The following is a 72,089-nucleotide window of genomic DNA, read 5'->3' on the forward strand; positions in this document are numbered from 1 at the left end:
TTGTGTATTTTAGCTGTGTGTTTTCCCCTTGTTTCTCACTTGGTTATTGCGTCCTGACTATGTGTCTCCTGCTTTGTCCCACCGTGTCTGTCCTAGTAAGTTGTTCAAAGTTATCTTTAGTTTGTTTTTCTCCCCTCGTGGAGTTGTTTTGTTTTGCCTCCTGTTTTGGAACATTAAATCTACTTGCCTGGAGTATTGCCTTGGGTGTTTCATTTGGGTCCTACAACACCTCCTCTGTGGCTAAGGGGTAGTACCCCCAGCTCTCCACATCTGAGACCGGAGTTTCTAGCCCGGTTTGTGACACTTAGTTTATGTAGTGGTCCTCTGTAGCTCAGCTGGTAGAGCACGGCGCTTGTAACGCCAAGGTGGTGGGTTCGATCCCCGGGACCACCCATACACAAAAATGTATGCACGCATGACTGTAAGTCGCTTTGGATAAAAGCGTCTGCTAAATGGCATATTATTATGTAGGTCCATCTACAGGTCCTGCATGTGGCTGGTGTTGACTGTGCTGGACAGGTCCTCTCTAAGTCTGCACACCTCCATCCTGAGAGCCTGGTTGTCCTCCTCAATGTTTTTCATTGCACACTGCAGCTCCCGGATCTCATCCCTACGCTGACACACCAGGCTGATCTCTTCCTCTATAAGATGCTATGGTACTGCAGGTATCAGGTGTTAAAGAGGCATGCTCAGCAGTGTGTCTACTACATGTGAGGGAGGTAGAGGGACACTGAGGTCTACATAATGGGGCACAGAGGGAGTGGAGGCTGTTGTAGGTAGTGAAAGTGGAGAGGTTTTATTTGGTCGAAGTAGTGGACAAATTGATCCAGACTGGCCTCTGAACCTTGAACCATCACAGTGCCATTATTATAAATATTTATGTTACATTTGGGAAATTTTTCTGACTCACTAGTAACATTTTCAGGATAAGTGATGACAAGGTCTCTGAAACAACTCTTAAAGAATGCATCCGTCTTCATCTCCATGGTGACCTTTAACCTCTTAAACGTAACTAAATGCAATTGGAAATGTAATCTACATAATCCCCTAAAGTAACTATTTATCATGAGAGGGCCATAAACAATGACTAGTAATGCTGCATACTGCAAGAAAGGTTAAAATCGCCTTTCATCTCATATTAATCTTGTCCGTCTATGACAAACAAAGTGTTTTTTGTTTAAAATCTATGGATTATTTTGGATTATTGGCTATAAATCGATCTCTGAATGTGCTACAGTGACCAAACCATTCTCTCCTGCTGCCATACGATCAGTGGCGACCCGTCATTCAGGGCACCTGTTCTGAGCCCCACATTTCTAGCAAATTTTTGTATTGTTTTTTTATTCAAAATTTGTTTTGGGGGGGGGGAAGCCTCTCCAACATAATCCAGGTAGAATCAGGAATTCCCCAGGGCAGCTGTCTAGGCCCATTACTTTTTTCAATCTTTACTAATGACATGCCACTGGCTTTGAGTAAAGCCAGAGTGTCTATGTATGCGGATGACTCAACACTATACATGTCAGCTACCACAGCGACTGAAATGACTGAAACACTTAGCAAAGAGTTGTACTTAGTTTCAGAGTGGGTGGCAAGGAATAAGATAGTCCTAAATATTTCTAAAACTAAAAGCATTGTATTTGGGACAAATCATTCACTAAACCCTAAACCTCAACTAAATCTTGTAATAAATAATGTGGAAATTGAGCAAGTTGAGGTGACTAAACTGCTTGGAGTAACCCTGGATTGTAAACTGTCATGGTCAAAACATATTGATACAACAGTAGCTAAAATGGGGAGAAGTATGTCCATAAGTAAGCGCTGCTCTACCTTCTTAACAGCACTATCAACAAGGCAGATCCTACAGGCCCTAGTTTTTTCACACCTCGACTACTGTTCAGTCGTGTGGTCAGCTGCCACAAAAAAGGACTTAGGAAATTTGCAATTGGCTCAGAACAGGGCAGCACGGCTGGCCCTTGGATGTACACAGAGAGCTAATATTAATAATATGCATGTCAATCTCTCCTGGCTCAAAGTGGAGGAGAGATTGACTTCATCGCTACTTTTTATGAGCGGTATTGACATGTTGAATGAACCGAGCTGTCTGTTTGAACTACTGGCGCACAGCTCGGACACCCATACATACCCCACAAGACATGCCATTCTTCACAGTCCCCAAGTCCAGAACAGACTATAGGAGGCACACAGTACTACATAGAGCCATGACTACATGGAACTCTATTCCACATCAAGTAACTGATGCAAGTAGTAAAATTAGATTTTTTAAAACCTTATGGAACAGCGGGGACTGTGAAGCAACACAAACATAGGCACAGACACATGCATACATACACACGATGACATACGCACTATACATTTTTTACATTTACATTTTAGTCATTTAGCAGACGCTCTTATCCAGAGCGACTTACAGTTAATACATACACGTACACCTGGATTTTGTACTGTAGATATGTGGTAGTGGTAGAGTAGGGGCCTGAGGGCACACAGTGTGTTGTGAAATCTGTGAATGTATTGTAATGTTTAAAAAATTGTATGATCTGCCTTAATTTTGCTGGACCCCAGTAAGAATGGTGATCCATAATAAATACAAATACAAATTCTGTAGCTAAGAAAGTAATGCTAAGTGTATGTTGTGTAATAAGCTGTTTGTAGCCCATGTTCCTCACCCTAATAATTTGGTCCCTTTTCCCCTCTTAATTTCGCCTACTGTTCTGACTTGGTAGTGCACATGTAGCCTATAACCTGTTTTAGAGAAATGTAATCATTGAATATTGTAAGAGCTTTCATTGTCTGCTTATATGCCCTTTTTATTTATCCTACGGTTCTGACTTGGTGTACAGGCAGAGCACTGAAAGAACGGCCCATGCTCTGAATTTTGTTGCTGTACATTTCAAAAGTGCTGAACAAATAGTTATATACAATCTGGACCCTTTCTTTCTAAAAATAGCCGCCGAAATTGTCGCAACCCCTATTACTAGCCTGTTCAACCTGTCTTTCGTAACGTCTGAGATCCCCAGAGATTGGAATGCTGCCGCGGTCATCCCCCTCTTTAAAGGGGGTGACACTCTAGATCCAAACTGTTACAGACCTATATCCATCCTGCCCTGCCTTTTGAAAGTTTTTGAAAGCCAAGTTAACAAACAGATCACCGACCATTTCGAATCCCACCGTACCTTCTCCGCTATGCAATCCGGTTTCCGAGCTGGTCATGGGTGCACCTCAGCCACGCTCAAGGTCCTAAACGATATTATAACCGCGATCGATAATAGACAGTATTGTGCAGCCATCGTCATCGACCTGGCCAAGGCTTTCGACTCTGTCAACCACCGCATTCTTATTGGCAGACTAAATAGCCTTGGTTTCTCAAATGACTCTCAATAACAAACCTCCAAACGAGCTTCAATGCCATACAACACTCCTTCCGTAGCCTCCAACTGCTCTTAAACACTAGTAAAATTAAATGCATGCTCTTCAATTGAACACTGCTGGCACCCGCCCACCAGACTAGAATCACTACTCTCGACGGGTCTGACCTAGAGTATGTGAACAACTACAAATACCTAGGTGTCTGGTTAGACTGTAAACTCTCCTTCCAGACTCACATTAAGCATGCTGCCAAACATGCCCTCGTAAAACTGACTATCCTACCGATCCTTGACTTCGGCAATGTAATTTACAAAATAGCCTCCAACACTCTGCTCAGCAAATTGGATGTAGTCTATCACAGTGTCATCCGTTTTGTCACCAAAGCCCCATATACTACCCACCACTGTGACCTGTACACTCTTGTTGGCTGGTGCTCACTACATATTCGTCGCCAAACCCACTGGCTCCAGGCCATCTATAAATCACTGCTAGGCAAATCTCCGCCTTATCTTAGCTCATTGGTCACCATAGCAACACCCACCCGTAGTATGCGCTCCAGCAGGTATATCTCACTGGTCATCCCCAAAGCCAACACCTCCTTTGGCCGCCATTCCTTCCAGTTCTCTGCTGCCAATGACTGGAACGAACTGCAAAAATCTCTGAAGCTGGAGACGCTTATCTCCCTCACAAACTTTAAGCATCAGTTGTCAGAGCACCTTACCGATCACTGCACCTGTACACAGCCGTTCTGAAATTAGCCCAGTCAACTACCTCATCCCCATATTGTTATTTATTTTGCTCATTTGCACCCCAGTATCTCTATTTGCATATCATCTCTTGCACATCTATCATTCCAGTGTTAATACTAATTGTAATTATTTTGCACTATGGCCTATTTATTGCCTTACCTCCATAACTTGCTACATTTGCACACACTGTATATATTTATGTTTTGTTTTACCCCATATGTAACTCTGTGTTGTTGTTTTTATCGCACTGCTTTGCTTTATCTTGGCCAGGTCGCAGTTGTAAATGAGAACTTGTTCTCAACTGGCTTACCTGGTTAAATAAAGGTTAAATGAATAAATAAATAAAAATTGACTACGTCCGTCCTAGCTCGCTCATTAATGTCTTAATCGAATGGATTGCCTCTTATCTGCTGTTCATCCCCTAATGCCATAGTTTGTATATCTCAATTGTCTGTAGAAAGCACATTTGTTTAAGCATGTCAGCCATATCAGCTAGAGCTATGGTATTTTTTTAAGGCAGTAAATGAGGCTGAATGAACTGTTTCGCTGCCAGACAGGGCTCTGCTGATAGACAGGTGTAGCAGTGATAAGGTGTTGGGACTCTGCTGTTGGGACAGCTTTATGTACAGTGAGGGAAAAAAGTATTTGATCCCCTGCTGATTTTGTACGTTTGCCCACTGACAAAGAAACTATCAGTCTATATTTTTAATGGTAGGTTTATTTGAACAGTGAGAGACAGAATAACATCAAAGAAAATCCAGATAAACGCATATAAAAAAAAATATAAATTGATTTGCATTTTAATGAGGGAAATAAGTATTTGACCCCCTCTCAATCAGAAATATTTCTGGCTCCCAGGTGTCTTTTATACAGGTAATGACATGAGATTAGGAGCACACTCTTAAAGGGAGTGCTCCTAATCTCAGTTTGTTACCTGTATAAAAGACACCTGTCCACAGAAGCAATCAATCAATCAGATTCCAAACTCTCCACCATGGCCAAGACCAAATAGATCTCCAAGGATGTCAGGGACAAGATTGTAGACCTACACAAGGCTGGAATGGGCTACAAGACCATGAGAAGGTGACAACAGTTGGTGCGATTATTCGCAAATGGAAGAAACACAAAATAACTGTCAATCTCCCTTGGCCTGGGGCTCCATGCAAGATCTCACCTCGTGGAGTTGCAATGATCATGAGAACGGTGAGGAATCAGCACAGAACTACATGGGAGGATCTTGTCAATGATCTCAAGGCAGCTGGGACCATAGTCACAAAGAAAACAATTGGTAACACACTACGCCGTGAAGGACTGAAATCCTGCAGCGCCCGCAAGGTCCCCCTGCTCAAGAAAGCACATATACAGGCCCGTCTGAAGTTTGCCATTGAACATCTGAATGATTCAGAGGAGAACTGGGTGAAAGTGTTGTGGTCAGATGAGACCAAAATCGTGCTCTTTGGCATCAACTCAACTCGCCGTGTTTGGAGGAGGATGAATGCTGCCTATGACCCCAAGAACACCATCCCCACCGTCAAACATGGAGGTGGAAACATTATGCTTTCGGGGTGTTTTTCTGCTAAGGGGACAGGACAACTTCACCGCATCAAAGGGACGATGGACGGGTCCATGTACCGTCAAATCTTGGGTGAGAACCTCCTTCCCTCAGCCAGGGCATTGAAAATGGGTCGTGGATGGGCATTCCAGCATGACAATGACAAAAAGCACACGGCCGAGGCAACAAAGGAATGGCTCAAGAAGAAGCACATTAAGGTCCTGGAGTGGCCTAGCCAGTCTCCAGACATTAATCCCATAGAAAATCTGTGGAGGGAGCTGAAGGTTCGAGTTGCCAAACATCAGCCTCGATACCTTAATGACTTGGAGAATATCTGCAAAGAGGAGTGAGACAAAATCCCTCCTGAGACGTGTGCAAACCTGGTGGCCAACTACAAGAAACGTCTGACCTCTGTGATTGCCAACAAGGGTTTTGCCACCAAGTACTAAGTCATGTTTTGCAGAGGGGTCAAATACTTATTTCCCTTACTAAAATGCAAATCAATTTATAATATTTTTAACATGAGTTTTTCTGGATTTTGTTGTTGTTATTCTGTCTCTCACTGTTCAAATAAACCTACCATTAAAATTATAGACTGATCATTTCTTTGTCAGTGGGCAAACTTACAAAATCAGCAGGGGATCAAATACTTTTTTCCCTCACTGTAGGCCCTAACAGTTTGTGGCACCATTTGTCACCGTTATAGTGCAATTAATGTATTGTTTAGTGTTGTGTTGTGTAGTGTAGTGTAGTGGCTTTGCTGGCATGCATCCCCCAATGTATAAATTTTTTGCCCCTCCAAGATTTACATGCTAAAATCGCATCTGCATACCATGTAAGGATTCCAGGCATTGGTTGTTAGTGGCTGCGACATAGGGTTCAGCCAGGAATTGATGGACAGTCAGAAGAGCGAATTAAATGGTAGGAGGGACATCCCAGCTTCAAGCGCTATCAGATTTCACATCCTTCTTCTTATGGAGGACCAAACCTGCCGTAATTATAATTAAATGAATAAATACATTAATTCATACATAAATAGATAAATAAATAAATAAATCCACACATAATTAAATAAATTAGCAAGGAAACACAAAAATACTGACAAAAATTAATATATTTTCTCTACATATCTGTATCTTTTAAATTATTTATCTATGTATTATATAATTATTCTAACTTTAATTCATTTTATTCATTTATATATTTATTCAATAATTAATTTCTGTATTTCTTCCTCCAATATGATAATGATGGGGTTGTCAATCAAACGTCTGTGGGTGGTCTCTAACAATGTCACGGCGCTTTGCTCGATTGCTTTTGCCTGCTTTTGCACCTCCTATGTGAAGCTAGCCACAATAACAATTAACAACACTCTATGCCACAATAGTAGAATTTGCAGTTCGCCTTCAAAATAAAAGTCCTACATTTAAACTGATGCAAACCGATTCAAATGGTGGAATCATGCCATATTTGGACTAGATAATGCTTAACAAGTTTGGAATGTTGTTATATAAATTCAACAAAAGACAATAAAACATTCAAATAAGTTGAAATCACACTGTGAATGTATTAGACTTCAGAATTGCATTGGGGGCATACTGCATGAATTGTACAGCCTTGCCTATGGATCTTGGGTCCATGAAATGTTCACAACTGTGAAGAATATTAGCAGGACATTAACTGTGGGAAATCACCTCCCCAGTCAGTCTATTGTGCGTGTTGGACATTTATATTGCAATGTACAGCCAATGTGTTCTCTGGGTGTCACTAAGTAGGCTGATACCCCATTTCATTCATGTACATTGCAATATGAATGTTCAATATGCACAATATCAAATCAAATCAAATCAAATTTTATTGGTCACATGCGCCGAATACAACGGGTGCAGACATTACAGTGAAATGCTTACTTACAGCCCTTAACCAACAGTGCATTTATTTTTAACAAAAAAAGTAAACATAAAACAGCAACAAAAAAAGTGTTGAGGAAAAAAAAGAGCAGAAGTAAAATAAGGTAACAGTAGGGAGGCTATATATACAGGGGGGTACCGTTGCAGAGTCAATGTGCGGGGGCACCGGCTAGTTGAGGTAGTTGAGGTAATATGTACATGTGGGTAGAGTTAAAGTGACTATGCATAAATAATTAACAGAGTAGCAGCAGCGTAAAAAGGATGGGGTGGGGTGGCAGTGCAAATAGTCCGGGTAGCCATGATTAGCTGTTCAGGAGTCTTATGGCTTGGGGGTAGAAGCTGTTGAGAAGTCATTTGGACCTAGACTTGGCACTCCGGTACCGCTTGCCGTGCGGTAGCAGAGAGAACAGTCTATGACTAGGGTGGCTGGAGTCTTTGACAATTTTGAGGGCCTTCCTCTGACACCGCCTGGTATAGAGGTCCTGGATGGCAGGAAGCCATCACCTCACTATTCAATAGGCTGAATAGTGAGGTGATTTCCCCTACCAGCTCTCACAGTCTCACGTCACAGTTAGACGTTTATCCATGTTTCTCAAACATCAAATTTAGAAGTTGTTCCAAACGTCAAATTTCATGTTTGAGGTTTGGTTTAGGCATTAACTCCAAATTCTTAAGGTTAGACACTAACTCCGAATGGTTAAGGTAAGAGTTAAGGATTGGGATATACTTAAAACAAAATAACTTTATATTTCTGGATTTGAACTTTCAACCTTTGGACTCAGATGTAGATGCATCCACCATCCCCATCCACGCCCTAGCAAAACCAAAACCTACTTGAAGGTAACAGCACTCACTGTTGCCCCTAGTGGCCGGTTTACACGTAATCTCCCTACATCCTCAGACATGGATGGATGTCGAATACTGACTTGTATCATGGGTGATCTGGCTGGATTTCCCACAAAGTCCTGCAATAAGAGCTTCGACGCTAATGTGTGTGTAAACTTTTCACAGTTGTGTTCTGTGGGTGTCATCCATAGGTAAGGCTGTACAGTAAAATATAAGTATGCCCCCAATGCAATTATGAAGTCTAATACATCCACAGTGCGATTTCATTGTTCTTTATTGTCAAATTAACTAATTGTCTTTTGTTTAATTTATATAACAACATTCCAAAGTTGTTAAGCATCATCTAGTCCAAATATGGCATGATCCCACCATTTGTATCAGTTTCAATGCAGGACCTTTATTTTGAAGGCAAACTGCAAAAACTGTTGTGGCTAATCTTTATTGTGGCTAGCTTCACATAGGTGGTTCTGGCAGTGCTGGCCGCTGCTAACAAACGACTCATCTCCAGATTACTTGCTTTTCCGTGTGGAGACATGACTCCAAAACATGGGTCAGCTAGCTGCTACAAGGGACACATAGGTGAATAAATATATTTGCTAGCTATTCATCTGATTGATAAAGTTGATAAAAATGCCATTCACTAGCCAGCTATTTTTGAAACTGCTGGGGGAAAGGAAGCTTCAGAACAAGAATATGAAAGTCGTTGAGTGGCTCAGCCAAAGCCCAGACCTGAAGCGCATTGAAATCTGTGGAAAGACTTAAAGGTTGCTGTTCAGCACCGCTCCCAATCTAACATAACAGAGAGAAAATCTGCAAGGAATAAAGAGAGAAAATCCCCTAATCCAGATATGCAAAGCTGATACAGACATACCCAAGACGACTCAAAGCTGCAACACCGCCAAAGATCCTTCTACAAAGTATTGACTCAGCGGTGTGAATACATGATGTAAATGAAAATATTTTTGTATTTCATTGTAAATACATTTGTAAAAATTTCTAAAAACATATTTTCACTTTGTCATTATGGGGTATTGTGTGTAGATGGGTGATTAAAAAAATCAATGTAATCCGTTTTGAATTCAGGCTGTAACTGTCACGATCGTCAGGGAGAGAAGTAGACCAATGCGCAGCGTGATGAACAAACATGACTTTAATTAGTTAAAGCACGAAACAATAAACGACTTGTGAAGTCCACGGTGACAATGACCGAACACGGAACAAAAACCCACAAACACAAAGTGAAAAACAGACAGTTAAATATGGCTCCCAATCAGAGACAACCAGCCAACAGCTGACACTCGTTGCCTCTGATTGGGAGTCACTAAGGCAAACATAGAAAACGACAAACTAGAACCCCCAACATAGAAATAAACCACATAGAATGAACACACCCTGGCTCAACATATAGAGTCCCAGAGCCAGGGTGTGACAGTACACCCCCCTAAAGGCGCGGACTGCGACCGCGCCTCAATAAGAGCAAAACAGGGGAGGGCTGGGTGGGCATACCTCCTCGGCGGCGGTTCTGGCTCCGGCCTTGCCCACCACCCTCCAATAAACCCCCCATAGCGCCCCTGGTCCGGTCTGGCCCCGCTGGCTGGAGCTGACCTGGACGTAGCAGGAGCGGCTAGCTTCAGCTCCGTTGTGGAGCAGTTGAGCGGTACCTGATTTGGCACCGATGACCCAGGCACGGGTTGTGCCGACTGACGACGCGCACCCCTGGCTTGGTGCGTGAGGCAGGAACTGACCGGACCGGCTGACGATGCGCACCCCTGGCTTGGCGCGTGGAGCAGCAACGGGCCGGACCGGGCTGACGATGCGCACCCTAGCCTGGTGCGTGGAGCCGAACGGGCTTCACCGACGGACGACTCGCACCCCTGGCTTGGTGCGTGGAGCCGGAACGGCCTCACCGGACTGACGACTCGCACCCCTGGCTTGGTGCGTGGAGCCGAACGGGCCTCACCGGACTGACGACTCGCACCCCTGGCTTGGTGCGTGGAGCCGAAACGGGCCTCACCGGACTGACGACTCGCACCCCTGGCTTGGGTGCGTGGAGCCGAGACGGGCCTCACCGACTGGACGACTCGCACCCCTGGCTTGGTGCGTGGAGCCGGAACGGGCCTCACCGGACTGACGACTCGCACCCCTGGGTTGGTGCGAGTAGCAGGAACGGGCCTCACCGGACTGACGACTCGCACCCCTGGGTTGGTGCGAGTAGAAGGAACGGGCTGGACCAGGCTGACGACTCGCACCCCTGGCTTGGTGCGAGTGGCAGGAACAGGCCGGGCCGGGCTGGCGACGCGCACCGTATACTTGGTGCGAGTGGCAGGGACAGGCCGGGCCGGGCTGGCGATGCGCACCGTATACTTGGTGCGAGTGGCAGGAACAGGCCGGGCCGGGCTGGCGACGCGCACCGTAGACTTGGTGCGAGTGGCAGGAACAGGCCGGGCCGGGCTGGCGACGCGCACCGTAGACTTGGTGCGAGTGGCAGGAACAGGCCGGGCCGGGCTGGCGACGCGCAACTTAGACTTGGTGCGTGGAGCAGGGACAGGCCGGGCCGGGCTGGCGACGCACCCCGTAGGCTTGGTGCGTGGAGCAGGGACAGGCCGGGCTGGGCTGTCGACGCACACCGTAGGCTTGGTGCGTGGAGCAGGGACTGGCCGGACTGGGCTGGCGACGCACACCATAGGCTTGGTGCGTGGAGCAGGGACAGGCCGGACCGGGCTGGCGACGCACACCGTAGGCTTGGTGCGTGGAGCAGGGACTGGCCGGACTGGGCTGGCGACGCACACCGTAGGCTTGGTGCGTGGAGCAGGGACAGGCCGAACCGGGCTGTGGAGACGGATAGGAGCCCTGGAGTGAAGAGCGGCCACAACCCGTCCTGGCTGAATGCCTACCCTCACACACTCTTTGTGAGGCATCCGCACAGGACGTACAGGGCGGTGTATCCGTAACCTGGTGGCCTCCAGAATCCGCCCCTCTTTTGCCTCCGTCAGCCCCGTTGTCCATGCCGTGTGCCCCCCCCTAAAAATTTTTTGGGGTTGCCTCTCGTCAGTCTCACTCCATGGCCGGCGATCCTCCCATGTCCAGTCTGCCTGCTCCTGGACACGCTGCTTGGTCCTAGTATGGTGGGTTTTTCTGTCACGATCGTCAGGGAGAGAAGTAGACCAATGCGCAGCGTGATGAACAAACATGACTTTAATTAGTTAAAGCACGAAACAATAAACGACTCGTGAAGTCCACGGTGACAATGACCGAACACGGAACAAAAACCCACAAACACAAAGTGAAAAACAGACAGTTAAATATGGCTCCCAATCAGAGACAACCAGCCAACAGCTGACACTCGTTGCCTCTGATTGGGAGTCACTAAGGCAAACATAGAAAACGACAAACTAGAACCCCCAACATAGAAATAAACCACATAGAATGAACACACCCTGGCTCAACATATAGAGTCCCAGAGCCAGGGTGTGACAGTAACAAAACAAAATGTTGAATAAGTCAAGGGGTATGAATACTTTCTGAAGGCACTGTATGTATAAAAGGCATATATAAGCATTGTTTACTATTTAGATTTCTTTAAAACTGTAATTCTTGGAGTTCAGGTGTTTGACGTGATTGATGGGTGACTAGGTGCATTCTTGTCAAATAAATATGCTTATTCAGTCATGATTATGGATACATTCTGCAATTAGTTAATCTGTCTTTAAATCTGCAACAGAACATGTCAACAAGTTACTTCTGAATTGCTTTAATATAGCATTGCATTCTGACACCATGAATTGAAATAGATTTCACCTCGTTCATGTAGTTGGCAGAAATGATAAGGGATTAAATATAGACCTCCACCGGCTGAAGGAAAAGAGGATCTGGTAAAATAAGGGTGTGATGAGGTGATGTTGAAGGAGTCAGGCGCAGGAGGGTAAATCACAGAATAACAGGCTTTATTCCACAACCACAAAGTTACGCAGTAACATGTCAAAACACTCCAGTGCGCAAAACAGGTGCACTGGAAAATACAAGGCACACTGGGAAATATCGGGGCGATACAAAATACAAGGAGCTCCACCGAGCTTCACTACTCTCCACAATAAACAATCACACACAAAGACAAGGGTGCAGAGGGAACACAGGTACTGATGAAGGGATATGAACCAGGTTTGTGTAATAAACAAGACAAATCAAATGGAATGATGAGATGAGGAGCGGCAGTGGCCTGAAGGCCGGTGACGACGAACGCCGAAGCCTGCCCGAACAAGGAGAGGAGGCAGCCTCGGAGGAATTCATGACAAAGGGTATGTTGCTAATATCATCTAGGTAGGTAGCTAGCTAGCTTCCTTGCAAAAAAAATAGCCTACTATTCATGGCACATTGCAAATATCTGACTGCTACTAGGACAGCATTATGTACAAGTCCAAATGCATAAATAATCCAACAAATATTAGTTAAATAAAATATGGAACAGTCAGTAAATGAAAATGTTCAATATCTCTTTCATTTTTGGATCAATGTAGCTAGTAGCTAGCTACCTGGCAGCAAAGGTGTAAGCTAGAGATGACGTGCAGGAGCTTGCAGGGTTTTGTAGTCTTGCATGGTGTCTACTTTTATGATAATTAGCATGTTCGAATCTGAGAGTAAATAGAGCCGAATATATTGATAAATGACACCTTGTCCGAGAGAGATTTACACAGTTATCAAAACGCCATGCCAGGGAAAGCCTACATGAAACACATACCTTGTTTGAAATGGTTCTTATTCCCTATGGGGAAAATGAATGATTGGAACCATTTCAATATTTGACCACTAGGTTTTATGGGTATTATGACGTTGTCCAAGCAGTCAACGGAATTGTTGCACTCAGTGAGCACGGCTGTCAACAAGTGTGCTACTCTTCTGCAAGTTCAAGAGTGTGAAGCTCTATAATGTCCACAAAATTACAAACAAACCTATTTGACAGTAGTAAACAACATATTGCCAACTACAAAACCAAACAAACAGGATTGCAAAAGCAAAAACTGGAGAAAAATAGGCCTGCATTCTATGTCATCCAGACAACAGTTTACAAGTCGGCTTCATCAAAGGAACTTACCACAAGGCTGATAGAATTTGGCCAAGCTTGATCTTTATTCCAACCCATTGAATCGGGAGAAAACCTTATGCATGCTATCTATTACAGCAGGTAAGACGCCGTCCTGTAATTATTGGGAACTGTCACTGACACCGAGATCGAAAATGTTTTTGTGGTGCAATCATGCCTTGGTGGTGCAATCTGCGGTGCTATCCTCCCATGTCCCTCTGCTCCCAAGACAATACTATTATATTCTATTGTATTCTATTGTATTCCGTGGCTTTCTACAACATCAAACTGTATGAAATGTAATTGTCTTACAAATAGGCTACATTTAGACCCTACTTACAATTATGTCATTGCAATGTTATGATTATGTAATGACTGTTACTATTTCTTTCACTGTCATGGAAATTACCACCAGGGACACCTGAAGTCAATCTTAAATTAATCATTGTTTATTAACAGCAAGCTGGAGAGGTCACAGTCAAAATTAGATGCCTAAAGTACCAGTCTAAAGTGAGCTCCACCCGGGCAGTCCCGTTAGTTCTCTTATATACTGCTTACACAGACAAGTTATATTTGCATGATTTAGCTTATTCATTATTCATAATTAATTCATCATTAACGTTTGGTTCATGCATGTGACTGACCAATACCTCATAAGGCTTCTTCTCTCCAAGCTGAGACCTTGAAACTGAGATATTCCTTTCGTTCTTAAAACAAGGTTCTGGGCATACTGCCAAATTGCAGATACTGATAGTGAGGATTCCTCCCAGGCACGTTCAATCAGTGACTTGCATGAACACAGAAATTGGTTATTATAAAAGCACAAACATTTTCCATCACATTCCCTCCTCTTATCACTCACTCTGTGATAATTATCATTACATTTTATTCATTTATTATTACTTAAACTATCAAAGGAGTAAGTAAACAAAATCAACACATAAAACCACAGACAGTTTCAAACCCTTCAATTTCTGTTCTATCTCGTCTTAAAATCTTTGGCCTATCCATACAAAAGGTCTGAGAGAGAAACTGTATGTTTTGTGACTTGCATCTCACATGAAATAAGGCAGTTTGTGTAATAACCTATTTATGTTTATATTTACTAAATATCTACATTGATGCACTGAACCCATTTCAGATACACAGAAGTAACCAGAAAATACTTGTGTATCACAAGATGAGAGCATTACAGTATGTAAACCACTATCTGCAGGTATAAATCGTATATATAGTATATAAACCAGTATATCTGTTGTAGGTATAAATCACTACTTTGGCAACATTTGTGGTATGGGGAAGTCTACAGGAATAACTAGAGTCCAATAAAATAATCATTAACAAAGTGGAATAGTCATCTGTAGCTGTCTGACCACTTTGCAATATTTACAATTCACAAGAAATGTGGAAGACTATCATGATAAAAATAGAAATTAGCAATTAAACTTTAATATCCATAGCAATAATCTAGAATAAGAGAGGTTTACTTATTTATATTTCATATTTAATGAGCAGCATTTTTATTCACTGATTGAACACATCAATATAATCGATTAAGCAAATCAATATAATCGATTGAACAAATAATCAATATAGGTTCTGTATGTACATTTACCAAAATAAACTCTCTATGAAAACATCCCACTATCCAGATTTTTATTTCTTTCTGTAGTGCTTTTTTTCTTTGTCATTATTTTCTTTGAATACAAAATGGTACTTATAGTTTTATACAACTATAGTTTTATATAACAGAAACTTAATCAGCAGCTGAGATCTGGTACAGTATCTCTGAGACTGCAGATAAACACATTTATAAAAGTCAGAATAACACATTTCAATTCGTTTAGAGGTTTCCCCAGTGTTTGTTCAACAAGAATCATTTTTAATAAACCCGCATAATGTCTGTATACAGAAAATTATACATCGCAAGTCAGTTGAGGAAATAATGTGCAGTAGTACCTTTGGAAATCAGTAGAGTTGCAATTTGCATTACATAGAGAGAACAGAGATGAAATAAGTAATAGTTAGAATACAATTTAATTTACACCATTATGATTAGAATTAAATGCATTATCATCATCACTGCTAATCATGTACATTTAAAAAATAAATGTATATTCATTCTGTGGATTCTGAAGCATAAAACTGCTGTCTATCAGTTCTTGCATGAAGTAGTCATCATAAAGAGTTGATTCTCTGACAGTTTGTGGATGAGCTATGCCCCCCAAGGAGCAAAAGGGTTTAGGTCCAGTCTCTCCTCACTGTCTCAAGGTGTTTGTAAATTTCAAGGGATTAGCTAGGAAATAAAAGTCTTTATCTTCCAGAGAACTATCAAATTCAGCCCTATCCATCCAGGGCATGTTCCAGCCCTCTCCAGTCCGTAATCCAGACCCTCAATGCTGGGTTGAGTAGTCTAGAAGGTGGGCATCATAGTGGCAGTGTCCACATAGCCGCTTGTGGTCAGGCACGTGCTTTCCTGAAAGTGGGTAGCAGCAGGCGTGTGTGTGTCCATCTTCCCTTGCTGCTGTGTGGGACAGCTCTGCTCTGAAGCTCCCACCTTCACCTGGTAGTCACAGCACAGGCCAGCCTCAGCCATCTCCCTCTGCAGCAGGAGCACATTGTAATTGTTCACCCCATTGACTTTACTGTAGTCCTCTCCGGCCCCGCTAAACTGTACCTGGAAGGGGCCTTGGCCGTGGCTGGAGAGGGGCTTCGGGACCAGCTGGTTCTCCTGGTTCACCTTTTGGACCTGCACGTACCCCATGGACTGGGAGGGGGGCAGCCCAAGCGCCGTGGCATCTCTCTGGCGCTCCAGACTGGAGATGTTGAAGTTTCTGTGTGCCTGGAGGTGGTGGGCCTCCCAGTGGTGGTGGGCTCTGGCGGACGGTGATCTGCTGAGACCGTACTCGCTGTACTCTCCCAGGCCGTCCCTGTACTCTGGGTGGTGGTGGGAAGAGGAGGAGGTGGGGAAGAAGTTATCTGGGACGCTGCGCTGCTTGGGCACCTCAAGAGTACCAAGGTGGTGGTTGTCGGAGGATCCATGGATCGACGAGGAGAAGACTGACAACCAGGTCTTGACCCTCCCATCTGATGAATCTGGGCAGTCCACCTCCTGGCTGTCTCCCATCTCCAGCCTCTCCCAAGACCCTGCCTGGCCCTGCAGAAGTTCAGTTTCCTCATAGCTCGACTCCTCCTTGGACTCCACACCTCCACACTTCTCCATCAGCAAGGAGTGGCTGTCACAGCTGCCTCGGCCCGAGTCGCTGTCCGATGGGCCCTTGGACTTGAGGCAGCCAACATCTTGGAGGTCCTTCCCCTCCAGCATCAGTTCCTGTTCCTCGTTGACGTAAACCTCCAGGTATTCCACCAGCAGGTCCTCGTAGTCTGTAGACCTCGTAGGAAAGCTTTGGATGACAAATGCGTTGAACACCTCTTCTGATTTCCCATTCTGTAGAGCAAAGAGGTTAATGGGAAAGGAACAATTTATATGAACATTTATATGAACAGAGCAACAACAATTAACAATGTAAAGCCTGTCCTTTTTAGCCAAATACTGAATGAATCAATGTGATTATTACTTTACCTTGAGGAGCTGTTTATCAAATCCTTTTATTTTAGGTCCAGGAACTGGAGGTAGTAGACAGTGCTTCACACTAGAGAGAGAGAGAGACTTCACTGGTCTTGGGGACAGCTGTTTGAGTGCTTGACTCACAATGTTGTCCATTAAAATCTCCAGACAAGAGAATACTTAATAAAATGGAGAGTTCTCCTGTCAGCTTCTTCATTGATTGCCTGTAGTCTTATCATGGCTGTGATCGTAACTTCAGAAGGTCCTTCTTACCTGTTTCTGTTCATGTTGATGATCCATGTGAGAATGAGAATGATGAAAGATAAGAAGATGGCTATCAGAATCCACATGGACTGTTCCCTGGGAATATCTGCCAAACACAACAAGAGAATAACATTAGAATACAACTTTATTGTCCATCAAAATGTTTTTTGATTTATTAGAAATGTTTATTTTGGCTGTCTGTCATTTAATTCCCAAACCCCTGGAAACACACACATACACCCCCGAGTGGTTGAAAGCAACACAGCACATTCGTGACTGATATGGAGTCTGTGTATAGGGACTTACAGTCTGGGACTTTGACATAGCTGGCGGCGCTCCACTCGCTCCAGAAGCCGTGGTCTGGCTTGCAGCGGACCTGGACAATGTAGACTCCTCCAGAGTGCAGGCTGAAGATGTTGAAAATGTTCTGCTGGCCTGCATGGTGCTCCTGTAAGGGAAAAGACAAGATAATATTAGAGATTGTGTATAACCACAAGGGCATTGATACTTTCATGAATATTATATTTTTTTTATACCGTTTTTTTTTTTTTACATACACTTTCATCCAAAGCAGTGCATGCATACATACATTTCTAGGGTGTGTATGTGATCACTGTGGGAATTCAACCCATGACCTTGGCCACACAGGACAGGGGATACATTTTACTTCCTGCATTAACTTTCTAAGAAACAGGCCTGACCTTTTTCTGAGTAATGATATAAGTGTAACATAGTTAATAACCTTGATCATCTGGCTTTGAAAAGTTTCCAGGAACTTTCTCCCAACGACCCTTGAAGGATTTGTTTTATCTAACTGGTTGATTATTCAAATAACACAGCAATAATGTCCAATCTTTAAACAGGGAGGTAGTATACAGTGGGGAGAACAAGTATTTGATACACTGCCGATTTTGCAGGTTTTCCTACTTACAAAGCATGTAGAGGTCTGTCATTTTTTAATCATAGGTACACTTCAACTGTGAGAGACGGAATCTAAAACAAAAATCCAGAAAATCACATTGTATGATTTTTAAGTAATTAATTTGCATTTTATTGCATGACATAAGTATTTGATCACCTACCAACCAGTAAGAATTCCGGCTCTCACAGACCTGTTAGTTTTTCTTTAAGAAGCCCTCCTGTTCTCCACTCATTACCTGTATTAACTGCACCTGTTTGAACTCGTTACCTGTATAAAAGACACCTGTCCACACACTCAATCAAACTCCAACCTCTCCACAATGGCCAAGACCAGAGCGCTGTGTAAGGACATCAGGGATCAAATTGTAGACATGCACAAGGCTGGGATGGGCTACAGGACAATAGGCAAGCAGCTTGGTGAGAAGGCAACAACTGTTGGCGCAATTATTAGAAAATGGATGAAGTTCAAGATGACGGTCAATCCCCCTCGGTCTGGGGCTCCATGCAAGATCTCACCTTGTGGGGCATCAATGATCATGAGGAAGGTGAGGGATCAGCCCAGAACTACACGGCAGGACCTGGTCAATGACCTGAAGAGAGCTGGGACCACAGTCTCAAAGAAAACAATTAGTAACACACTACGCCGTCATGGATTAAAATCCTGCCGCGCACGCAAGGTCCCCCTGCTCAAGCCAGCGCATGTCCAAGCTTTTTGGTCTAAACTCCACTCGCCGTGTTTGGAGGAAGAAGAAGGATGAGTACAACCCCAAGAACACCATCCCAACCGTGAAGCATGGAGGTGGAAACATCATTCTTTGGGGATGCTTTTCTGCAAAGGGGACAGGACGACTGCCCCGTATTGAGGGGAGGATGGATGGGGCCATGTATCCCGAGATCTTGGCCAACAACCTCCTTCTCTCAGTAAGAGCATTGAAGATGGGTCATGGCTGGGTCTTCCAGCATGACAACGACCCGAAACACACAGCCAGGGCAACTAAGGAGTGGCTCCGTAAGAAGCATCTCAAGGTCCTGGAGTGGCCTAGCCAGTCTCCAGACCTGAACCCAATAGAAAATCTTTGGAGGGAGCTGAAAGTCCGTATTGCCCAGCGACATCCCCAAAACTTGAAGGATCTGTAGGTCTGTATGGAGGAGTGGGCCAAAATCCCTGGTGCAGTGTTTGCAAACCTGGTCAAGACCTACAGGAAATGTATGATCTCTGTAATTGCAAACAAAGGTTTCTGTACCAAATATTAAGTTTTGCTTTTCTGATGTATCAAATACTTATGTCATGCAATAAAATGCAAATTAATTACTTAAAAATTATACAATGTGATTTTCTGGATTTTTGTTTTAGATGCCATCTCTCACAGTTGAAGTGTACATATGATAAAAATTACAGACCTCTACATGCTTTGTAAGTAGGAAAACCTGCAAAATCGGCAGTGTATCAAATACTTGTTCTCCCCACTGTAGCTAATCACTATTCCCGTGACACAGAGATTGCTGGTATAGCATTGTGGCTGTATGGTATTGGGCTGGGCTGTTGTACCTAGAAAGGCAAGCTGCTAATTAGTAACCATAAACTTTGACTTCAGTCCCTCGGTGTAGATAGCCTAGAACCGTGATCCTCAAACCTGCTCCTAGAGGGCCGCAGTACTACAGGTTTTTGTCCCAGCTTAGTAAATCCTCACACTCAGGGTTGCCAGGTCTAGCAAACGTTTCTCTAGCGCAATGACCACTCAGAACCCGCCCAAAAAGCCTGAGAACTAGCCTTTTTTTTACTCAGCAAGAGAGGAGTTGCCACATTTATCCAATAAACTCTTTGTCCATTACGTTATCCGTTATCCAACCAATTAAGAAGGAATATTGACGTAACTTGTAACGACGTCAGAAGCTAAAATCATAATTATTGCAAGCTATGATGTGACGTAATAAAGGAATTTAGCTTGCTGGCTCACTAGCTGCATTACGTATATGATCTGTATAGTAATTTTATTAGAATCAGAAATCCATGTTATGCTAGCTAGCTAACGTTGAACCCAGTTGCTTTGCTTTAGCTACCTGCAGATTCATACTACAGCTATGACAATCAGTTCGTATTGGTGGTAGTAGTATGAGTTGGGATTATGCCGGTTCATTGTTAATGTGTGTTACCAATTGTTTTCTTGGTGACTATGGTCCCAGCTGCCTTGAGATCATTGACTAGATCCTCCCGTGTAGTTCTGGGCTGATTCCTCACCGTTCCTCATTGCAACTCCACGAGGTGAGATCTTGCATGGAGCCCCAGGCCGAGGAAGATTGACAGTTCATTTGTGTTTCTTCCATTTGCGAATAATCGCACCAAATGTTGTCACCTTCTCACCAGGCTGCTTGGCGATGGTCTTGTAGCCCATTCCAGCCTTGTGTAGGTCTACAATCTTGTCCCTGACATCCTTGGAGAGCTCTTTGGTCTTGGCCATGGTGGAGAGTTTGGAATCTGATTGATTGATTGCTTCTGTGGACAGGTGTCTTTTATACAGGTAACAAACTGAGATTAGGAGCACTCCCTTTAAGATTGTGCTCCTAATCTCAGCTCGTTACCTGTATAAAAAACACCTGGGAGCCAGAAATCTTTCTGATTGAGAGGGGGTCAAATACTTATTTCTCTCATTAAAATGCAAATCAATTTATAACATTTTTAACATGCGTTTTTCTGGATTTTTTTGTTGTTATTCTGTCTCTCACTGTTCAAATAAACCTACCATTAAAATTATAGACTGATCATTTCTTTGTCAGTGGGCAAACGTACAAAATCAGCAGGGGATCAAATACTTTTTTCCCTCACTGTATGTCTAGACAATAGTAACCCATCCACTTAACTAGATGTGGCTGGGGGATGGATATAGCATTTATTTCACATCACCCATCAATTTAGACAAGTGTGTCTGGGTAAGCGTAATCTAATAAATATGAATTATACAATATTTATACAATATTTTTATCTGGACACTTTCTGTTTTTGATATTGCTACTATGCATATATACAAGTAACCATTTCACTGTACCGTTTGCACCTTCCGTATCCTGTGCATGTGACAAATACACTTTTATTTGATATATTGTGTGTTTACCAGAGACGGTAATGTGAAGAACAACATGTCCTGCACCAAAGTCAGATTAGGATATAGGCCAAGGATTAGATCAAGTGTATTTTTACCTGAAGTTTTTCCTTATTTCCACTTTTAGTCTGGAAATCTTTGGTTGTTTACTAAACTACTCACTCTGTTTAGTACATGGCCACACATGTGAATCCTTAAAGAGATGGGTGGGGCTAAGCCTTAAGAGGGTGTGAACGATGTTGAATGGGTGTAGACAAAGAAGAGCTCTCCAGTAGGTGTACCAAAACATTCAAGGGCCATTTTCTCAAAAGTGGTTTTAAAAGTTTGTATCCAATGAAGAAAACACAATTTCAAATTTTGCTACATAAGACCGAATCCAGGTGGTGGGTCACATTTGCATGATTAATATAGAATTACATTTTTTGTTCAAGCTGGGCAGAAGTGCATTCTTGTACGCTTTCATTCTATCACAACAATATATTTTAAATACAAATGTTACATTTTGGGGATTGTGAAAAGTGCTTTATGAATGAAATACAGTTATTAGGTAATGATCTAGCCCTTGGTTTAATCATGAGATTCTAGAATCTATTCAAGTAAGGAATAAGGCTTTTAAGAAATGTAAGAACTCTTGAGCAGCCTGATTTTCTCCTATTTAAACATCACAGAGATTAAGCACAGAGCAGGATGGATGAAGCTAAGAGGGGTTACTTTGCTGATAAAATTATTGAGAACAAAAATGACCCAAAAAAGCTTTGGAATTCATTTAAGGAACTAGGCTGTAGTAGTATTACTAAAATCAAACTAAACAGTATTGGACTGAACAGCATGGGGGAGATGGTATATGAAGAAGTAGAGGTTGCCAATGAATTCAACTCTTTTTTTTACTTTTGTTGCCAGCAAGCTGCCCACCAGTTCTGGTTTGTATGGAAACGACCAAGTCAAGAAGTATTATGCTGAGTTAAGGGTTCAGTCAAACTCTTTTGCTTTTGCAAAGGTAGCAACAGCCAAAGTAGCCAGTATGCTAGCAGAGCTTAAATGCTTCGAATGCCACAGGCCTGGATAATATTCCTGCAAGGTTTCTTAGAGATTCTGCTGAGCAAATTGCCCCTTGTATTACGTATATTGTTGATCTCTCTCTTGAACAAGTCATCTTTCCCAGGGACATAAAACAAGCTAAAGTTATACCTCTGTATAAGAAGGGGATAAAGTCTGACCCTGGGAATTATAAGCCTGTATCTATCCTCAGTATAACATCAAATATCCTAGAGAGAGTTGTACATGAGCAAATGTATGAATATGTCAACAAACAAAGTTTAATGTATGATTTTCAGCCGGGGTTTAGCAAAACATACTCTACTGATTCATGTCTACTTTACTTGACTGACTTCATCAGGAAAGAGATTGATGAGGGAAATCTTTATGGAATGGTACTGCTTGACCTATAGAAGGCCTTTGATACAGTTAACCACTGTCTCCTAATCTCCAAACTCGAGGCATTGGGGTTATGCAGTATCTCTCTAGGCTTGGTAAAGTCCTGCTTGTCAGGTAGGGAGCAAGTGGTAGAGGTTAATGGTTCACTGTCTCAGGCAAAACCAATGAGTTGTGACGTTCCGCAGGGGAGCGTGCTTGGGCCACTACTGTTTTTACTGTATATAAACGATATGAAAGATGCTTGTTCTTGCCGTTTTTTTCCTTTATGCGGATGACTCTACACTTCTGGTGTCTCATAAAAGTAAAATTATGTTGGCGAGCATACTTAGCACAGAGCTTACTAACATTAGCAAATGGCTTGGAGATAATAAGCTATCTCTGCACTTAGGTAAAACTGAGGCAATTATTTTTGGGTCCCGACCTAAATTGTGTAGGTCCTCTGAAATCAGAGTAGAGTTAGGGGGTGAGGTGCTGACTACTAAAACCTCTTTTAGCTACCTGGGAGGCATCCTTGATGGAATCTTGGGAGGTGTGAGCATGGCCACTAAAGTGCTAGGGAAGGTTAATGCCAGGACTACATTTTTGGCTAGAAAGTTCAAGCTGCTTGATAAGGACTCCATGAGAGTGCTAGCCACTGCCCTCATTCATTGCCATTTTGACTACGCTAGTACTTCCTGGTTTTGGGGCTTATCAAAGCTTCTGAAGGGGAAGCTCCAGATAGCCCAGAATAAGCTGATTAGGGTAGTATTAAAGGTGAGTCCACGTACTCACATAGGCAGGAGCTGCTTTCAGGAACTCAACTGGCTGCCTGTTGAGGCTAGGGTGTCCCAGATTAGACTGGGTTTGGTTTACAGGAGTATTTATGGTTCTGCGCCCAGATATCTGACTGATTACTTTCCCCATCTTAGGGATGCACACAATCACAGCACCAGATCAGGTGTTGCTAATGTGTGCTTATACAGGTTCAGGAGTAATGCTGGGAAAAGTACTTTCTTGTGTACTGGAGCCTCAGAGTGGAATGAGTTTCCTCTGCCCATTAAAACGACATCCTCTCTGGGCAGCTTTAAAAAATAAAGTTACAAATAGTTTGTCTTTAGTGTCCATTTGAATGTACCCTACGATGTAACTGCAATGATGAGATAGATTCTTCTTCTTCTTTGTTTTTACGTTTAGTTATCTTGCTGCCATACTGTGTGGAACCGTGTTCGATCTTGCCTAGCCATCTTGTCTCAAGAGGACCACAATGTAAATAAGTCCCAGACTTTGTGTATTATCCTCGATGATTTTACTCATGTGCATGTATGGCTTTTTCAAGTTTTATGTGTGGTAGTTTTTTTAAATGGTCAAATTAATAAACTAAGCTAAACTAGACAGTCATTAGTCCATGTCCTTAGTAGAGTGACCTTCAAATTAATATTTTACACTTGTTCTCTGTGTAAAAATGTTTTGACTCAACCCAAATGTAGACCATTACTGTACGGTAAAACATAAATATATGTGTGTGCTGTCACCAAAGATAGCCTAACATAGCTGAAGTGTGTCAGTGAATGTGCTAATCTATTGATTAGCTCTGGATCTGTGTAAATACCACTTAAGACTGTGTCTCACGCATGCATGCTTTGTTTTTCTCAGATTGTAATCTGAGTGTGCACATCAAGTTCAGCTAAGGCTTTAGTTTGATGTTTGGACTGTTGGGTTCATGAAATAATATAAATCAATTTTAATAATCAAACCTATCTTATGAAATCGTATCTTATGAAATAGCACATACTTAGACAATAGGGCTTTGTTTCAGTTTGCTATTTAAAAATGTTATACATTCTTGTACATTGTGGACAATTCTCTGATGTGATGTATGTTCTGAAATGCAGGCAATACAAATTAATTAATGACATTCAACATATCTTGATTGTGTGTGTAGGAAAAGGAGGGGGTGGGATGGTAGAGAAGGCCAAAATGTACAAGCAAAATTGAAATTAGGATTACACTGAAAAGAACCCAAGGATTACATAAAAAAATTACCCAGCTGCTGGGTCAATCCCCCAACCCAATGTGCTGGGTTTATGTCACAACCCAACACACTGGGTTGTTTTAACCCAGCAATATAGTCTAATTTACCCAGCAGCTGGGTCAAGCCCTCAACCCAAGGTGCTGGGTTAATAGCACAACCTAACCCTGCTGGGTTGAATTAACCCAATGCTGTGTTTGTCCAATATTGATCCAGCACTGGGTTGTCGAAATGACCCAAATTGGGTTATTTTTAACCAAGCATTTTTTTTTTGTGTAACAATAATTCATTTTCGATTATATAAATTGCCATGTTAGGCATAACTCAAGTTTTTCCTTTTAAGATGCCAAAATAAAACGTTATTAGTAATTGTTTTCAGTATCCTAGTTTTGTTTTTGTTTTGTGTTTACTGATTGTTTCAGTGCATGTATGCATTAAACAAGCTTTGGACGAAGGACTTCCACATTTCACTCAAAAGTTCCCTCAAAGTTCACTCAAAGGCAATAGTTCTGAATTGGGTTTGATTTCGTTTTTGTTTTAATTATTAACATTTAGTTAATCATCTTTTAAACTTCCATTGGTTGAAATCTATTGCTCAGTTATCACTTGGCTCATGTAAATAATTCTGTAGTTGTTCCTTTAAACATCCTAAGGTCAACATCCCCATAGTGTTCTCATTTCTCTCATGTAAATGTCATAGCTACATAAAAATATTAAATTAAAAATATCCAGTCTTTACTCTTTTCTTCATTACCATGCGGATGATTTAAAGTTTTATTGGATTTATTTTTATCTGTTAAGACATTGAATACATGTTTGGTATAATTACTACATTTAGTATGTCTAGTTTTATTTTTCTCTAAGAAGTAATTCACTTCATTTAAAGTTATATGTGATTTAGTTTATGTAGATACAACATTTCAATGATAACACACAGTAACCAAAAACCTGATCTAATTTGTATATTCATTCAGAGGTTTCTCAGAATTGTTTGCCAGAAGTTCACAAGCTGCTGCAAATTTACCGCAATAGTTTGCCCCAAAACTAATTTCCATGTAAAAATATGAGCTTGCTGCGAATGTATCGCACCAGTTTTCCACAAAACTAATTTGCATGTGAAAATATAAGCTTGCTGCAAATTTGAGACAAATTGGCCAAAGGTTTGCCACAACGATTTGCCAGAAGCCTGTTTTGTCGGTATTGCCCTAGGACAACCTGCTGTGTTGACTATTGGTTGTTCCAGCCCAACAATATATTTTATCTTTATATGACTTGAATGAATTAAACACAACAAACAATCAAGAGCCCTGATGGTATAGGTGACCTGAAGAAGTGATATTCTAACATCAGGTGTGCTTTGTATTTGTTTATGTGCTGTAGGTTCACCAGCTGACCTCTATCAAGACACCCATGTCGACTGGATTCCCACTGTGAAGATGAACAATGCTGCAGCATCAGTTTTTCCTTGTACTACTTTGTACTTTTCCAGATATGAAAGGAGACATCCCTCCGTTAGACAACATGGTTGTCATATGCTGTGCCTCAGTCAATCTGAATGATTCTGTTGTGCCATTTAAGTAGAGAGCACTGTCACCTTGTCGTCATGACAAAAGTGCCCCGTTAAACCGAATGACGGGTGTAGCAATAACTGCTGATTAATCAGAAACAAACTTTCACAGTAATATATTTATGTACACATGTACGAATATATAAAATGTAATTTGGAACAACATGTAAAATACTATTGTTTATGATATTGTAAACATACTGTACTTTAATAATAGGCTATATTGTTATATGGGTGAAATGAAAAGTATTTTGTGTGTCATCTCTGCCCCATTTAATAAAATGCATTTCTTATAGCCTAACTATACTTTATTTTACAATTTAAACACATTTAGCATAGACAATGTAATTGTTGTGGTAGTCTTAGGCAAACCATCTTCATTATCACAGTGGCACCTCCAAGTGCCACTCAGACCTGGGAGAAAAGTATCTGGCATTGAACTTGGTAGTAGTAATTCTCATCATCTCCTGCTTCCAGACATTTCACTGTCTAGATTACAAGGAATTGGATTTGCACTTGCACTAAACATATTCATGCCAGCACAAGGCATGTACAACATCTAGTATAATGATTAGCCTCATATACAGTACATTGTCTACTGGTATCATTCTAAATTGAGAACATTCAGTGCATTTGGAAAGTATTCATACCCCTTCAATTTTTCCACATTTTGTTAAGTTACAGCCTTATTCTAAAATTGATTACATAATTTTTTTCTCATCAATCTACACACAATACCCCATAATGACAAAGCGAAAACAGGTTTTTAGAAATTTGAGCAAATGTATTATAAATAAAAAACTGAAATACCTTATTTACATAAGCATTCAGACCATTTGCTATGAGACTCGACACATTGAGCTCAGGTGCATCTTGTTTCCATTGATCATCCTTGAGATATTTCTACAACTTGATTGGAGTCCACCTGTGGTAAATTGAATTGATTGGAAATGATATGGAAAGGCACACACCTGTCTATATAAGGTCCCACAGTTGAGAGTGCATGTCAGAGCAAAATCTAAGCCATGAGGTTGAAGAAATTGTCCGTAGAGCTCCGAGACAGGATTGTGTCGAGGCACAGATCTGGGGAAGGGTACCAACACATTTCTGCAACATTGAAGGTCCCCAAGAACACAGTGGCCTCCAACATTCTTAAGTGGAAGAAGTTAGGCAACACCAAGACTCTTCCTAGAGCCGGACACCCGGCCAAACTAAGCAATCGGGGGAGAAGGGCTTTGGTCAGGGCCCTGACCAAGAACCCGATGGTCACTCTGACAGAGCTCCAGAGTTCCTCTGTGGAGGTGGGAGAACCTTCCAGAAGGACAACCATCTCTGCAGCGCTCCACCAATTAGGCCTTTATGGTAGAGTGGCCAGGCAGAAGCCACACCTCATGACACATGACAGCCCGCTTGGAGTTTGCCAAAAGGAACCTAAAGGACTCTCAGACTATGAGAAACAAGATTCTTTGGTCTGATGAAACCAAGATTGAAATATTTCGCTTGAATGCCAAGCGTGACGTCTGGAGGAAACCTGGCACCATCCCAACGGTGAAGCATGGTGGTGGCAGAATCATGCTGTGGGAATGTCTTTCAGCGGACGGGACCGGGAGACTAGTCAGGATCGAGGGAAAGATGAACGGAGCAAAGTACATTTACATTTACATTTTCGTCATTTAGCAGACGCTCTTATCCAGAGCGACATACAAATTGGTGCATTCATCTTATGATAGCCAGTGGGACAACCACTTTACAATATATATATAGGACTGCACTCCTTATTTTTGTAACCTTTTTTTGGGGGGGGTAGAAGGATTACTTTTATCCTATCCCAGGTATTCCTTAAAGAGGTGGGGTTTCAAGTGTCTCCGGAAGGTGGTGAGTGACTCCGCTGCCCTGGCGTCGTGAGGGAGCTTGTTCCACCATTGGGGTGCCAGAGCAGCGAACAGTTTTGACTGGGCTGAGCGGGAACTGTGCTTCCGCAGAGGTAGGGGGGCCAGCAGGCCAGAGGTGGATGAACGCAATGCCCTCGTTTGGGTGTAGGGACTGAGCTCCGTAGGCAAGCACCATGGTCTTGTAGCAGATGCAGGCTTCAACTGGAAGCCAGTGGAGTGTGCGGAGGAGCGGGGTGACGTGAGAGAACTTGGGAAGGTTGAACACCAGACGGGCTGCAGCGTTCTGTTGGCTGGGCTCCCTGCCTGTGCCATTAAACACCTACAACTCATCCAGAATGCCGCAGCCCGTCTGGTGTTCAACCTTCCCAAGTTCTCTCACGTCACCCCGCTCCTCCGCACACTCCACTGGCTTCCAGTTGAAGCTCGCATCTGTTACAAGACCATGGTGCTTGCCTATGGAGCTGTGAGGGGAACGGCACCTCTGTACCTTCAGGCTCTGATCAGTCCCTACACCCAAACGAGGGCATTGCGTTCATCCACCTCTGGCCTGCTGGCTCCCCTTCCTCTGCGGAAGCATAGTTCCCGCTCAGCCCAGTCAAAACTGTTCGCTGCTCTGGCACCCCAATGGTGGAACAAGCTCCCTCACGACGCCAGGACAGCGGAGTCACTCACCACCTTCCGGAGACATTTGAAACCCCACCTCTTTAAGGAATACCTGGGATAGGATGAAGTAATCCTTCTACCCCCCGCCCCCCAAAAAAAAAAAAAAAAAAAAGTAAAGTTTGTAAAGTGGTTATCCCACTAGCTATAGGGTGAATGCACCAACTTTTAAGTCGCTCTGGATAAGAGCGTCTGCTAAATGACGTAAATGTAAATGTAAATGTAATGTAAATGAGAGGGCCTAGAATTGAGTCCTGAGGGACACCAGTGGTGAGAGCACGTGGTGCGGAGACAGATTCTTATGGAGGTGCTTTTGGGGTAGACCCTTTCGCAGATAGAAGCCCATTCTTCCTCACCGAATGCATGTCCAATGTCTCTCTCCCAAACATGTCTCAATGCATCAAAGGAGGAGGCACTTCTGTTCAATAAAATATAATATATGTTGGAGATTGAACCTCTCCAAACAATAGGATTCGTAAATAGTTCTTCAACTTCAGTCATTTGAAAACATCGTTTATCGACTTTCTTCTGACCCTCTATGGTCTGGAATCTGCAAGTACCTCCTTGCATCTTTCCAAGCTAAGAGTGTATTGTGTACTGTAAAATTGTCAGATAAGGCCTGGATCTTTTCAAAGCTATTAATAAATGGTAAGGAAGCTAATGCTCTTGCATGACATGCTATTGATTCCATCCCATCCCAAAGTGAGTGGCGTTTGACTAGGCACCAACTAAACACGTGCTTGATCTGAGTAGATTTGGCAAAGAGAACCCTCCTAAATCCGTAGGCTTAATTTGTTTGGTAAATTTGGTTTTAGGTTTCTTATTGTTCCAGATATATTTAGATATATTGGCATTCATTTTCTGAAAAAAATACTGAGATATATGGCATGGGATATTTTGGAATAGATCATTTAGCAGAGGAAGAATATTCATCCTGACGACATTAATCCTGCCAAAAAGAGACTTTGGTAGGGTAGACCAGTTAATCAGGTCCTGTTTAATCTTTGTGAGCAAAGGCATATAATTTGTTGTGAACGGGTCTTTAAGATTTGGAGTAAATATATGACCAAGTACAGTGCCTTGCAAAAGTATTCATCCCCCTTGGCTTTTTACCTATTTTGTTGCATTAAAACATGTAATTTAAATGGATGTTTATTTGGATTTCATGTAATGGACATACACAAAATAGTCCAAATTGGTGAAGTGAAATTAAAAAAATAACTTGTTTCAGAAAATTCAAAACAATTAATAACCGAAAAGTGGTGGGTGCATATGTATTCACCCCCTTTGCTACGAAGCCCCTAAATAAGATCTGGTGCAAACAATTACCTTCAGAAGTCACATAATTAGGTAAATAAAGTCCACCTGTGTGAAATTTAAAAATGGAAAAAATATGGCACCACAACAAACCTGCCAAGAGAGGGCCACCCACCAAAACTCACAGACCAGGCAAGGAGGGCATTAATCAGAGAGGCAACAAAGAGACCAAAGATAACCCTGAAGAAGCTGCAAAGCTCCACAGCGGAGATTGGAGTATCTGTCCATAGGACCACTTTAAGCCGTACACTCCACAGAGCTGGGCTTTACGGAAGAGTGGCCAGAAAAAAGCCATTGCTTGAAGAAAGAAATAAGCAAACACGTTTGGTGTTCGCCAAAAGGCATGTGGGAGACTCCCCAAACATATGGAAGAAGGTACTCTGGTCAGATGAGACAAAAATTTAGCTTTTTGGCCATCAAGGAAAAGGCTATGTTTGGCGCAAACCCAACACCTCTCATCACCCCGAGAATACCATCCCCACAGTGAAGCATGGTGGTGGCAGCATCATGCTGTGGGGATGTTTTTCATCGGCAGGGACTGGGAAACGGGTCAGAATTGAAGGAATGATGGATGGCACTAAATACAGGGAAATTCTTGAGGGAAACCTGTTTCAGTCTTCCAGAGATTTGAGACTGGGACGGAGGTTCACCTTCCAGCAGGACAATGACCCTAAGCATACTGCTAAAGCAACACTCGAGTGGTTTAAGGGGAAACACTTAAATGTCTTGGAATGGCCTAGTCAAAGCCCAGACTTCAATCCAATTGAGAATCTGTGGTATGACTTAAAGATCGCTGTACACCAGCGGAACCCATCCAACTTGAAGGAGCTGGAGCAGTTTTGCCTTGAAGAATGGGCAAAAATCCCAGTGGCTAGATGTGCCAAGCTTATAGAGACATACCCCAAGAGACTTGCAGCTGTAATTGCTGCAAAAGGTGGCTCTACAAAGTATTGACTTTTGGGGAGTGAATAGTTATGCGCGCTCAAGTTCTCCGTTTTTTTTGTCTTATTTCTTGTTTGTTTCACAATAAAAAACATTTTGGATCTTCAAAGTTGTAGGCATGTTGTGTAAATCAAATGATACAAACCCCAAAATAATCCATTTTAATTCCAGGTTGTAAGGCAACAAAATAGGAAAAATGCCAAGGGGGGTGAATACTTTCGCAAGCCACTGTATTTTAAGCCTGTTTCAGTCAATTGGAATGGAGATATAGTTTCTAAGTTGATTGCAGAGGGGATATTCAAAGGTAAAGCCATGGATTTATCCACGTTAATTTTGTACCCTGACAGGTTACCATATTCAGATATGATGTCCATTGCTGCAGTGACAGAGGTCTCTGGTTTAGACATGTATAAAAGCACATCATCAGCAAATAATGAAATTCTATGATCTTCCTCACCCATGGAGATGCCCCTGATGTTATTACTAGACCTTATTGCCTCAGCCAGTGGTTCTATGACTAACGAGAACAGAGCAGGAGATAAAGGACAGCCTTGACGACAGCCCCTACCGATAGGAAATCTTTCAGATAATTTACAATTTGTGTTAACTGCCGCTGATGGGTCAGAGTAAAGTAATTTTACTAAATTAATAAAATGGTCACTCAGAATAACTTTTTCTAATACAGCAAACAAGAATGTTCACTCAACTCTATCGAAGTCCTTTTCGGCATTGAGAGAGACAATGAGTGCAGGGTCTTTAATTCTGCCAAGGTGGTTTATGATATTCAAAGCACGTCTCACATTGTCCGTTCCAAATCTGGATTTGACAAAGCCAGTCTGATCAGATTTAATGCGGTCTGGACGTAGGACCTCCAACCTGCGGGCAAGTGTCTTAGCAACTATTTTAACATCAACTCTTAGTAAACTGATAGGTTTAAATGAAGAGCAGTTTAATGGGTTTTTGTCCTTTTTTAGTATCAGGCTAATGGATGCAGTTTTCCAGGACTCTGGTATGATGTCTCTTTCGAACATATCATTTAGAGCAGGCATGAAGATAGAGCATATCTCAGGCCAGAACGTCTTGTAGAATTCTGCAGAGAAGCCGTCTAGGCCTGCCAGAAGGCATTGCCTTAATAGTTTCCCAAACCTCTTCAGGAGTAAAGGGAGCATTTAGTCTATTTCTATGCTCATCTGATATAGTGGGCAAGATGGGCTTATTCAGATAGTGTAATTTCGTGTGAAGTATAAACAGATTTATAGAAGTCGCAAAACGTATTATTGATAAGCAATGGATCATAAGAACTGGAGCCATCTGCCATCCTTATAGACTTAATCAATCTTTAATTCTCTTATTTTTTTAAGTTGGTGTGCAAGTAGATGGCTCGGACGGTTACCGAACTCATAATATTTTTGCTTAGTAAAAAACAACCGTTTTGTGACATGCTTTTTATGCTCTAAATTGAGTTTGGCCTTAGCACAAGCTAGTGAATTCCAGTTCGCCTGGGTTGGTTGTTGTTTATGAAAAAGTTCTAAATACTTTACTTCAGCCTCCAATTTTTCCCTATTTTCCATTCTTGATCAGAGAGGCTTGGGAAATGATATAACCCCTTATGGTTGCTTTAGCAACATCCCAGATAGTTGCATCTTAGATAGGAGAGAGTTGATTTTCGAGCCAGTAATGTGATAATTTATCTTTTATCACAGAGCAGAATCCTTCATTGTTAAGCAGAGACGTATTAAGTCTCCAAAATCTCGTTTTGGGGATTGTTTTGCCAATTTCAATATCTATATATATTGGGGCATGGTCAGAAATTACTATAGAACCAATAGCACATGACTGGACAACATGCATGTAAGTAGAGGGCATAAAAAAATAGTCCAATCTAGAATATGAATTATGGGGCCTAGAGTAGAAAGTATAGTCTCTGACATTAGGATTTAACTCTCTCCATACGTCTACTAAACCAGATGAATCACAAACGCTTCTGCGAGCATTTGAGGCTCTATGATTCGAGACTGGAGCAGTTGATGATTTATACAATTTACCCAAAGTACAATTAAAATATCCTGAAATAAACCCAAGTGCAGTGTTGATTAAATAATAAAATCATTTCAGACATATATTTGGGGGAGTTTGTGTTCGGGCCATATACATTTAGTATAGTAATATGTTGACCAAGTATATTACCTGTAATCAAAATAAATCGTCCTTTAGTGTCTGTATCTTGGTACTCAAATATAAATGGGACATATCTATTTACAATGATGGCAGTGCCTCTTTTGTTTGAACTAAAATAAGAAAAGTACACCTAGCCCACCCAGTCCCTCTTCAGCTTAGCATGTTCTGTTGAAGATAAATGGGTCTCCTGTAGCATGGCAATTTCCTTTTTTAAGAATGTTAGAATTTTCTTCCTCTTGACCACATGCCCACTGCCTCGAACATTCCAGGTGACTGCTTTAAATGAACTGTTTATGTTACAGTAGTATTAAAGAATAACTTAACCCAGACTGAGTACTGCATCACAAAAACAAAACAAATAATAAGATGCTTGTGTAACCCTAAACTAAAATAAATCATAAAAATAAAATTTTGAAAAACCCCACTGCCGAGTCCCGAAATGGAAAGACAGACCCCAACAACAGTACATACCCTGTTTTCTGTCACGTTACTAACAGGAAGCCCACTAAAAAAGTGTCACTATGTCCTATATTGAATAAAGGGGAATTAACATAGATCTACTGACATGTGGATGAAAAATGAATAACCTAATCTTTTAAATTGTCCTAAGCATTATCGCTATTGCACTCATATGCACGTGCCCGAACACACACACACTATACAGTCACATGTAGCCTAGCCTATATAATAAAGAAAAAATACAAATTGCGAGCCTAAATTAAATGAATATAGCCTTGTAATTACCCCCCTTTGCCTACCTTGAGGCCCAACTAAAGAAGCAAATTAACAGGAACGTCATTGGGCTTTGGCTTATTCATTCATGAAAAAATGAAAAAGAACCTCAGTTCTATAAATGAAAAGCTTAGTTACATTACACCATAATGCTTATTAACAATTACTTTGTATACCATGGCATGGTAGACAGTTCCATCCCGAGGTAGTCAGCCATCTATATGCGGTGCATGGACTGCCCAAATAGGGCAAATAAAAGTTACTCACGTTCACGTCCATAAACTGACCATGTGTGCACCCTAATAACATAACTAGCAGCCTTCACGGATCTGGGTTCTGTGCCGCTGTTGAGTGGATGTTGTCCCGGTAGAAGGTGAGCGCAGACTGGGCGTTGTCAAATGTGTGGCTAGCCCCCTGGAAAGTAATCCTCAGTTTAGCTGGGTGTATCAGGCCAAATCTGACTCCTGCCTTGTGAAGATGGGCTTTCACATCTTTGTATGCAGCTCTGTGTCTTGTCAGGTCTGCCGAGTAATCTGGGAAGATATGGATCCGCTTGCAATTGTAGTTCAGCTGTCCTCTTTCACTGGAGGTCCGAATAATTTTCTCTTTGGTCTGGATGTAATGTAGGCGGACCAGCTCTGGGAGGGCGACCGGGCTGTGGTTTTGCCGCTAGTGTGTGATGCGACCTGTCGATGACTGGGGACCTGTCAAAAGTCTCTCCGCCGAGGACGTCTTGCAGGAAAGAGGCCATGAACTCGGTAGGATTGCGCCCTTCCGTCCCTTCTGGGATTCCAACCACAAGTATGTTCTGTCTCCAGGAACGGTTTTCCTGTTCATCTTGACCAACCTTTAGCTTCACGTTGTCGGAGGTAAGCTCGTAGTTTTTTTGGGGTCTCCAATTCAGTTAGCCGCTTATCGATGTCGGTCAACGACGTTTCCATATCCTTTCTTTTTTGGGTTTGTGTCGCTATAGTTGTTTGTAGTGTCGCCATAGTTGACAGGACTTCTGTCATCATTTCAGCTCGTAGACTTCACACAGAGGAAAGAAGTTCGGTCATGAAATCAGAGCATGGTGTAGCCAAAAGGATGAACCAGACTTGTGGAGGTCTACAATTTATTTTCAGAGGTCTTGGCTGATTTCTTTAGATTTTCCCATGATGTCAAGCAAAGAGGCACTGAGATTGAAGGTAGGCCTTGAAATACATCCACATGTACACCTCCAATTGACTCAAATGATGTCAATTAGCCTATCAGAAGCTTCTAAACCATGACATCATTTTCTGGAATTCTCCAAGCTGTTTAAAGGCACAGTCAACTTATTGTATGTAAACTTCTGACCCACTGGAATTATGATACAGTGAATTATAAGTGAAATAATCTGTCTGTAAACAATTGTTGGAAAAATTACTTCTGTCATGCACAAAGTAGATGTCCTAACCGACTTGCCAAAACTATAATTTGTTAACAAGAAATGTGTGGAGTGGTTGAAAAACGAGTTTTAATGACTCCAACCTAAGTGTATGTAAACTTCTGACTTCAACTGTATCTTTGTGAAGTTAATAAGACTTGGGATAATAGCCAATTAAGAGTTGGCTTCAACTTGTGATTTGTTCCCCATAGCAATCTGCAACACTTCTCTTACTGTAAGTATTTTTTGGCACAGGTAACAGGTGGAGGGCATTCAATGACTCTTGGTACAAGTGTCATCTGTTTCTTGAGTACTCCCAAAGCCAGGACTCTGCCTACTGCTTTGCATGTAGACACTTCTCCCTGTCAAATGCAACAGAATCTACCTTCACTTCAAATGTGGCTTTTCGAATTGGAAAAAAGCAAATGTATAATTGCAGTTGTTATTTAAATGTATAATTTGTTTAATAAACAAAGTTAAATGAATCATTACATTGCCATTGCCAATGAATAAAAGATCCCAGAAATGTTCCATATGCACAAAAGGCTTATTTCTCTCAAATTTTGTGTACAAATTTTTTTACATCCCTGTTAGTGAGCATTTCTCCTTTGCCAAGTTAATCCATCCACCTGACAGGTGTGGCATATCAAGAAGCTGATTAAACAGCATGATCATTACACAGGTGCACCTTGTAGGATCTGTACACAATTCCTGGAAGCTGAAAATGTCCCAGTTCTTCCATGGCCTACATACTCACCAGACATGTCACCCATTGAGCATGTTTGGGATGCTCTGGATCAACATGTACGACAGCGTGTTCCAGCTCCTGCCAATATCCAGCAATTTCTCACAGCCATTGAAAAGGAGCGGGACAACATTCCACAGGCCACAATCTACAGCCTAATCAACTCTATGCGGAGGAGATAGATACTGACTGGTAGACCAGATACTGACTGGTTTTCTGATCCACACCCCTACCTTTTTTTAAAAGATATCTGTGACCAACAGATGCATATCAGTATTCCCAGTCATGTGAAATCCATAGATTATGGCTTAATGAATTCATTTCAAATGACTTTATATTTTTGTTCAGTATAATTATTTCTAAGTATGACTAAAGCTAACTGCTCTAACCTAACTTGCAAAGACATGCAGGCTATTCTCACCTATAGGGAAATGGCCATTAATGCATACTTATTTCCCTAAAACTATGATGGGTGGATTGGAAAGTAGAATGACAGTTGCATCTTGAGTTATCGTCACACTTTAGGAATGTATCAATGATTTATCTGAACAGGGAAATGTACCAACCCTAAGTTGAAGCATTTAATGCGTTGAACCATCATAATTAGTGCACATGTTATTTGGATAGTCCGGATTTTCCATCTCTAGATGCTCTACAGATGGTCATACTATCAACAAACTATCTGTTGATTAGTAACTGCTTGCTAAGGTTACGGAGGGTTAGAATAAGGGTTAGGGTAAGGGTTAAGGTTAGGGTTAAGTTTAGGGTTAGTAGATAGTTAGTTGAAATGTTACTGATAGTGATACTGATACTGATGGACTATCCAAATAAAGTGTTATCCATAATTATATTGAAAAAAATGTCCACCTCATTCAAAATGTTCTGGAAAAGCCACTGTCTTCAACACCTTGATTAGGAGTCAAGTGTTTCAATGCTAAGCACATGCTGGTACAGCAGTTCTTCAAAAGCAGGATTGAGGATCACTGGCCTAGACATTACGAACTGGCTGATCCTTACAAAAATGTCCTCTTTCTGTGTGGTTGCTGAGGCATCACTTCCAGAGTGTGGTTGCAGAGGCATCACTTCCTGAGTCTAGTTGCCGTGGCACCAATTCCTTAGTGTGGTTGCCGTGGTGAATGTTCTAGAGCAGGGTTCTTCAATTCCGGTCCTGGAGGGCCGAAACACCTCTGTTTTTCATCCTCTCCTTCTAAATCAGGGGCTAATTCAGACCTGGGACACCAGGTGAGTGCAATTAACTACCAGGTAGAAATAAAAAACAGAAGTGTTTCGGCCCTACAGGACCGGAATTGAAGAACCCTGTTCTAGAGCTTTCTAATGTTCTAGTTCTAGTGTTGTTAGCGTACCTCCCACTCCTCTGCCTCCTCTAGTTTGACCCGGAGCTCGTAGATGAGGGTGATCCAGCCAGAACGTGTGTCGGCCTTACGGGGCGGTTCCCATGAGACCCTGAGGAAGGGGCCATCTTTGTCCTCCAGCACAACCACTGTTACGTTTTCTGGTGTGTGGGGCTGGACTGGAGAGGGGGAACAGAGAGAGATAGTAGTATCAATGACCAGGGATAAAAGAGGAAGGCAGGAAGATATTAGACTCTAACACTAACAATATGAACACTGGTAAGACAAAAATGAAGGGGAAGTAAGAGAGGAAGAAGAATGTTATATTACTACACAATTATTTCATTACTTGAACAGTAACCCACCTATATAGACCACGTCTACGTCGACGGGGTCAGAGAAGTTGCTGCCCAGGGCATTGGTGGCCACCACAGTGATGCTGTAGTTGACCCAGATGGACGTGTCATTCTTGTTAAAGAAACATGAGTTAGCCCCCGCAGTATGGTAGTCTGGACATTCATAGACTGTGTCAGAACTGGACAGGGACAGAGACAGAGAGACAGTTAGCGAAAGAGAGAGAGACAGATAGTGAGCTATTCTCTGGACACTCATAGACTGTCAGAGCTTGAGAAGGAGCGATGACAGAGATGACAATGTGACATTAATAAGGAACGACCTGTTCCGACAGAAGTGGAGATAACAAGTGTTCTCGTTGAGGCATTGTTATGCTTTCTCAGTACAATTCAGCCTTGCTCTTTCCATGACAGTGAAAATAAGTCAACATCCTTTGCCTTTGTGTCTACATAAACAATTCCTGAAAATATTGACGTGTGTGTGCCTATGCTTGTGTGTGTAGATGTGTCCAAGACAAGTGACCAATGGTATTTATGAGTGAGCATGTGAAAGGGGGGTAATGCGGGTATGGGAGTGTTTTGCTGTGGGTGTTATGTGTGTCTGCCTCCTTGGCAGTGGGCATGTCATGTTTATGTATTGATTGAGATTGCCCCTCACTTCTCTTTGCGGTAGAAGAGGGAGTAGGTGGTTGGTAGCCTCCCATCAGAGCCTGCCTCCCACCAGCAGGTGAATGTCTCCTTCTCTGGTGACCTACAACTGGTCAGCTTGGGCTTTCCTGGGGGGGTGTGGCCTGGGGGAGGGCAGATACAGTACAGGTACAGTAGGGAGCATTAGGGAGACAACATGCACCACAGCCACACAACACCTTTCACAGTTAGACCAGATATTTCCTTGTTTATTTTATTATTCATTTTACCTTTATTTAACCAGGTTTTCCCATTGAGGTCAAAATATATATTTTTTCAGGAAGAACCATCTATTTTACTATATAACTTGTGGCTGTTTGGGGTCCATCAAAAATGCATAAGTAATAAGTAGGTAAGTGGCAGTGTATTTCCAATGTCTACTGTTAGGGGCGTGGTACTGAAACTACAGTAAGCCTAAAGCCAACACTGTCAATATGCTCCATGCATAGTCTAAATAATTCTGGACACACAGTCTCCCTTTCATTCACCCAGTTATAGACGGACAGTGTAATCCAAATCCAATCAGTAGGTTACGTGGCCATGGTCTTTGACTTAAATGCTCCCTAAGAGACCAGTGGCAGTATCATACACACGCATACGCACACGCACACACACACATGCAAACGCACGCACACACACACACAAACACACACACACAGTGGCCTTGACTTACGTGCTCCCTGCGCGACCACAGGCAGGATTAGTGACAGTATCAGTGTGACTCCCACGCCTCTCCACATCATGCCTCCTCACTGCCTCACAAGTCAGGGGGAATTTGGAGAAAACAGAGACAGAAACAGACCAAGCAAAGCATGAAGCATGTCCATCAGGTGGCTTGGATCACTAGAACACTAAACAGGCGACATCTTGTAATGCAATCCCTGGTCGTCTTGTGTGGTCAGTAGAAACAAGACTTGAAGCTGAGGGACACAACCTGGTTACTACCAGTATATGCCGGCCAAAGCCAGACTGAAGACCACAATGGAAATATGTTGTGAAACTTTTTTGTCTTATGCTCCTTAAGGTTTTTAAATGCAGTCTATCTAGTGGAGTTGTATTTTTAAATGACCAAACAAATTCTAGCCATCTAAACTCAGACCAGCTTCATAATGAAAAAAGGTAATCATGTCTCAGTCAGTCAGTCAATAAATGGTTGAAAGAGTTTGAATACCATTTAAGATGTCCTCTCCTTATCTGTAGTGGTCCCATTTACCCCAATTGAGAGTAGTTTTTCAAGTTTTTTTCAAGCCAACTCCTGGACAGTCTGTGGTGGATGGAGCGAGACATGATGTCCCAGATGTGCTCAATTGGATTCAGGTCTGGGGAACGGGCGGGCCAGTCCATAGCATCAATGCCTTCCTCTTGCAGGAACTGCTGACACACTCCAGCCACATGAGGTCTAGCATTGTCTTGCATTAGGAGAAACCCAGGGCCAACCGCACCAGCATATGGTCTCACAAGGGGTCTGAGGATCTCATCTCGGTACCTAATGGCAGTCAGGCTACCTCTGGCGAGCACATGGAGGGATGTGCGGCCCCTCAAAGAAATGCCACCCCACACCATGACTGACCCACCGCCAAACCGGTCATGCTGGAGGATGTTGCAGGCAGCAGAACGTTCTCCACGGCGTCTACAGACTCTGTCACGTCTGTCACATGTGCTCAGTGTGAACCTGCTTTCATCTGTGAAGAGCACAGGGCGCCAGTGGCGAATTTGCCAATCTTGGTGTTCTCTGGCAAATGCCAAACGTCCTGTATGGTGTTGGGCTGTAAGCACAACCCCCACCTGTGGACGTCGGGCCCTCATACCACCCTCATGGAGTCTGTTTCTGACCATTTGAGCAGACACATGCACATTTGTGGCCTGCTGGAGGTCATTTTGCAGGGCTCTGGCAGTGCTCCTCCTGCTCCTCCTTGCACAAAGGCGGAGGTAGCAGTCCTGCTGCTGGGTTGTTGCCCTCCTACGGCCTCCTCCACGTCTCCTGATGTACTGGCCTGTCTCCTGGTAGCACCTCCATGCTCTGGACACTACGCTGACAGACACAGCAAACCTTCTTGCCACAGCTCGCATTGATGTGCCATCCTGGATGAGCTGCACTACCTGAGCCACTTGTGTGGGTTGTTGACTCCATCTCATGTCACCACTAGAGTGGAAGCACCGCCAGCATTCAAAAGTGACCAAAACATCAGCCAGGAAGCATAGGAACTGAGAAGTGGTCTGTGGTCACCACCTGCATAACCAGTCCTTTATTGGGGGTATCTTGCTAATTGCCTATAATTTCCACCTGTTGTCTATTCCATTTGCACAACAGCATGTGCAATGTATTGTCAATCAGTGTTGCTTCCTAAGTGGACAGTTTGATTTCACAGAAGTGTGATTGACTTGGAGTTACATTGTGTTGTTTACGTGTTCCCTTTATTTTTTTGAGCATTATGACAACATTTTGTGAGGTTTTTGTTAGTTTTGGTGTGAAGGCAGGTTTTTTTTCGGCTGCTCGGGAACACCATTTTTTTTCTTGAGGCAAGTCGAAGTTCAGTAGCCAAAGTCTATGCCCCTTCATCGGTGATTGGTCAACAGTACTACTCCTAGTAGGAATGGGATCTATGGATGGGACTCTTCAATTAAGTGTTTGTTGTTATTCAACGAGAGACAACTAGTTTTCATGCAAATTTTTTCACTTGAGAAATACTGCATCAAACATCTTAGTTAGATGTAAAATTGCGCGACTAAAACCTCCTCTACAAAAACGTCAAAATTAATGACAGATTTCTTGAATTATCTAAATTAATTCTGACTATTTTGAGGAAGTGTATACTGGCTATGTTGTTGCTATGGCTAAGGGACAAACAGTAATATTGCCTTTTTCTAGTTTTTCAAGCGAAGGTATTTTAAGAGTTAAGGGAGTATGCGAGGACCAGACGTTCACTTTGCCTTGCTGAGTTCTGCTAGGAGCAAACCGAACCTAGTATGCGGGCACCTTAATTGGCTAACTGTGTAACTAACGATGTCAGAGTCAATTAGGCCAGACTCTGATCATGGTGATGACAGGGTTCTCTACACTATGATATATTTTTTCAGTACTGCTGCTTGCCTGCATCCCTACTCTTCGTGCAAGGTAAGCCGAAAGATGTGCAATCTCTATGACAGCTATGTGCTGTGCATAGGGTATGATTACTGAGCAAATCCGGATTTGTTCTAGCTCGGCATTTTATCTAACCCTAAGAGAGAGCTGATATCACGTAGCCTAGCTACTGTAAAGTAAGTAGTCATGAGTCGATTGCATTTTTAAGTACCGTATATAAAAATATATTAAGACCTGCAAAGAAGAGTAAACTTGACAGAAAAGCGAAAAAAAATTATAATTGTTTTCCCCCATGTGTGCAGTTAAACCAAGGATAAAACAATTCCCCTCTTCTTGTGGTCCTCTGTAGCTCAATTGTGGTCCTCTGTAGCTCAATTGGTAGAGCATGGCACATGTAACGCCAGGGTAGTGAGTTCGATCCCCGGGACCACCCATACGTAAAAATGTATGCACACATGACTGTAAGTCGCTTTGGATAAAAGTGTCTGCTAAATGGCATATTATTATTATTATCATTATTATTCTTTCCAGCTGGCATACACAGCTTATCTGATTGTGTAACTCTAAGCGATTATGTCATCCTAACCACAGCGAAAAACACAGTTTGATGGGTAGCTGCTACTGATGCTGCTGCTCTATCTGACTGCAGTGCAACTCACTGCATGACTGTGGATCGGCGATCTGTGTTCCCTCCTCCCTGTGGAGATGTTGGTGTTATTTCTCTGGATCACTTCTGCCCTCGGCGGGGGGAGGGGAAGGGAGGGTTAGCTATTGAGGTCAACAGAAGAGAGCAGAGAGCATCCAGTGCATCCCATCAGTCAGTGAGTAGAAGCTCAAACCCAAGCCAGCAGATTTAGACCTTCACTCCTGACCTGGGTTCAGATACTATTTGAGATCATTTCAAATACTTTTAGTGTTTGGTCTAGTACGCCTGGAGTTCCAGATGGGTGGAGTTTGAACTATTGTGACTGTTCTATTGGTTCTATTGTGTCAGAACATTTAAAATTATTTCAAATAGTGTTTGAACCCAGGTTTCCTTCTCTAGTCCTGTCATTATTCCATTCTATTACTCCCTCTCCATTCCTGGCTTGGTCCTAGCTAACGGCTAAAAGTCACCGCTGGGCAGCTCTTGTAGGCAGTCCATCAGCAAAACAGCTGTTTTTAAACAGGGTAAAGGTGAAGGACAGCTCTCTTTGCTCCCTCAAATGCCCCAGGACCAGGGTCAAAACTGAGGGCGCGTTCAGACTTTGCAGCCGAGTTCGAGACTGACTGACCTACAAATCACCTTACAAATCCATATGTGTTATTTCACAGTTTTGATGTCTTCACTATTATTCTACAATGCAGAAAATAGTAAAAATAAAGAAAAAGCCTTGAATGAGGAGGTGTGTCCAAACTTTTGACTGGTACTGTATATACAGCGCATTCGGAAAGTATTCAGACCCCTTGACTTTTTCCACATTTTGTTATGTTACAGCCTTATTCTAAAATTGATTAAATAGTTTTTTTCCTCATCAGTCTACACACAATACCCCATAATGATAAACATAAGTATTCAGACCGTTTGCTATGACTCGAAATTGAGCTCAGGTGCATCCTGTTTCCATTGATCATCATTGAGTTGTTTTTCAATTTGATTGGAGTCCACCTGTGCTAAATTCCATTGATTGGACATGATTTTAAAAAGGCACACACCTGTCTACATAAGGTCCCACAGTTGACAGTGCATGTCAGAGCAAAAACAAAGCCATGAGGTCAAAGGAATTGCCCGTAGAGCTCCGAGATAGGATTGTGTCAAGGCACAGATCTGGGGAAGGGTACCAAAACATTTATGCAGCATTGAATGTCCCCAAGAACACAGCGTCCATCATTCTTCATTGGAAGAAGTTAGGAACCACCAAGACTCTTCCTAGAGCTGACCCCCCGGCCAAACTGAGCAATCGGGGGAGAAGGACCTTGGTCAGGGAGGTGACAAAGAACCCGATGGTCACTCTGACAGAGCTCCAGAGTTCCTCTGTGGAGATGGGAGAAACTTCCAGAAGGACAACTATCTCTGCAGCACTCCACCAATCAGACCTTTATGGTAGAGTGGCCAGACGGAAGTAAAAGGCACATGACAGCCCGCTTGGAGTTTGCCAATAGGCACCTAAATGACTCTCAGACCATAAGAAACAAGATTCTCTGGTCTGATGAAACCAAGATTGAACTCTTTGGCTTGAATGCCAAGCGTCACGTCTGGAGGAAACCTGGCACCATCCCTACAGTGAAGCATGGTGGTGGCAGCATCACGCTGTGGGATTAGTCAGGATCGAGGGAAAGATGAATGGAGCAAAGTACAGAGAGATCCTTGATGAAAACCTGGTCCACAGCACTCAGGACCTCAGACTGGGGCGAAAGTTCATCTTCCAAAAGGACAACAACCCTAAGCACACAGCCAAGACAACGCAGGAGTGGCTTTGAGACAAGTCTCTGAATGTCCTTGAGTGGCACAGCAAGAGCCCGGACTTGAACCCGATCGAACATCTCTGGACAGACCTGAAAATAGCTGAAAGCGCTTGAGAGGATCTGCAGAGAAGAATGGGAGAAACTCCCCAGATACAGGTGTGCCAAGCTTGTAGCGTCATACCCAAGAAGACTTGAGACTGTAATCGCTGCCCAAGGTGCTTCAACAAAGTACTGAGTAAAGGGTCTGAATACTTACGTAAATGTGATATTTAACTTTTTTATTTGTAATAAATGTGCAACATTTTCTAAAAACCTGTTTTTGCTTTGTCATCATGGGGTATTGTGTGTAGATTGATTAAGGATTAAAAAAAAATCTATTTTAGAATAAGGCTGTAACGTAACAACATGTGGAAAAAGTCAAGGGGTCTGAATACTTTCCGAATGCACTGTATATATACAGTTCCAGTCAAAAGTTTGGACACACCTACTCATTCAAGGGTTTTTCTTTATTTTTACTATTTTCTACATTGTATAATAATAGTGAAGACATCAAAACTATGAAATAACACATATGGAATCATGTAGTAATCAAAAAAGTGTTAAACAAATCTAAATATATTCTATATTTGAGATTCTTCAAATAGCCACCCTTTGCCTTGATGACAGCTGTGCACACTCTTGGCATTCTCTCAATGAGCTTCACCTGGAATGCTTTTCTAACAGTCTTGAAGGAGTTCCCACATTTGATGAGCACTTGTTGGCTGCTTTTCCTTCACTCTGCCGTCCGACTCATCCCAAACCATCTCAATTGGGTTGAGCTCGGGGGATTGTGGAGGCCAGGTCATCTGATGCAGCACTCCATCACTCTCTTTCTTGGTAAAATAGTCCTTACACAGCCTGGAGGTGTGTTGGGTCTTTGCCCTGTTGAAAAACAAATGATAGTTCTACTAAGCCCAAACCAGATCGGATGGCATATCGCTGTAGAATGCTGTGGTAGCCATGCTGGTTAAGTGTGACTACAGACAGTGTCACCAGCAAAGCACCCCCACACCATCAAGGCAAAGGGTGGCTATTTGAAGAACCTTGAATGTGTAGGTGTGTCCAAACTTTTGACTGGTACTGTATATACAGTTGAAGTCGGAAGTTTACATACACTTAGGTTGGAGTCATTAAAACTCATTTTTCAACCACTCCACAAATGTCTTGTTAACAAACTATAGTTTTGGCAAGTCGGTTAGGACATCTACTTTGTGCATGACACAAGTATTTTTTCCAACAATTGTTTACAGACAGATTATTTCACTTATAATTCACTGTATCACAAGTCCAGTGGGTCAGAAGTTTGCATACACTAAGTTGACTGTGCCTTTAAACAGCTTGGAAAATTCCAGAAAATGATGTCATGACTTTAGAAGCTTCTGATAGGCTAATTGACATCATTTGAGTTAATTGGAGGTGTACCTGTGGATGTATTTCAAGGCCTACCTTCAAACTCAGTGCCTCTTTGCTTGACATCATGGGAAAATCAAAAGAAATCAGCCAACACCTCAGAAAAGAAAATGGTAGACCTCCACAAGTCTGGTTCATCCTTGGGAGCAATTTCCAAACGCCTGAAGGTACCACCTTCATCTGTACAAACAATAGTACGCAAGTATAAACACCATGGGACCACGCAGCCATCATACCACTCAGGAAGGAGACGCGTTCTGTCTCCTAGAGATTAACGTACTTTGGTGCAAAAAGTGCAAATCAATCCCAGAACAACAGCAAAGGACCATGTGAAGATGCTGGAGGAAACAGGTACAAAAGTATCTATATCCACAGTAAAATGAGTCCTATATCAACATAACCTGAAAGGACGCTCAGCAAGGAAGAAGCCACTGCTCCAAAACCGCCAGAAAAAAGACAGACTACGGTTTGCAACTGCACATGGGGACAAAGATCGTACTTTTTGGAGAAATGTCCTCTGGTCTGATGAAACAAAAATAGAACTGTTTGGCCATAATGACCATCATTATGTTTGGAGGAAAAAGGGGGTGCTTGCAAGCCGAAGAACACCATCCCAACCGTGAAGCATGGGGGAGGCAGCATCATGCTGTGGGGGTGCTTTGCTGCAGGAGGGACTGGTGCACTTCACAAAATAGATGGCATCATGAGGAAGGAAAATTAAGTGGATATATTGAAGCAACATCTCAAGACATCAGTCAGGAAGTTAAAGCTTGGTTGCAAATGGGTCTTCCAAATGGACAATGACCCCAAGCATACTTCCAAAGTTGTGGCAAAATGGCTTAAGGACAATAAAGTCAAGGTATTGGAGTGGCCATCACAAAGCCCTGACCACAGTCCTACAGAAAATGTGTGGGCAGAACTGAAAAAGCGTGTGCGAGCAAGGAGGCCTACAAATCTGACTCAGTTACACCAGCTCTGTCAGGAGGAATGGGCCAAAATTCACCCAACTTATTGTGGGAAGCTTGTGGAAGGCTACCCGAAATGTTTGACCCAAGTTAAACAATTTAAAGGCAATGCTACCAAATACTAATTGAGGGTATGTAAACTTCTGATCCACTGGGAATGTGATGTAAGAAAGAAAAGCTGAAATAAATCATTCTCTCTACTATTATTCTGACATTTCACATTCTTACAATAAAGTGGTGATCCTCACTGACCTAAGACAGGACATTTTTACTAGGATTAGATGTCAGGAATTGTGAAAAACTGAGTTTAAATGTATTTGGCTAAGGTGTATGTAAACTTCCGACTTCAACTGTATATGTATCAGACTAGTCTTGTGAGGTTTGTGGGCATCCTAGAGCAAAACAACCGACATGGTTCCAATCCTTTTTCCACCATTCATTTTTCAATAGGGATTTTTAGAAATACTTAAATTATTGGGCTATGTTTCAAGTAGGCTTACCCTGGCGTGACATTTTGATAACCATGCACAGTGCCCTCCGTAATTATTGGGACAGTGAAGCATTTTTTCTTCTTTTGGCTCTATACTTCCAAAGTTTGGATTTGAAATCAAACAATGACTATGAAGTTAAAGTGCAGACTGTCAGCTTTAATTTGAGGGTATTTTCATCCATATTGGGTGAACCGTTTATGTACACTTTATGTACATAGTCCCCCCGTTTTAGGGGAGGAAGAGTATTGGGACAAATGCACTTATATTCTGGGTGATGTTCTTAATGTTTTGTATACTCCATGGATTTGCTCTTTGCGAAGGGTATTCCTCAAGCTCTGTCATTCAAATGTTTTCAGAGACACAAAAAAAACATAGCAGGTTACAAAGTAGCGTTTCGCAGTTATATTTTGATGTATGGGTTGTCACGGTCCAAATTAATGTTTCACCATCCCCTACCTAGCCAGCTAAATATACAGAACAAAAATACAAACGGAACATGTAAAGTGTTGGTCCCATGTTTCATCAGCTGAAATAATAGATCCCAGAAATGTTCCATTTGCACAAAAAACGTATTTCAGCATGATCATCGTGATCATTACACAGGTGCACCTTAAAAGGCCACTCTAAAATCTGCATTTTTGTCACACAACACAATGTCACAGATGTCTCAAGTTTTGAGGGAGCTAAAATTGGCATGCTGACTGCAGTTTATATATATTTTTGTTCGGTATAGTTGTGTAAGAGTACCTGACGCCGTTCATTGCTATACTTGATCCTTTCGATGTCCATACGCTAAACTCTAACATTAACCCCTACCCTAACCATAACCCTTCCCTAACACGAAACTTAACCCTTACATAACCATTTTACATTTCAACTTCAAAGGAGTAGGGACTTCCCAAGGATCCCGGATAGCATGGACCGTTCACTGCTTGGGGCGAGAGGCAGCGCTGTGCCAGTGGCAAATTTTGTGATTGATGTTTTTCCTTTCAAGTGACAACTACCAGAATTCAGTGGCTATAGCCCTACACGATGAAAACATAGCTAAATACCAATACATAAAAAATGTGTCGTTGTTTTCCAGCTGGCTAGCATTAGGCAGCTCAGTCTTCAGAGCCTAAGCAAATGTTTGGCTGAAATCAGTGTAGTTTATCCTCCTTTCACTAGAGTAACAATTTTTCTTGAAATATTCTCATCTTTCTGGTCCTGCTAAATTTTATGTGGTGCTTACATTAATGTTCTTTCCTCAAATTTAAGAAATCAGCTTTCTGAGTATCTTTGTAGGGTTGTTTTAAGCACAATCCATACAGAAAACGTTTTTTTCAGCTATAATAATACAAATATTGGCAGATATATCGGTTATCGGTGAATATTTCCACTAAAATCGGAATCGGATCCAAAAATTCCATATCGGTCAGGCTCTAAAAATATATAATTCAAATACTGAGTATGCTCCTCAAAAATGTAAGGGAAATTGTTTTATACTATTTTATACTAATTAAATTGCTCAGAGAAATAGATTTTGTTTAACAAGTAATATATTTTTTGCTCAAAAAGATAAGGGTTGAAATGATTGACTCCCCTGTTCTCAATACCTTTCAATACCTCACCTTGTGAGGATAACGGCACTGAGCATTTCTCTAAAATATTTTATGAGTTGGAGAGCACATTGGGAGGGATCTTAGACCATTCCTCCATCCTTCCATATCCTGGGTATCCTTTGTCTGTGCTTATGAACTGCCCTCTTCAATTCAAACCACAGGTTTTTAATGGGTTTCAAGTCTGGAGAACGAGATGGCCATTGCAAAATGTTGATTTTGTGGCCAATGAATCATTGCTTTGTGGATTTTTATGTGTGCTTGGGGTTATTGTCTTACTGGAAGACGACTTGCGATCAAGTTTAAGCCTCCTGGCAGAGGCAGCCAGGTTTTTGGCTAAAATGTCCTGGTACTGGGTAATGTTCATGATGCCGTTGACCTTTACAAGGGCCCCAGGACCAGTGGAAGCATAATAGCCCCATAACATCAAAGATCCACAACCATATTTTATGCTTTTTGTTGAGCAAAACATTTTGTGAAATGTACTACGATGCGTGTAGACCCCCCACCCATTCAACGTCGTGAAAATACATTGAGTTTCCTTTTAGGCCTATTTGGCGGGGAAACTGTGAAGCGAGCTGTAGCCTATTGGCTGTTTCTGTTTATGAGTCTTATTAAAACATTTGAAACAATGCTATTTGCTGCTTTACATTAAATCATGTAGCTGTTCATTAGGCTATGGCCTAAAATACATTTATTCATATGGACAGAATATTATATTTTGTAGCATAGGCTACCGAATTTATCCAAATAAACAGTTCACGCGAAAATATTCGGATCTGGTAAAAGATTTTGGTCTTTTCAATTTAAAAAATGACTTTGTCACATGACAATAGAAATGGAAACATTGTGGTTTGGCTAACAAAAAGTAAATGTGGACAGTTCTTCAAACATCTTCAATATGCACTTCGGAATTCGATAAGAAGGACGCTCAATGTTGCATAACCGATGTGTCTGTCTTAACTAGTACCCTACTTCGGAGCTGCGATGCAGCTGTGAAAAGGAACAGATCACGTGACAGGCATTGACTAATATAAATTGAGATATCTGAGAGAGCCATGTGAGTGAGAGGTGCTTCGGAGCAGGGCGATTGGCAGCCGGGAGAAGGGAATTATAATTATTATATTCAGCCCAAGGGCACAACAGTGACTTTGGGGGGCATTACGGCCACACAAGGGGGCATACACTCAGTGTAGATCACATATTCCATATTTTGGTATTTCTGTGCATCCTTGACAACCGCCAATCAATATGCAAAGACAGCACACGTTTTTTCCGCAAACCTGCACATCATCATCTTCTCTCTTTTGTGGCACCAATGTGAGGGGTTATGGCGGGGGAAACGGTGTTGCTGTAGTCTAGTGTGTGGTGCAGGAATAATGACAAGTGAACCTGGGGAGCTTCGTGTTCACATCACAGGAGGTTGGTCGCACCTTAATTGGGGAGGATGGGCTCGTGGTAATGGCTAGTTTCCATGTGTTTGATACCATTCCATTTGCTCCGTTCCAGCCATTATTATGAGCCATCCTTCCCTCAGTAGCCTCCACTGGTTCACATTGCCCTAGAAAAGGGAACCGAACTGCTGAATTCAAGCGAACCGAACTCAGACCACCTCTCAAGTCTCAGTTTGGTTCGCTTCTGGGTCTCTTTTGAGGGGTCTGAGTTCCTTTGGAGTGTTCACGTTGCACAAAAAAATAAGCGAACTGAACTGAGTGTAAAAAAATGGCTGAAAGTGTGAAAACACCCTTAGACTATGGAGGATTTTGCGCACATCCAAACTTTTCACAGGAGCTGGACAAAGATCCAATTTGAAGAGAAAGTCCTTTCACCATTATACTGCTCCCAAATGTAATGTTTTATAAACATCATGGAACCATATTACAAATCATATTTGCACTTCTCCAGAAATAGCAGACGGCTCCTAAATTCCATTGTGTTCAAACCATTCACATTCTTACCATAAAGCCATAGACAGTGAATCTTTCTAATAAGTTTGGTTTTTAATCAAATTAAATGAAAAACAAGCAATCTGTTTTTAAAAACAAAATCGATGCCATAACCAATTGCATTACCGCTAAGACCAGCTTTTGGTGAGTCTTAAAAATCCCTAGTAGTGCTGCTTGAAATTTGCACACATTTTTAAGGACACACCTAAAATATTTCTACCCCTCCCACCTCAGCGCAAGCGAACTGATATAAGACAGGTAAATTACCAACCCTGGCACAGGGGTTGGAAAATAGCAACTGTTTTATCATTTGAAATTGCCAACGAGCGTTTGACAATAGCGCTGCCTTAATGCTAGCTGAAAATATAGCCCCCAATGTTTGTTCAATCAACAGAATAGGCTACAGACTGCAATTTCAGAAGGTGTGAGGTATCAAATTGCCTCCTGAGGTGACACGGTGCCGTAATGAGATTGTGAGGCTGCTTCTGATAGGCCTATATTCTGACGCTCCCTGGGTGAATAACGATAAGGTATATTCCATTATTAAGGGGCTCAGGTGTGACAGTTCTCTAGTCTTGTAGGGTATTGAATAGCAGGTTATTATAACCTGACATGGGGCTTGTGCACAAGTCATACAAGATGTGGGCAAACCTCAACACACAAACTGGACACACGCACGCACACACCAAGACACACACATACACACACACACACACACACACACACACACATATACACACACAGTGTATTGCTGTTGTGTGAATATTTCTAACCTTGAAACACTGAGGCCTTTTCAGAAGAACCTTGACATACATGTGACCTATACAGTCCTGAGTAAAAGTACAAACGCACACTCACACACAGAAAAGTGCTACAGCTGCACCATTGAGAGCATCTTGAATGGTTGCATCACCGCTTGGTATGGCAACTGCTTGGCATCGGACCGCAAGGTGCTACAGAGGGTAGTGTGTACGGCCCATTACATCACTGGGGCCGAGAGAGGAAGGCCCTAAAAATTGTCTCCAGCCACCCAGTCATAGACTGGCAAGCGGTACCGATGCACCTAGTCTGGAACCAAAAGGACCCTGAACAGCTGCCACCCCCAAGCCATAAGGCGGCTAAATAGTTCACCAATAGCTACGCAGACTATCTGCATTGACCCTTTTTGCACTAACTCTTTTGACTCATCCCATACGCTGCTGTTACTGTTTAATATCTATCCTGTTGCCTAGTCACTTTATCCCTACCTACAGTATATGTACATATTTACCTCAATTACCTCGTACCCCTGCACATCAACTCGGTACTGGTACCCCATTTATATAGCCAAGTTATTGTTACTCATTGTGTATTTATTCCTTGTGTTATAATTTTTCTACTATTTATATGTTTTTCTTTCTGCATTGTTGTGAAGTAAGCATTTCACTGTTAGTCTACACCTATTGTTTACGAAGCATGTGACAAATAGCATTTTATTTTATTTTATTTTACACACATAAATAAACATCCTGTCTTGTGGTTAAATCATCAGAAATAGGGATATTATGGCCTCCCGAGTGGCGCAGCGGTCTAAGGCATTATACAGACCCGGGTTCATTCCCGGGCTGTGCCACAACCGGCTGTGGCCGGGAGTCCCATAGGACGGCGCACAATTGGCCCAGGTGGGGCTTTACTTGCGCTCTAGCGACTCCTTGTGGTGTGCCTGCGGGCTGACCCTGGTCACCAGTTGAACAGTGTTTCCTCTGACACATTGGTGCGGCTGGCTTCCGGGTTAAGCTGGCGGGTGTTAATGAGCGCAGTTAGACAGGTCATGTTTCAGTGGACGCATGACTCCACCTTCGCCTCTCCTGAGCCCATTAGGGAGTTGCAGCGATGAGACAAGAACAACAATGAAAAGGGGGTAAATTACAATAAATAAATAGGGGTATTGTAAAGCAGTTGACTACTGTAAAAACGTAGCACGGTGTTGTCGTATGCCATTTCTGCCCAATGCAACATTGTACATGATCACCTTTTTGTTTTACGTGACTTGTCAACTGATACATTATCACATGTGTCTGCTTGAAATTCATCAGCTTACAGTGTATCAATGAAATTCATTGTTATACACAACCTAGGTATTTCAGCAGTGCATTGTACACTACACTACAATTCCAAATGGTAGCACAAAGTGACTCTTTCCACTTTTTCCTAGTGAAGAGCACTGGCTGATGGAGAATGATGATTTAGATTTTACAGCCACATTTAAAAAATTTTTTTAGTCATTTAGCAGACGCTCTTATCTAGAGCGACTTACAGTTAGTGAGTGCATACATTTGGTCATGCCTTTTGGTCTTACTAATGCCCCTGCTGTTTTCCAGAACCTAGTCAATGATGTGCTGAGGGATGTGATTGGACGCTTCGTTTTTGTCTATTTAGATGACATCCTGATTTTTTTCCCCAAGGACCCTGAGGCTCACCAGCAACATGTTCGTCAAGTTCTTCAACGGCTGTTGGAGAATAAGCTTTTTGTTAAAGCTGAAAAATGTGAGTTCCATGCTGCCACAGTGTCTTTCCTGGGTTGTACTATTGCACAGGGACAGTTACGTATGGACAACGCCAAGGTCATGGTAGTCACAAAGTGGCCTGCGCCCTCCAACCTGAAGCACCACAGCATTTCCTGGGGTTTGCAAATTTTTACAGACGTTTCATCCACAACTGCAGCACCTCTCACCACTCTCACCTCCACCTCCACTCCGTTCCACTGGACTCCTGAGGCAGAGGCAGCATTCCTGGAACTCAAGCGTCGCCTCACCTCTGCTCCGGTCCTTACTCAGCCCGACCCAGAACTCCAGTTCATCGTGGAGGTGGACGCCTCTGACACCGGGGTAGGTGCTGTTCTGTCTCAACATTCCCCCTCTGATCAGAAGTTATTTTCCCGTAAGCTCTCACCTGCAGAGAGGAATTTTGACATCGGAAACCGGGAACTCCTGGCAGTTAAGCTGGCTCTGGAGGAATGGCGTCACTGGCTGGAGGGCTCTATAACCCCCTTCATCGTGTGGACTGACCATAAAAACCTGTCCTACATCCAGACCGCCAAATGTATGAACTTCCAGCAAGCCAGTGGGCCTTGTTCTTCGGTAGATTCAATTTCACACTCACTTATCGCCCCGGTTCGAAGAATACCAAGCCTGATGCCCTCTCTCGCCAGTTCACCACCGACAACATGGGTACCGGGCCAGAAGCCATTGTGCCATCCACCTGCATCGTTGCCGCTGTCACCTGGGAGATCGAGTGCTGTATCCGCCAGGCTCAGCATGTTTTTCAGTGGGGCCATTCTATCCACCTCACCTGTCACCCTGATATGAACCGGACCCTCACCTTCCTGCGTCAGCGCTTTTGGTGGCCCACCATGGAGAGAGATGTCCGGGAGTTTGTATCAGCCTGTTCAGCTTGTACCCGGAACAAAACCTCCACTAAACCCACTTCCGGTGTGCTCCGCCCTCTTCCCATACCCAGTCGCCCCTGGTCACACATAGCTCTGGACTTCATCACTGGTCTTCCCCCATCTAATGGTAACTCCGTCATCCTCACCATTATTGACAGGTTTTCCAAAATGGCTCACTTCATTCCCCTCTCCAAGCTCCCGTCCTCCAGGGAGACTGCGGACCTGTTAGTATCCCATGTGTTTCGTCTGCATGGCATCCCCACTGATATCGTTTCCGACAGAGGACCCCAGTTTACCTCCCAGGTATGGAGATCCTTCTGTCCAGCTCTTGGTATCAATGTCAGTCTTTCTTCTGGATATCACCCCCAGACCAACGGCCAGACCAAACGGGCCAACCAAGAGATGGAGACTGCCATATGCTGCGTGACTTCGGCTAACCCTTCCTCCTGGAGTGCTCAGCTACCCTGGGTTGAATATGCCCACAACACCCTCACCAATGCCTCGTCAGGCATGTCACCCTTCGAGTGTGCTCTGGGTTACCAATCCCCCTTGTTCCCTGCCCAAGAGGTTAAGGTTGTGGTTCCCTCTGTCCAGGACCATCTGCGCCGTTGTCACCATACCTGGAGGAAGGCCCGGGCTGCCCTTCTTCGTGCCTCCGACAGGACCCAGTCCCAAGCCAACCGTCGCCGGGCCTCAGCTCCAGTCTACACCCCGGGTCAAAAGGTATGGCTCTCATCGAAGGACCTGCCATCGAAGGTGGCATCGAAGAAACTTTCCCCCCGATTCATTGGTCCCTTTGAAATTGACTGTGTCATTAACCCCTCTGTGGTGCGCCTGAAACTCCCAGCCTCTCTCAGGATCCATCCTACCTTCCACATACCTCTGTCTGCTCCAGTCTCCTGTCTCCTCCTGCAGCAGCTCCTCCAACGCCGTTTGTTACTATTCAGATCCTGTTGTGCCTGTTTTCCTTGCCTGACGCTGTTTTCCTCTCCGCTACAGTTCTGCCCGCTCTGACTCTGGTCCCTGTCTCCAGTCCCATGCCTCATCATGCTGCTACTCTGTCCTGGATTCCCCACTTCACTACTTCCTTGGATTCCCCTCCGGACTTGATCACCCTGTCTCAACCCCCCTCGCCTCAGCCTCCGCACCTGGTTTCCAGCAGTTTCCCCTGACCGGCCTACCATCTTCCCCATGTGTTTCAATAAATACCTTGGTTACTTCATCCCAGTCTCCTTGTCTGAGTCTGCTCTTGGGTTCCCCTGTTCCACTCTGCGTAACATTATTGACTCAAGACATTTCGAAAAACATTATTCCACTTTGACATTATGGGGTATCGTGTGTAGGCCAGTGACAAAAATCTAAATGTAATAAGTTTTTAATTCAGGCTATAACACAACAAAATGTGGAAAATGTCAAGGGGTGTGAATATTTTCTGAAGGCACTGTATTTCACAGTAAACTTATATTCTGGATCAATGGTTGCGTGGTGAAAGATGTCCACAAACAAAATGAATGCACAATGAATGGTTTTGAATGTAAGAATGGCTAAGTTACAAGTGTTACCAGTTTGGAGTTTTGTACTAAGAGTTTTGAAAATTCACCACGTTCTTGTGAAGAAAAAGTGATTTTAAAAAACAGTACCTTCCAACATACATGGATGTCAAATTGATAAATTTGAGGTAAAAATATTGAAATTTAGTGTTCAGCAGTTATCAAACTATAATGAGCAAAAATATCAATGCAACAATTTCAAAGATTTGACTGAGTTACAGTTCATATAAGGAAATCAGTCAATTGAAATTAATTAATTAGGCCCTAATCTATACAGATGGTTGGTCACAGATACCTTAAAAAAAGGTAGGGGCGTGGATCAGAAAACCAGTCAGTATCTGGTGTGACCACCATTATGCAGCGCAACACATCTCCTTCGCATAGAGTTGATCAGGCTGTTGATTGTGGCCTGTGGGATGTTGTCCCACTCCTCTTCAATGGCTGTGCAAAGTTGCTGGATATTGGCGGGAACTTCCTTCATACACATCGATCCAGAGCATCCCAAAAATGCTCAATGGGTGACATGTCTGGTGAGTATGCAGGCCATGGAAGAACTATTACATTTTCAGGTTCCAGGAATTGTGTACAGATCCTTACGACATGCGGCTGTGCATTATTATGAATGGCACGACAATAGGCGATATGCACAGGCGAGCATGACGTATTTCCGGTTAAATCTTAGAATGGATGTAAACTTCCGGTTATCGTAGAATGCTGTGCTACCGTATGCTAGCATTGAATGCTTGTCGTCAAAAACATCCGAAACGGTTCATTTTCATCGTTGTTTATCATAATGTTTATGTTAATGTTTTTACTTGTAATACTTCATCTTGACTTATAACACGATGACGTGTAAACGTACGAAAGTACAGGAGGGACGACAGACATGCCACATTCAGAGTAATGGGCAGTCTGATATAGTAATGCAACCAAATGATTGCATATCCCACACCCAGCCACACAGGAACAGTAGCTTTTAACAAGCACAACTGGCTGTGAATCACGCAATGTCATCTGAAATACACAGAAGCATAATTTAATGGGTTTTGAAAGACGAGAGTCTACAGCAGCAGGAGTAGGAGGAAAACTTGTTCTTTCTACTTTTTACTGGTGTAAGCAACTTATCTACTGTCTCGTGTCACTTTTGTGCTTTCTGCATCAGTTTCCTACTGTCTTGCACCACTTGGCTATACTGTCTCCCACCACTTACCTATTGTCTTGTACCATTTACCTACCTTCAAACAGTATTGGCAGAGCAGTAGGTGAGTGGTGCAACAATGTAGCCTAGTACCAATAACAACAGTAGAGTGAAGCTTTTGCTCCTAATTCCTCTTGAAAAGTAGAAACATCAAGTACAAAAGCAAGGAAGTTGGGCCATATGTTTATAAAGAAAGAAGTAAAGATGACAGGACAGTTTTGAGTAGAACATCAGCAGTTTGAAGAATAGCTGAGTGGAATATGTTGCTGTCATTGCAGTCATCAAGTCAGGAAAAAGTAGTAATCTCATTATTGTTTACATTTCAAACCAAACTCCAATTTGTTTACAACAGACCCAACAACAAAGCATGGCAATTTCCACTCAGCTACCCTGGTCTGTATTAGGCTACCACTGTTCAGCTATCGTGAAAACCACTAAAGTTCTAAAGTGTTCTCTTAGCAATGGCAATCAAAGCTGTGGTAACATTAAACGAGTAAAACGTGTTGAACGGAACCTTGAACAAGTTCAACAGAACTTTGAACGTGTCACTTAATCTAGTCCTACTCTCAGCTGGTGTGGTGGCTTTAGTTTCTTAATTGAGCGGTAGCAGTGGGCTCTCACAGAGATCTCATTTGTAGCCCTGTTTTTACCTGATTCTTTCATAAAAGTACAAACACATGAAGTGAGAGGTATATACATATGATTAAACTTTATTTAAAGCATGATTAACCTGAAGCAGGACGGAGTCATGACTTAAAACACCAAAGCAAGGCTTCTAGCTCAGGCTAGCTAGCGTTAGCATATTACCTTCAAAGTTGCAAAGAAAAGAAGAAACGTAAAATTTGAAGCCTTTATCCAGTTTGCTATGTGGTGTCGTACTGGATGTCCGGACGACCCTCCGTATATCATTAACAGATACTTTAGGCAACTCCAGCAAACACCTTGTAAACTTCATCTCTGCCATCATAACGGTCTACTGTCACTGTCTAATGTTTTTTTCCGGTAACCGGAAATGCCCAAGCATCCTTACGCCAATGCGGAAGTGATGCGTGCATAGAGCCTATGGGCCTCAGGATCTTGTTACAGAATCTCTGTGCATTCAAACTGCAATCGATAAAATGCAATTGTGTTCATTGTCCGTAGCTTATGCCTGCCCATACCATAACCCCACTGTCACCATGGGGCACTCTGTTCACAACGTTGACAAAAGGCAAACCAGCAGCCCGCATGACACCATACACATGGTCTGCGGTTGTGAGGCCGGTTGGACGTACTGCCAAATTCTCTAAAACTACGTTGGAGGTGGCTTATGGTAGAGAAATGAACATTACATGCTCTGGCAACAGCTCTGGTGGACATTGCTGCAGTCAGCATGCCAATTGCACATTTTAGAGTGGCCTTTTATTGTCCCCAGCACAAGGTGAACCTGTGTAGTGATGATGCTGTTTAATCAGCTTATTGATATGCCATACCTGTCAGGTGAATGGATTATCTTGGCTAAGGAGAAATTTGATTTGATTTAATTTGATTTATTAGGATCCCCGTTAGCCGACGCCAAAGGATAGAGGTAGTCTTACTTGGGTCTGACTTACAGTGTAACGAAAAAGACATTACAAACAAAATACTTTTACATATATTTAAAAACATTAACATGTAGCGTGTGCATATATCAATTGCACATACATGTCAGTACATACACACAACAAGTAGGTCACTTGGGGGAGTGGCATTGTGCCGTGTTGCTTGAAACCAGGTTTGCTGTTCACTTGCGCTATATAAGATGGAAGGGAGTTCCATGCACTCATGGCTCAGTATAATACTGTATATTTCCTTGAATTTGTTCTGGACCTGGGGACTGTGAAAAGACCCCTGGTGGCATGTCTGGTGGGGTAAGTGTGTGTGTCAGTGCTGTGTGTAAGTTGACTATGCAAACAATTTGGAATTTCCAACACATTAATGTTTCTTATAAAAACAAGAAGTGACGCAGTCAGTCTTTCCTCCTCTTAGCCAAGAGAGACTGGCATGCATAGTATTAATATTAGCCCTCTGATTACAATGATGTGCCACTTTGATCTGGGCCAGTTGCAGCTTAACTAGGTCTTTCTTTGCAGCACTTGACCATATGACTGGACAATAATCAAGATAAGATCAAACTAGAGCCTGCAGGACTTGCTTTGTGGAGTGTGGTGTCAAAAAAGCAGAGCATCTCTTTATTACGGACAGACCTCTCCCCATCTTTACAACCACTGAATCTATATATTTTGACCATGACAGTTTACAGTATAAGGTAACACCAAGTCATTTAATCTCCTCAACTTCACCATTCATTACCAGATTCATGTCTAGAATTTAGGGAATGATTTGTACCAAACACAATGTTCTTAGTTTTAGAGATGTTCAGGACCAGTTTGTTACTGGCCACCCATTCCAAAACAGACTGCAACTCTTTGTTAAGGGTTTCAGTGACTTCATTAGCTGTGTTTACTGATGCACATATGGTTGAATCATCAGTATACATGGACAGACATGCTTTGTTTAATGCCAGTGGCAGGTCATTGGTAAAAATAGAAAAGAGCAGGTTGCCTAGAGAGCTGCCCTGCGGTACACCACACTTTACATGTTTGACATTAGAGAAGCTTCCATTAAAGAAAACACTCTGAGTTATATTAGATAGATAGCTCTGAATCCACGATATGGCAGAGGTTGAAAAGCCATAATACATAAGTTCTCTCAACAACAGGTTATGGTCAATAATATCAAAGGCTGCACTGAAATCTAACAGTCCAGCTCCCACAATCTTCTTATTACTAATTTCTTTCAACCAATCATTAGTCATTTGTGTCAGTGCAGTACATGTTGAGTGCCGTTCTCTATAAGCATGCTGAAAGTCTGTTGTTAATTTGTTTATAGTGAAGTAGCATTGTATTTGGTGAAACATAATGTTTTCCAACAGTTTGCTAAGAGCTGGCACCAAGCTGATATGTCTGCTGTTAGAACCAGTAAAAAAAAGCGGAATGACTTTGGCTTCCCTTCAGGCCTGAGGTCAAAGACTTTCCTCTATGCTCAGATTAAAGATATGACATATAGGAGTGGCTATAGAGTCAGCTACCATTCTCAGTAGCTTTCCATCTAAGTTGTCAATGCCAGGAGGTTTGTCATTATTGATCGATAACAATCATTTTTCCACCTCTCCCACACTAACTTTATAAAATTCAAACTTGCAATCCTTTTCTTTCATTATTTGTGCTCACTAACAGGGATGTAAACAAATTTGTGCACAAAATATGAGCGACATAAGCTTTTTGTGCATCTGGAACATTAATTTTTTTCCGGTGTACTTTTTACCCCTTTTTCGTGATATCCAATTGGTAGTTACAGTCTTGTCCCATCACTACAACTCCTATACGCACTCGGGAGAGAGCCAAGCCTCACTGCTTCTTGACACACTGCTCGCTTAACCCGCAAGCCAGCCGCACCAACGTGTCGGAGGAAACACTGTACAGCTGGCGACTGAAGTCAGCGTGCATGCGCCCGGCCCGCCACAAGGAGTCGCTAGAGCACGATGGGACAAGGACATCCTGGCCGGCCAAACTCTCCCCTAACCCGGATGATGCTAGGCCAGTTAGCACCACCTCATGGGTCTCCCGGTCGCGGCCGGCTGCAACACAGCCTGGGATCGAACCAGGGTCTGTGAACCTTAGACCGCTGCGCCACTCGGGAGGCCCCGTATGGAACATTTCTGGGATCTTTTATTTCAGCTCATGAAATATGGAACCAAAACTTTACGTGTTGCGTTTATATTTTTGTTCAGTGTATATACGTTAACTAGGCACTACATCATTTTGGTTCAGTAGTTATCAGTTTTGAGCGGTTTGATTAAGTGATAATTAATTGTATTGTTAACAAATGAGAATAGAATAATATCATAAATAAAGTGAATATTGCATTTTGAAAAGCAGATACTTACATTAAATATGTATCCAAATTGAAAGAGTGATTTGGTACAGTGAACATGTGACTTTGTGAATTTGTTTGTTATACTCAGTCAATTGAAAATGTGCTCAGAGTTTTGAAACATGAGCCATTTTGATGATCTGTTTAGATTTTGGTGCTTAGAGTTGTGAAAATGTACCACATACTTGTGAAAATTGCACCAAAGTGATAAAAAAAAAAGTTTTATCAGTTATTTGATTGTGCTGACATTTGCCTCAAGGGAAGCAACATACCAAGGTACAACTCATGTACAGAGTGCACAGGGAGGAAAGCTGAATACCATTGAAAAGCAAGTTGCTGCTAGACATGGATATTATCTCTTTGCACAAAAAAACATATCACATTATTGTATGTCTGCAGAACTCAGTATTGATGTATCTACACAGGATGATGGACATCAACCCATTTTTTACCTTCTTATTTTTCATCTTTTAAATGGCACTAGACTAGTGGTTCCTGACTGTCTTCAAACTGTCCCTGGTGTCTGGTGAGTCATATCTCTCATGACCAGTACTGTGTCTCAAATGGCTATTCCCTATGGGGACCTGGTCAAAAGCAGTCCACTATGTAGGTACTATGTAGGTAATAAGGTGCCATTTGGGATGCAGAAATGTCAAATGATGTACAAAGTGGAACAGAGTATCATGGTGCAATTGTAGGATGAGATTAATTGTAATGGAAACATCCAGAAGGTCATCAATGTTGTACTGGAAATATATACCATGTCATCTAGTCTGTGGACATCGTGAGCAGGCCACCTTTGCATGGTGTTCTCCCCATTGTTTTAAAGGTCCAATGCAGCCGTTTTTATCTCAATATCAAATCATTTCTGGGTAACAATTAAGTACCTTACTGTGACAAACAAAATTAGCTTCTTAGCTAAATGCAATTTCTCAAGCAAGAATTTAGCTAGGAATGTCTGTGAGTGGTTTGAGAGAGGGACCTAATTGGAGGAGTCTAATGGGAGGGATGTGTAGTGTAACCTGAAAACTAGCTGATATTGGCAGAGAAGAGGGCAAACTCTCTTTGTTATTAGTAAAAAAAAAACACCCAGCCAAACAAGCTGAAATTACAGGTGGGGATCTATTTTAACAAACCTAACGCAATGGTAAATATTTTAGGTTCGGGCGTGTCAGAAATATTTTAGCTATTTTCACAACCAGATTTATGGGCGCAGTAGCTGGTGGTGGTGCGAAAGGGCTGGGTTTTGATGAATAAACAAGTTGTAGGTGTGTCAAGGCTTGGCCCCTCACCGGCCAATCAGAACGTGCTCCATGGTTAAATATATGGTTGCTTCAATTTGTGTATTTACGGTCCTTTATGCATTGCATTGTCATCAACTCCAATTCGAATGTTAGTCCGTTATAGCCTAGTTCGTGAAATAACCTGCCCCATATTTACTAAATATGTTGAACATGTTTGCAGTCCACATTGTTCTAATCGCATTGCTTCAATATGGAAATACATTTTTAAACATAGCATTCACACTGATATACGGGCTAGGCCTACATTAAAAATTGTAGTCTGGACATGGACATGCCAAATGTGACCGACCGCCTTGATTCGGTCTTATGTAGCAACATTTGAAATTGTGTTTTTTACATTGGATAAAAGCAGAGACACAGAGCTACAAAATGGTATATAATACACTGCATTTAAGGGAACAATGGGAAAGTAATTCTGCTTTGAAAGTTGATGTCACGCCTGCTCCCGCTCCCCCTCCCTGGCGCTCGAGGGCGCCAGGCTGCCCATCATTACGCACACCTGTCACCATCGTTACGCGCATCAGTGCTTCATTGGACTCACCTGAACTTCATCACGGCTTAATTACCTCCCCTATATCTAGGTCTGGAAAAATATACAGTTTTAAAGGTGTGATCAAATGCAACACATAAAATGTGATTTACATCCTACTCTGTGTTTGTGGGCAAGACATCCAGATGCTTGAAACAGAGAATAAGCGAACATAAGAGTTCTATAAGATGCAAGGATGAAAATTACCCTGTTGCTTGTCACTTTGTCCAGTGCTCTCACAGTGTGTCTTCTCTGCAATTCCAGGGCATTGAGAAGGTGGAAGTGTCACCAAGAGAAGAGATAATGACCGCAAGAGAGAATCTTCTGGATTCATAATTCAGCCATTAGGACTTAATGAGGATTTTGATATGAGGGTCATGTTGTAAATTTCTATTGCCATTATTTTAGCTTCACACACACACCCCCTCCCTGGTATTACGGTGTCCTGTATATTTATGACGGCCCTAGTGGCCTGATCCCCGACAGGTTACCTTAACCTTTACCTTTATCAAGTTGTTTTCTAGATTTCTCCTGGTCCCCATATGCATATATATTGAGTATACCAAACATTAGGAACACCTTACTAATATTGAGTTGCACCTCAATTCGCTGGGGCATGGACTCTACAAGGTGTCGAAAGCATTCCACAGGGATGCTGGCACATGTTGACTCCAATGCTTCCCACAGTGTCAAGTTAGCTGGATGTCATTTGGGTGGTGGACCATTCTTGATGCACACGGGAAACTGCTGAGCGTGAAAAACCCTGAAAAACCCAGCAGCGTTGCAGTTCTTGACACAAACCGGAGCCTCTGGCACCTACTACGATACCCCATTAAAGGCACTTAAATCTGTTGTCTTCCCCATTCAACCTCTGAATGGCACACATACACAATCCATGTCTCTATTGTCTCAAGGCTAAAAAAATCCTTCTTTAACCTAAAAATCCTCCTCCCCTTCATCTACACTGATTGAAGTGGATTTAACAGGTGACATCAATAAGGGATCATAGCTGGATTCACCTTTCAGTCTATGTCATTGAAAGAGCAGGTGTTCTTAATGTTTTGTATACTCAGTGTAGTGTTGTATATGTTTTCCTTTTCTTTCTTTTTTTTCAGTTTCTGGCTTTATTGCTCTCTTTTTGAGAGTATGGGTTCCTTATACTAACACCACATTCTTTATGTGTACATGTGTTTTGTTCTAGTATAAATATATCTATAATATGTTCTGTTCTATCTATTATTTGTATTTCTATCTGATGTTATGACATTAAGTGGCCCTTTTGGGTACTTTAGATTACCACAGGTGATGTTACCTCTGGCTCACCGTGTGGCCTTATCTGTCCCACTATTGTTTGTGGAGATATGCTCTGATGAAGGTCGACTGACCGAATGTTCTGCCACAATTAAATTGATTTGCATCTGACTTGAAGTGTGCAGAGACTTTTTCCTGTTTCTCCAGCTTTGCCTTTTGCCTCCAGCACCTTCACAAATCAGCTCTGGGTGTGCGGTAGATTCTGTCCATTATCCACATAATTCTTTAAAAGATTTTTCAAGCTCTGTCAAGTTGGTTGTTGATAATTGCTAGACATCCATTTTCAAGTCTTGCCATAGATTTTCAAGCCAATTTAAGTCAAAACTGTAACTAGGCACTCAGGAACATTCAATGTTGTCTTGTAAGCAACTCCAGTGTATATTTGGCCTTGTGTTTAGGTTATTGTCCTGTTGAAAGGTGAATTTGTCTCCCAGTGTCTGTTGGAAAGCAGACTGAACCAGGTTTTCCTCTAGGATGCTGCCTGTGCTTAGCTCTATTCCGTTTCTTTTTATCCTAAAAAACTCCCTAGTCCTTGCCGATGAAACTGAAAGCGCAAACCACCGCATTTAACCATGGCAAGGTGACTGGGAATATGGTTGAATACAAACAGTGTAGTTATTCCCTCCGTAAGGCAATCAAACAGGCAGTACAGAGACAAAGTGGAGTCGCAATTCAACGGCTCAGACACAAGACGTACAGTGGGGAAAAAAAGTATTTAGTCAGCCACCAATTGTGCAAGTTCTCCCACTTAAAAAGATGAGAGAGGCCTGTAATTTTCATCAAAGGTACACGTCAACTATGAGAGACAAAATGAGAAAAAAAATCCAGAAAATCACATTGTAGGATTTTTAATGAATTTATTTGCAAATTATGGTGGAAAATAAGTATTTGGTCAATAACAAAAGTTTCTCAATACTTTGTTATATACCCTTTGTTGGCAATGACACAGGTCAAATGTTTTCTGTAAGTCTTCACAAGGTTTTCACACACTGTTGCTGGTATTTTGGCCCATTCCTCCATGCAGATCTCCTCTAGAGCAGTGATGTTTTGGGGCTGTCGCTGGGCAACACGAACTTTCAACTCCCTCCAAAGATTTTCTATGGGGTTGAGATCTGGAGACTGGCTAGGCCACTCCAGGACCTTGAAATGATTCTTACGAAGCCACTCCTTCGTTGCCCGGGCGGTGTGTTTGGGATCATTGTCATGCTGAAAGACCCAGCCACGTTTCATCTTCAATGCCCTTGCTGATGGAAGGAGGTTTTCACTCAAAATCTCACGATACATGGCCCCATTCATTCTTTCCTTTACACGGATCAGTCGTCCTGGTCCCTTTGCAGAAAAACAGCCCCAAAGCATGATGTTTCCACCCCCATGCTTCACAGTAGGTATGGTGTTCTTTGGATGCAACTCAGCATTCTTTGTCCTCCAAACACGACGAGTTGAGTTTTGACCAAAAAGTTATATTTTGGTTTCATCTGACCATATGACATTCTCCCAATCCTCTTCTGGATCATCCAAATGCACTCTAGCAAACTTCAGACGGGCCTGGACATGTACTGGCTTAAGCAGGGGGACATGTCTGGCACTGCAGGATTTGAGTCACGGGCGACGTAGTGTGTTACTGATGGTAGGCTTTGTTACTTTGGTCCCAGCTCTCTGCAGGTCATTCACTAGGTCCCCCCGTGTGGTTCTGGGATTTTTGCTCACCGTTCTTGTGATCATTTTGACCCCACGGGGTGAGATCTTGCGTGGAGCCCCAGATCGAGGGAGATTATCAGTGGTCTTGTATGTCTTCTATTTCCTAATAATTGCTCCCACAGTTGATTTCTTCAAACCAAGCTGCTTACCTATTGCAGATTCAGTCTTCCCAGCCTGGTGCAGGTCTTCAATTTTGTTTCTGGTGTCCTTTGACAGCTCTTTGGTCTTGGCCATAGTGGAGTTTGGAGTGTGACTGTTTGAGGTTGTGGACAGGTGTCTTTTATACTGATAACAAGTTCAAACAGGTGCCATTAATACAGGTAACGAGTGGAGGACAGAGGAGCCTCTTAAAGAAGAAGTTACAGGTGTGTGAGAGCCAGAAATCTTGCTTATTTGTAGGTGACCAAATACTTATTTTCCACCATAATTTGCAAATAAATCCATAAAAAATCCTACAATTTGTCTGTCATAGTTGATGTGTACCTATGATGAAAATGACAGGCCTCTCTCATCTTTTTAAGTGGGAGAACTTGCACAATTGGTGGCTGACTAAATAATTTTTTTCCCCACTGTAGGTGGCAGGGTCTACAGACAATCATGGATTACAAAGGGAAAACCAGCCACGTCGCGGACACCGACGTCTTACCTCCGGACAAGCTAAACACCTTCTTCGCCCGCTTTGAGGATAACACAGTGCCACCGACGCGGCCCACTCCCAAGGACTGTGGGCTCTCGTTCTCCGTGGCCGACGTCAATAAGACATTTAAGCGTGTTAACCCTCACAAGGCTGATGGCCCAGACGGCATCCCTAGCCGCGTCCTCAGAGCATCCGCAGACCAGCTGGCTGGAGTCTTTACGGACATATTCAATCTCTCCCTATCCCAGTCTGCTGTCCCCACTTGCTTCAAGATGTCCACAATTGTTCCTGTTCCCAAGAAAGCAAAGGTAACTGAACTAAATGACTATCACCCCATGGCGCTCACTTCTGTCATGATGAAGTGCTTTGAGAGGCTAGTTAAGGATCATATCACCTCTACCTTACCTGACACCCTAGACCCACTTAAATTTGCTTACCTCCCCAATAGATCCACAGATGATGCAATCGTCATCGCACTGCCCTATCCCATCTGGACAAGTGGAATACCCACATCTGTGCAACTGGGTCCTGGACTTCCTGACGGGCCGCCCTCCAGGTGGTGAAGGTAGGAAACAACACCTTCACTTCGCTGATCCTCAACACAGGGGCCCCACAAGGGTGCGTGCTTAGCCCCCTCCTGTACTCCCTGTTCACCCATGACTGTGTGGCCACGCACGCCTCCAACTCAATCATCAAGTTTGAAGACGACACAACAGTAGTAGGCCTGATTACCAACAATGACAAGACAGCCTACAGGGAGGAGGTGAGGGCCCTGGCGGAGTGGTGCCAGGAAAATAACCTCTCCCTCTACGTCAACAAAACGAAGGAGCTGATTGTGGACTTCAGGAAACAGCAGAGGGAGCACACCCCTATCCACATCGACGGGACTGCAGTGGAGAATGTGGAAAGCTTCAAGTTCTTCTGCGTACACATCACTGACAATCTGAAATGGTCCACCCACACAGACAGTGTTGTGAAGAAGGTGCCTCTTCAACCTCAGCAGGCTGAAGAAATTCGTCTTGGCCCCTAAGACCCTCACAGACTTTTACAGATGCACAATTGAGAGCATCCTGTCTGGCTGTATAACCGCCTGGTATGGCAACTGCTCCGCCCGCAACCGCAGGGCTCTAAAGAGGGTGGTGCGGTCTGCCCAACGCATCACCGGGGGCACACTGCCTGCCCTCCAGGACACCTACAGTACCAGATGTCACAGGAAGGCTAAAAAGATCATCAAGGACATCAACCACCCGGGCCACGGCCTGTTCGCCCCGGTATCATCCAGAAGGCGAGGTAAGTAGAGGTGCATCAAAGATGGGACCGAGAGACTGAAAAACATATTTTATCTCAAGGCCATCAGACTATTAAATAGCCATCACTAGCCGGCTACCACCCGATTACTCAACCGTGCACCTTAGAGGCTGCTGCACTATATACATAGACATGGAATCACTGTCCACTTTAATAATGGAACACTATGTGTCACAGTCACTAGCCCATTCAAGCTTAACATCCTTGTCATTTATCGCCCTCAAGGTTCCCTTGGAGAGTTCATCAATGAGCTTGACGCCTTGATAAGTTCCTTTCCTGAGGATGGCTCACCCCTCACAGTTCTGGGTGACTTTAACCTCCCTACGTCTACCTTTGACTCATTTCTCTCTGCCTCCTTCTTTCCACTCCTCTCCTCTTTTGACCTCACCCTCTCACCGTCCCCCCCTACTCACAAGGCAGTCAATACGCTTGACCCCATCTTTACTAGATGCTGTTCTTCTACTAATCTCACTGCAACTCCCCTCCATGTCTCCGACCACTACTTTGTATCCTTTTCTCTCTCACTCTGCCCCTACTCAGATGGTAATGCGCCGTCGCAACCTTCGCTCTCTCTCTCCCGCTACTCTCTCCTCTTCCATCCTATCATCTCTTCCCTCTGCTCAAACCTTCTCCCTCCAATCTCCTGATTCTGCCTCCTCAACCCTCCTCTCCTCCCTTTCTGCGTCCTTTGACTCTCTATGTCCCCTATCCTCCCGGCCGGCTCGGTCCTCCCCTCCTGCTCCGTGGCTTGATGACTCATTGCGAGCGCACAGAACAGGGCTCCGGCAGCTGAGCGGAATTGGAGGAAAACTAGACTCCCTGCGGACCTGGCATTTTTTCACTCCCTCCTCTCTACATTTTCTTCCTCTGTTTCTGCTGCTAAAGCCACTTTCTACCACTCTAAATTCCAAGCATCTGCCTCTAACCCTAGGAAGCTCTTTGCCACCTTCTCCTCCCTGCTGAATCCTCCTCCCCCTCCCCCCTCCTCCCTCTCTGTGGATTACTTCTTCAACCATTTTGAAAAGAAGGTTGACGACATCCGATCCTCGTTTGTTAAGTCAAATGACACTGCTGGTCCTGCTCACACTGCCCTACCCTATGCTTTGACTTCTTTCTCCCCTCTCTCTCCAGATGAAATCTTGCGACCTGCCCGCTTGACCCCATCCCCTCCTCTCTTCTCCAGACCATCTCCAGTGACCTTCTCCCTTACCTCACCTTGCTCATCAACTCATCCTTGACCGCTGGCTATGTCCCTTCCGTCTTCAAGAGAGCGAGAGTTGCACCCCTTCTCAAAAAACCTACACTCGATCCCTTCGATGTCAACAACTACAGACCAGTATCCCTTCTTTCTTTTCTCTCCAAAACTCTTGAGCGTGCCGTCTTTAGCCAACTCTCTTGCTATCTCTCTCAGAATGACCTTCTTGATCCAAACCAGTCAGGTTTCAAGACTGGTCATTCAACTGAGACTGCTCTTCTCTGTGTCACGGAGGCTCTCTGCACTGCTAAAGCTAACTCTCTCTCCTCTGCTCTTGTCCTTCTAGACCTGTCTGCTGCCTTTGATACTGTGAACCAACAGATCCTCCTCTCCACCCTCTCCGAGTTGGGCATCTCTGGCGCGGCTTACTCTTGGATTGCGTCCTACCAGACCGGTCGCTCCTACCAAGTGGCGTGGCAAGAATCTGTCTCCGCACCACGTGCTCTCACCACTGGTGTCCCCCAGGGCTCAGTTCTAGGCCCTCTCCTATTCTCGCTATACACCAAGTCACTTGGCTCTGTCATATCCTCACATGGCCTCTCCTACCATTGCTACGCAGACGACACACAACTAATCTTCTCCTTTCCTCCTTCTGATAACCAGGTGGTGAATCGCATCTCTGCATGTCTGGCAGACATATCAGTGTGGATGACGGATCACCACCTCAAGCTGAACCTCGGCAAGACGGAGCTGCTCTTCCTCCCGGGGAAGGACTGCCCGTTCCATGATCTCGCCATAACGGTTGACAACTCCGTTGTGTCCTCCTCCCAGAGTGCAAAGAGCCTTGGTGTGACCCTGGACAACACCCTGTCGTTCTCCGCTAACATCAAGGCGGTGACCCGATCCTGTAGATTCATGCTCTACAACATTCGGAGAGTACGACCCTGTCTTACACAGGAAGCGGCACAGGTCCTAATCCAGGCACTTGTCATCTCCCATCTGGATTACTGCAACTCACTGTTGGCTGGGCTCCCTGCCTGTGCCATTAAACCCCTACAACTCATCCAGAATGCCGCAGCCTGTCTGGTGTTCAACCTTCCCAAGTTCTCTCACGTCACCCCGCTCCTCCGCACACTCCACTGGCTTCCAGTTGAAGCTCGCATCTGCTACAAGACCATGGTGCTTGCCTACGGAACTGTGAGGGGAACGGCACCTCCCTACCTTCAGGTTCTGATCAGAACCTACACCCAAACGAGGGCATTGCGTTCATCCACCTCTGGCCTGCTGGCCCCCCTACCTCTGCGGAAGCACAATTCCCGCTCAGCCCAGTCAAAACTGTTCGCTGCTCTGGCACCCCAATGGTGGAACAAGCTCCCTCACGACGCCAGGACAGCGGAGTCACTCACCATCTTCCGGAGACACTTGAAACCCCACCACTTTAAGGAATACCTGGGATAGGATAAAGTAATCCTTCTACCCCCCCTTACTCCACCCCCCCCAAAAAAAAAGAATACACATATTGTAAAGTGGTTATCCCACTGGCTATAAGGTGAATGCACCAATTTGTAAGTCGCTCTGGATAAGAGCGTCTGCTAAATGACGTAAATGTAAAATGTAAATTTATTCTATTCTACTGTATTTTAGTCAATGCCACTCCGACATTGCTCGTCCTAATATTTATATATATTTCTTAATTCCATTCTTTTACTTTTAGATGTATTTGTGTATTGTTGTGAATTGTTAGATACTACTGCATTGTTGGAGCTAGGTCGCTTCACCCACAATAACATCTGCTAAATATGTGTATGTGACCAATAACATTTGATTTGACAATCATACCCTTAACATGATGCAGCCACCACCATGTTTGAAAATATGAAGAGTGGTACTCAGTGATGTGTTGTATTGGATTTGCCCCAAACATAACGCTTTGTATTCAGGACAAAAAGTTCATTTATTTCCCACATTTTTTGCAGTTTTACTTTAGTGCCTTATTCCAAACAGGATGCATGCAAGCTTCCTTCTTTTCACTCTGTCATTTAGGTTAGTATTGTGGAGTAACTACAATGTTGTTGATCCATCCTCAGTTTTCTCCTATCACAGCCATTAAACTCTGTAACTGTTTTAAAGTCACCATTGGCCTCATGGTGAAATCCCTGAGCGGTTTCCTTCCTCTCCTGCAACTGAGTTAGGAAGGATGCTTGTATCTTTGTAGTGACTGGGTGTATTGATACACCATCCAAAGTGTAATTAATAACAAAGGGATATTCATTGTCTGCTTTGTATTTTATTTTATTTTTTATCTACCAATAGGTGCCTTTCTTTGCGAGGCATTGGAAAACCTGCCTTTCTTTGTGGTTGAATCTGTGTTTGAAATCCACTGCTCGTCTGAGGAACCTTACAGATAATTGTATGTGTGGGGTACAGAGATGAGGTAGTCATTCGAAAATCATGTTAAACACTATTATTGCACACAGAGTGAGTCCATGCAACTTATTATGTGACTTGTTCAGCTAATTGTTACTCCTGAACTTATTTAGGCTTGCTGTAACAAAGGGGCTGAATACTTATTGAAGGCACTGTAGTTTTGGTCACCAGTTGTTATGATCAGTAGTTGTGGTCAGTAGTTGTGTGGTTGTGGTCAGTAGCTGTGTGGTCAGTAGTTGTGGTCAGCAGTTGTGTGGTTGTGGTCAGTAGGTTAGGTCACTAGTTCTGGTCACTAGATGTGTGGACAGTAATTGTGTGGTTGTGGTCAGTAGTTGTGTAGTCAGTAGTTGTGGTCAGTAGTTGTGTGGTTGTGGTCAATAGCTGTGTGGTTCAGTAGTTGTGTTCAATAGTTGTGGTCAGTAGAACTTATTTAGGCTTGCCATAACAAAGGAGTTGAATACTTATTGACTCAAGACATTTCTGCTTTTCATTTTGAATTAATTTGTAAAAATGTCTAAAAACATAATTCCACTTTGACATTATGGGGTATTGTGTGTAGGCCAGTGGCACAACATCTCACAACAAAATGTGGAAAAAGTCAAGGGTGTGAATACTTTCTGAAGGCACTGTATATGGCATACTTGGGTCATTTTATTGTGTTTCCCTCACCACTTCTAACATTTTAAGCCATCATAGGGCTGTAAGTATCAATTATTTATGGAGATATGGCAATGTGAATCCTGTCCAATTAGAACCAATGTAGCTGGTTGGCTGTCATTTAGGAAAACTGGTATTTTAGAGTATAATAGGTTAAATCCAATGGCACTATAGCTAGACATTTTGATTTAGACTTGTACTTTATGTAAAGGCTGAAAGGTCTCATAAAAGCATTTTGTTAAAATGGGTTACCTGTGCAGGTTGGCATTTA

At 43.0% G+C, this 72,089-nt stretch overlaps 1 protein-coding gene across 1 annotated transcript; it reads right to left on the reverse strand.

Annotated features, from left to right (window-relative positions):
- Window positions 1-15,934: 15,934 nt before the first annotated feature.
- Window positions 15,935-39,390, reverse strand: LOC121583395 (prolactin receptor-like). The gene is made up of 8 exons (XM_041899573.1): window positions 39,321-39,390; window positions 38,619-38,751; window positions 37,973-38,142; window positions 37,620-37,786; window positions 17,660-17,801; window positions 17,363-17,459; window positions 17,105-17,174; window positions 15,935-16,969 (listed from the first exon to the last, which is right to left on the reverse strand). The coding sequence occupies exons 1-8, from the start codon at window positions 39,388-39,390 to the stop codon at window positions 15,935-15,937; spliced, it is 1,884 nt and encodes a 627-aa protein (XP_041755507.1).
- Between the last annotated feature and the right edge of the window lie 32,699 nt (window positions 39,391-72,089).

Source organism: Coregonus clupeaformis, chromosome 15 (assembly GCF_020615455.1).
Source record: "Coregonus clupeaformis isolate EN_2021a chromosome 15, ASM2061545v1, whole genome shotgun sequence".
In the NCBI taxonomy this organism is placed as follows: Eukaryota; Metazoa; Chordata; class Actinopteri; order Salmoniformes; family Salmonidae; genus Coregonus; species Coregonus clupeaformis.

Coding starts and splice junctions, on each gene's coding strand:
- LOC121583395 (XM_041899573.1), bottom strand. CDS start 39,390: ATGATGTGGAGAGGCGTGGGAGTCACACTGATACTGTCACTAATCCTG. Junction 38,143..38,618: donor CTCTTCTACCGCAAAGAGAA/GTGAGGGGCAAT, acceptor GTCCCTGTCCAG/TTCTGACACAGTCTATGAAT. Junction 37,787..37,972: donor CGTAGACGTGGTCTATATAG/GTGGGTTACTGT, acceptor CCCCCTCTCCAG/TCCAGCCCCACACACCAGAA.